This window comes from Rhinolophus hipposideros (assembly GCF_964194185.1).
Source record: "Rhinolophus hipposideros genome assembly, chromosome: X".
Taxonomy (NCBI): Eukaryota; Metazoa; Chordata; class Mammalia; order Chiroptera; family Rhinolophidae; genus Rhinolophus; species Rhinolophus hipposideros.
The window spans coordinates 127,043,515-127,113,448 of record NC_138046.1 but is presented as its reverse complement, the minus strand read 5'-3'; the positions used below and the strand labels follow the sequence as shown (position 1 = coordinate 127,113,448).

Below are 69,934 nucleotides of genomic sequence, written 5' to 3'. Positions count from 1 at the left end.
CGGGGTTTCCCTTGGGGGGGGATGAGACAGTTTGGGGCGCATGGCGAAGGCACGAGATGACATTGCGTTGTGCGCTTTGCAGTGGTGAACTTCTCGTCGTGAGAATGTCACTCTAATTGTCTTTGTTTTTAATGTTTCAGTGACAGTTGACAGTCACTACAGAATGGAGGACTAGCACAGTGGTTAGACATTTACGTGACTTACGGAGTGAGTCCCCGGGTAAGCCGAGGGCCCACATGTCACCCCACCACCCGTGGGTGACGCTCTCCTTGGGGGGAGGGGGCACCTGTGAAATCCACGGCTTTTGTCCAAAGCTGCCGACCAGCTGTGAAATGCCAGCACACGTCACTCCCCAGGAGAGCGATTCCTGGGTAAGCGTCGTCCCCTCACACGGTCACATTCTCGGTGGCCTTCTGCGCCCGTGGCGGTCACCCCAGGAGGAACTGTGATGGAGCCTGTGGGGACATTGTAGCCACAGCTGCGTGAGGTTCCTGCAGATAAGGGCGGGGGGTGCAGACAATCTGCAGAAGTGGCTTTAAAAAAAAAAGGAAAGAAAGAAAAGAAAAAGTGTAGACTTTGTTTTTGGAGCAGATGTAGGTTTGCAGCCCAGGGACTTCCCATCGGGGTCCCCCTTCCTCCCCCCAGGGTTTTCCCTACTTTGAAATGTGGCGTCCGGGTGCTCATTTGTTGCGAGAGCCAAACCCCCAGTGATACGTTGTTAATACACTGGTTACTGTCCGCGTACTATTAATGTCACCTTGTTAATACGGTGACACATGACTATTAAGTGTTTAATAATAGTCAACAGGGGAGCTCAACCTGGGGTTGCACGTGCTAGGGGTTTGGACACCCGTACGACCCCGTGTGTCCACCGTGACAGGGGCACACACAGTGGTTTCACTGCCCTAAACGTCCTCGGTGCCCCCTGCTCACCTGTCCTCCCCTCCCCCAACCCCTGGGGACCGCGGTGTTTCACTGTCTCCCTGGTTTTCTGTTTCACAGCGTGTCCTCTCGCTGGGCTCCCTCAGTGTGTGCCCTTCCCAGACGGGCTCCCTTCACTGAGTCCCACGCATTGCGGGATCCGCTCCGTTTTCCGCGGCGTGTAAGTAATGTTCCTTGAGCGTGACAATGTGGCTGGAGGTACAGAAGTGGCCGTTTGGTAACTCAGCGCCCATTGACTCATCCTCGGCGTGACGGGTGCCTCGGGGACAAGCCGAGCTGCTGTCACGCCCCCAGGCAGCAGGACATGGGGTCCTCAGCACAGAGCACAAGGTGGGTGGTGGCAGCGAGCAGCAGCCACTCGGCCGAGGAAACAGACCAGGGTTCCTTCCGCTCAGCCCTGTCCCCACGAGCGTGCAGGCCTGTCAGCGCCGTGACACGTGCTGCCAGGAGCTGGGGTTCCAGCAGGACCGACCTGTGCGTTGTAGGCTGTGACAGTATGTCCAGTGTCCCCCCACCTCACGCCAGCAGCCCCCCACCGGTGTGACAACCGAGGACGTCACCAGGAATTGCCACGTGTCCCCAGCGTGACGCGTCGGTGCTGCACACGGGGCGCAGGGAAGGGCACAGGTGGTGGGGCCGGGGCCAGTGGCTGCAGAAGCCCCTTGGCCGCAGGTGAGCTGGGCAGCCACAAGCAGGTGACTTTAAGGAAAGGGACCCCTCTGTGCAACGTGGCTGGGCGGGCCTCGTCGGATCAGGTGAAGGCCGCCATTGCAGACGTGCGGGTTTCCTGAGAAAGACGTCGACGTTGATTCAACACTGGGAATAGGATCCAGGACGACCTCGTCTCAGACCCCTCACTCGGTCCCGTCTGCATAGACCCTGTTTCCACACAAGGTCCCGTCCTGATTTTCTGGGTGGAGCCGGAGTTCGCAGGACACTGTTCCACCCGTAAAGCTACAGCGAGGACACGCTGACGCAGCCAGAGCCAACGAGCCAGAGGCAAAGAGACAGTGACGCAGGATTGGGCCCCAAAGGTGCCTGGAGAACAGGCGTGACGGATGGGGACAGCCACCTGAGTGACCCTCCAAGCACACAGGTGACCTGTTCTGTGGTGGGAGGACGTCAGGACAGAGACGCGTCAGAAGCTCGGTAAGGGGACAGACTCAGGAGATGAGAAGGGACCCCAGAGGCGGGAAGGGACAGTGTGATTAGGGGGCAGTTTCCGTTGTACGGGATGGAGGGCGTTCTGGAGATGATGGTGCTCACGGTCGTACCACAACACGCGTGTGCTGAAGGCCACTGAACGGAGCCCCTCAGGACGAAGACGGGCCCTTTATGTGCCATGCTTTGTCACCATCACAAGGCACTAAAACCTGCCACGTGTGTTTTCTGCCCCTGCCATGGGAACAGGCTTTGCTTCCAGGCCGAAGCCCAGACCTTGCAAGGAAGGCTGTGCACCGTGGGAACACCCTGCCATGTTCTCAGAATCACTGAAATCGCATAGAGGTGACCTTCCCAGGACACAAAGGAGTCCTGCCTTGGGGGGCGGGGGGCGGCCTGGCAGGGGCTTCCCACCAAGGAGGAGACAAGACAACACGGCTCAGCCACAGCGTCTTTCCACGCCCACGTGTCCCCTGTGCTACTTCCCTTTCTGCCGTCGGAGAGGCCAGGGGCCCTCTGGGGTCTGCTGTGACACGGCCGGGCCGGGGTTGTGTGAGGTGGGCTGTGTGTGGGGGCGTCACGGTGTCTTGTGATGACGGCCACCCAGGCTTGGCGGTCGCTGGCCTTCCTCGAGGAACATTCCCACATCCGTGGCCTGAGTCACTAGCATGGGTCGTGAAAGCCAGGGGTCATGGGGACATCTAGGCACCTGTCTGTGGGCACGTACTGTGTAGGCGAGAAAGACGCAGCCAGAAGCGGGTCTGCGGCCCCAGGGGGCCATGGCCGGGAACCTGTCCATCACGGTTCTGGACCTTCCAACTGTGGGAGTGCCCCCTGCACCCAACCGTTTTCTGCTTGAAAATGGGTGGAAAAACCACATTTTCTTGTTTCCTACGGCCTTCATCGTCATGGGGCTTCCCTCAGCCTCAGACGCCAACCGACCGACCGACCGACCGTGGCTTTTCTCTCAAGTTCCCGGCAGCTGTGGACACTTGTGCGCCGCCTGGGTTCACGCCCATTGTGTTCGCAGGACGCATAGGGAGGGGAAAAGCGGTGATAAGCTCCCGTGGTCTCTCTTGCAAACAGATCAAGGGACAGACTTGGAAACACATTTCCGTGTTAGTGTCTGGAAGGGATCGAAATTGCAGCCCACAATGCAGGCCCTGTGCATGGGGCTCTGTCTCTTGACACTGAAATGCTTTACCTTGAAAATGGATATTTTGCCCAAGAAATGGGCCTCCGGGGAACACGCCCACCGCCTCCCTAACCCCAGGGGCACTGATTGAAAGCGGCTTCGTAACCTTGGAAACCACACCTTGAGCTTCTCCGGGGGGAAAGGGGGAGGTGCCGGGCTTTGTGAAATCCAGCGGCCGTCCTGGGAAACGTTGCTGTGCGGTTTGGGAAACCTGGGAGGCTGCGTCCGCCACCCCCACCCGAGACACAGCCGTGTCACCGAGGTCCTGGGCCCTGCCTGGCCGCCAGCCTGTCCTGCCGCTCCCGCCTCCGGGCATGGGAGCCGCCGAACAGGGAGTCACTCCACGTCCTTTTCTTTCTTTCTTTTTTTTTTTTTTAAACATCCATGTCTAACTGAGCTAAAGCACCTGGGGAGGTGGCAAACGTTACCTGAGGGTAAAGGTCTTCCCTGAGCCTTTAACTCGGACACCTGGGGGGTTTCCCTAACTCTGAAGGGCTGTGCAATGACGCCCTCAGACGGGGAACCACGCGGCTGGGTGAAAACTTGAGCTACGCCTTTCAACATGGGGCCTGTACATAACATAAGGAGGCCTTGAGCTTAATCATAAAATCCCTTTTGGCCTGACAAACGGAGCTGATCTGGTAGATAAGAGGGGGTTACTCTGCTAATTGCTTTAGGAGGGGCCAGCGGGACGAACCTGGTAGACGCATTTCCTTAGAAGGCGCCAGTTCCCTTCTGCAAACAAGTTCCCTTCTCCAAACAGCTCCCCTTCCCCAAATTGGCAAAGGGAAGGTATAAAAGTTAAGAGCTTTTGCCTCAGTCACGGGCACCCCCTCCCGCTCGGGAGCTGCAACCTGGTGTCCTGCCTCTACTAAACTGTCCTCTTTCTTTGGAAAAGAAAAGAAAAGAAAAGAAAAGAAAAGAAAAGAAAAGAAAAGAAAAGAAAAGAAAAGAAAAGAAAAGAAAAGAAAAGAAAAGAAAAGAAAAGAAAAGAAAAGAAAAGAAAAGAAAAGAAAAGAAAAGAAAAGAAAAGAAAAGAAAAGAAAAGAAAAGAAAAGAAAAGAAAAGAAAAGAAAAGAAAAGAAAAGAAAAGAAAAGAAAAGAAAAGAAAAGAAAAGAAAAAGATTGGGCCTGCAGATAAAAAGAGAAGTGGAAAAGTCAGGCAATTCTTTGGATCGTTCCTGCTGTGACGTCGTTTACCCACCCAGCCACCCAAAGTGCCCAGAACCGAGACAGAAATACTGACACTTCTCTGGGCTCCCGCTCACTTCCCCATTTCATTAAAATCGAACGACTCCAACTGGAAAATGAAACTCAGCCTTTGGGTGTTGTCGAGCTGTGTTCACCTGAAGGAAGCCGTCGGTGTCTGGCCGAGGGACACACGGGTTTGCCGGTTCTGCCTGCTCTTGTTGTTCTTTTTTAAATGTGCAAACAAAGCAGTGTGTGACATTCTCCACCGGTGTTTTGTCCCGAAACTCAGTGGAATTTCACAGACCTCAGAATCCTGCAGACTTGCCCTCCGCGGGCACGACACTGTGGTTATAATTCACAGGCAAAGATCTTGAAACCATCGCAGACAGAGATCTTGAAACCATCGCATACCGACCGACACCCTCACGAGCACCCACTCCTACCACCCAGAAACCTAATCTGCCAGTTGGTGACAAAAAAAAAAAACAAAAACTAAACGGTGCTTTAACAAGAAGATGGGGCAGGAAATGGAAGAAAGAAGGGGCAGGAGGTGGGGGACGCCTATGGGGAAATGAGGGTTCCTAGCAGAACCACTCACCGTCACTCCCACTCCGCCCTGCGTGGGAACCACAGGGGGGGACAGGGACCCCTGTGACAGTGCAGGTTCCTTGTCCTGTGGGGCCTGCATTTCTAACCCGCCGCCAGGTAAGGAAACGCTGAGCTTGCTGTCCCAGGACCCCCGCAGGACGTACGTAAAGCGTTCATGAGATGGAGGGAAACGCTGAGGACAAAGGCCTTCTTCCAGGATATCCCTTGTCCTGGGCGGGGGTCTCTCAATTCCCAACAGCATTTCGTGGGAAACACAGCCCTCTTTTCCCACCCAGAGTGGCCGTCAGCCACTGTCTTTAACCCGGCGCCAGCGCTGTGGGGGACCCTGCATACACCCTGCGACCCGGAGACGCCTGGTCAAGCAGAGACCCCTGGGTCTGAGACCTCCGAGGGCGTCTGAAGGACACTGTGACCCAGCACCGACTTGAGTGATTGTCCCCACACAGCTTCACGACCGCCGGCCCCTCCCCCACCAAGACCTCCGTCCTTCCCAGCTGGGAAGTGACGGACGTTTGGGGTGATTCAGGGGTCGGTGGAGTCAGTGATGGAATTTGGGGGTGAGTGACGGTCCCTAGGATGACTGATGACAATTTGGGGTGAATATGGGGGTTCCCTGGGGTCACGTTTTGGGTGAGTACGCGGGTTCCCTAGGGTGATTGATAGACATTAGGGGTGAGTGGAGGAAAGGTCTCTGAGGTGAGTGATGGAAATGTGGGTGATTCTGGGCATCACCAGAAATGCAGGAACTCAGGAGCTGCCCGTGAGTGGAACCAAGTGGGGCGCTGGCATCAACAACATTTTCTCTCCATAACATTGTAACTCTGCTTCTTCTGGGACCGCATTCAACAGCAGCAAGAAGGGGGAAAGACAACAACCCTCCATCAAAGCTGAGCGCTCAGATTTGGGCTGGGGACCCAGCACGTCCTGGGCGTGGGAATGAGGCCGGGGCCCAGGTGACAGCCGAGCTATGACACACAAGGTTGCCTGGGCCATGTGACACCAAGGCACCCCCAAACACGCCCAGGGTCTCGCACATCCCCAGCCGAGGGGGGTCTCGCCTCCCATCCCTGTGCATGTCAGAGCCGGGGGTGCTTTCTCCAAAGCGAGCGGAGCCCCGGGCACCTTCTCTACCCCTGACTTGTCTCTACGTCGTGGTGAGATTTTTCAAGGAGCAAAAGCAGCCAGGCCAGCTGGGGCTGCAAGGGGCTTTCCACAGCTGCACCAACATGGAGATAACCCAGGAGATAAGGATTCTAATCTCTAGTTTGAAAAAAAAAAAAGGTCACTGAGCACGTTCTGGAGCCACCAGAAAAAAGGCCCACGTGTGTCTGTGGAGCTGCTGACACGGCCTCCCGCTCCGTGGGGCAGGTGGTGCGGTGCCCGGCGGGGAAGGACAGATTGAGGCCTGGAGGGAGGCCTCCTTGCTGAGGCTTGGCAGCCTCCCCCGAGCTCCAAACCCAGGGGGAGCTTCCGTCTGCATCCCCAGGTGCGCTGGCACACCTGCCCTTTCTGGGCGGGCTCTGGCTGCCGTGTGGACCCTGGGGACAGAATGGCCAGTCCCTGTCCAGGGCTTGCCTGCCCTGGTGTCTCCAGGAAGGGCAGTTTGCGGTTGCCAGGGAAAGCATGTGTGCCCTGCGATGCCTTCCGGGTCCCGCCTGCCAGCGGGGACCCCACTGCAGCTCCGGCCCAGAGAGAGGGACGCTCTGGGATCTGCCTTCCCAAGTTGCCTGGACCGCTCATTGCATCCGTGATGAGGAAGCAGGTCAGCTTGGTGGCAGGAAATGCGGGTGTGGAGGACAGGCTGGCACAGGCCTTGTTTGCCAAGGATGGGTCCCAGGGTTCCCTGACGTCGCAGGCTTAGAAGGCTGGGTGTGCAGGCCCAGGGGCTCTTCAGAGCCTGGCAGCCCTGCTACAGATTTTCAGAGGCAGCCAGTGACCCCTAGTGACCAAAACTTCTGTTCTAGGCAACAGAGGAAGGAGCTGCTCTCTGCCTGGAGGGACAGACCCTCCTAAGTCCCGCCCAGCAGGACCTGGGGGCGGGGCCTTCCTGTCACTCAAAACACTGACTCTGAAGGTGGGAGAAGCACCCGGAAGCTTCCGTGGCCGGGCAGTGTCCTAGCTGCTCAGGCCGAGGTCCCCGTGTGGGCTGAATTGTGTCCACCCCCCGCTCCCCCCAAAAAATCTTGAAATTTGCACCCCTAGTACTGTGAACGGGGCCTTATCTGCAAACAGGACCTTTGCAGACGTGACCGAGTCAGGGGTCTGAGATGAGGTCGTCCTGGATCAGGGGGCCCTGAACCCAATGACAGTGTCCTCATCAGAGACAGAAGAGGAGGGACACAGACACAGAGGGGACGCCACGTGGAGACGGAGGCAGAGATGGGAGGGAGGCGGCCACCAGCCCAGGGACGCCTGGGGCCCCCAGGGGCTGGAAGGGGCAGGAGGGACCGTCTCCGGGGGCCTCCAGACTCCTAATCTCCAGGCTGGGGGAGGATGGGTGTCTGTGGGTTTAAGCCCCTGGTCAGTGGTCATTTCTTCTGGCCGCCCCAGGACATTCATATATTATGCCACTATGACCATAGTTAGAATGTGGCAGAAAAAAAAACTAAAGACTCTGAAATCCCCGGGAAACTAGTAAAATCCCTAAACCGAGAAATCCACTGGACGTCCGCCAACGCCCCAGGCCTGAGAACACACGGTATGGCCAGCAGGTGACCGTCGAGTCCCGAGGAAGAAATCGCCTGGCCCGGTTGGAAATTTGGCTTCAGCTCCTAAGACCAGATCGGTAAGAAAACGGGCCAAGACCTCGCGTTTTGGAAGATGGCGGGACTTTGAAGAGAGCAGCTCAGCTGCTTCCTGTGTTGCCTAGAATAGAAGTTTTGGTCACTAGGGGTCAGTAGCTGCCTCTGGAAACCCTGTGCGGGGGCTTCCGCTCAGAGGAGACACTGAAAGGTGGAGTTGGGCAGAATGGGGGAGGGGACGGCAAAGTGGCACCTGTCAGTCTGCAGAAGCAGGCCGAGGTGCACTCGGGGAGGTGGCCAGACCCAAAGTCCCTGCCAGGGTGACACTCAGAGCTGGACGCAGGCCAGAGGGTCGTCTTCTCGGCCGTCGGTTCCCCCGGGAGTGTTCCCTGCAGGTCTGGGGAGCAGGAAGTCAGAGAGCACCCCGAGGTGGGTTCAGGTCCCATCCCGTGGGTCACGATTTTAACTTCCAGCGGCAGGTAACGAGGTTACCTTTTCCCTGGGGTGTTGTGGACAGTGAGGGGTAGAATCTGCTTTTGTTTCCCGATTTCCGAGTGAGTGGGGCTCGTGGGGGCCCATCCCTGGGTCGGGGACCTTCTCCTACGTGATTCGATCTCTCTCTTCCCTGGAAAGTCTCTTTCTTTGCTTGTTCTTTTGACTTTTGCAGGACTTTTCGGTTCTTTCTCTACAGTGGGGTGGAAGGTGAGAAAGAAGCGTCTTGCCTCGTTCAGACCCCGTCTTATGTCCGCTGACTTGATCCTTTCTGTCATTGTTTTTCAGCCTCAAAGGACCGTCCTGAAATGCGCGAGGGCGTCCCCAGGACAAAGAGAAGGGACAACATGCCACCAAGAGCCCTGCTACCTGCTCATGCGTGACCCGGCTCGACAATCCTGCAGGAACGCTCTCCCTCTCGCCCTGTGCGGTGTGACGCCTCCCAAGGAGCTGAGACTTCGCAGGACAAGACGTAACGCCGAGCCGTGTCCTCTCGCTGGAGAGACCAGCAGATGTCTTTTATCTGCTTGACCCTGTAGATGACACATACAAAGTTGACGACGATTAAGCCGTTCCAGGTACTTTCATCCCAAGTGGGAGCTCGAAGGACAGAGAACATTCTGCCATCGGCCGCCGCGCTGCCGGGAGCCCGGGCGTGTCACACCAGGGGGACGTCACCTGCGTCCCCCACACTGGTTCGTGTCTCAGGCAGGATTGGACTCCGTTGCCCCACCTGTGTGTTGGGCAGCCGGGCGCTTTGGTACTGAAATTCGCTGAGCCTGGAAGTGGAGGCCGAGGGCCCAGCCTGCCCCCTCTGTTGGTTTCAGTGTGTCCCCCGTCCCCCTTTTCTAGAACCACGGGACATCACCTCCAGCCGTCCGCTGGGCTCCGTGGACATAAAGGCCGTTAAGAACCAGGGCCCGCAGGCTAGTTGGAAAGGCAATGGTGAGAGAAGAAACGGGGGACCTGTGTGATAAAGTGGACAATGGATAGCTGTCCCTGGGGCTCCTAAACCCCTTTGTGTCCCTCCCCGTTCAGCAAACAGCTTCTAAGGAGGAAAGACGTTCCCCGGGGTGGAGAGGCGCTAAAGAGCAGAGTCAGGTGAGAGCGCGAAGTGGCAGCATTTAAGCAGCTGTGGGAGCTCAGGGGGCAGCACGTGCGCCTGGAAGGGGCAGGATGAAGGGAAAGGCCAGGTATTGAGCACAGCCTGAGAGCGTGGGTGCCCAGGGAGGAAGAGGAATGTCGTACAGACGCCGCCGCACGGTTCTTCAGGCCTGGCCTGCAGGAAACCACGGGAGTGAGGCCTCCACACGGTGCCCAACAGCCCCGTCAGGGACCCTTCTGACCCCGTGTCTCACACTAATTCTCCACGTTGGAAATCATGACTCAAAGTGGTGCAGTTTCTTCCGTAGGAAACGGGCCAATTCAGCATCATTCTCTCCTACTTGGTACATTTCTGGAGCCCGACAGGCTGTGTGTCCGTCCCGCTGCGCCACACGGCACCAAGGGGGACACGACGCCGATCCATGATCACAAGTCTAGCCCGGCCTTCTCGTCCCCACGAACGTGCCCCTTAACCGGGTGCCTCTTGGCACCGAGGGGGGGAGGGGTGGCTACGCGCCTCCCCAGGGAGCGCCAGGCAGACTCGCAGGCAGGAAGTTGAGAAATGCTGGCCACACACATGCCGTGGAAACGCCGTCTCTTGATAGCGCCTTCTACTTCTGGGAAAAGCGATGGCCCACGTCGCCAGGGCTGCAGTCTCCCCCGAAAGCTGGCCGAGGTCCTGCTTCTGCTCAGCCGCCCTCCTCCACCTCCCCCTTCCGGGGAAGAGTCACAAGCCTCACTTTCCTTTGTCCTGCGGAGGAGACGCGAGGGGAGGGAGACGGGGTGTGACGTCGGGGCACTGAGTGGCCTCTGGCACAAAGGGCAAACATGGGTCGTCACCAGGCACCCAGGGCCAGGGCTTCTCCTTAGTACTAGAGACGTCTGGGGCGGGCCATTGTCAGCAGGGGCGTCCTGGGCCCTGCAGGACCCTGAGCCGTGTCCCTGGTCCCCACCCGCAGGTGCCAGGAGCACCCCCTCCGCAGTGTGACAACCAGAGACGTCCCCCTGGGGGCAGGACGTCCCCTGGCTGACATCCTCCGGCCCGGGGAGCACTGGGTGCGGGCGGGGGCCAAACAGGGGCTCCTGTGTGAGGCCCGCCATTGAACCCCACGAAGCAGATTTTCATCCCGCAGGGAGGTGAGCTGGAAGTGGGCAAGGAGACAACGTGTCTCCTCACGGCTGCTGTGCTCACGGCCTCACGTGCAGTGTCACTGGGTGTCACTGAGGGCCGTCCACACTTGCAGACAAGGAGGCCACGTAGAAGTCTGTCCCCGAGGGGCTGCCCGCGCGCACACACTCAGGAGCAGCTCCCGTGCTGTCCCGGGGGACGTGGCCTTGGGGTGGAGCCGGCTGCCCGCCCAGGCGTGGCCCCCGTGTCCCCAAGGAGGCGTCCGTGTCAGGGGACCTGCCGCAGCGAGGACAGGCCGGGGCGACAGGCACACAGCCCAGGTGCCGAGCGCCTCAATCTTTCTGTGAATGCGATCGCTTTCCAGTTTGCTGCTCGCAACTCGCACAGGAACAGGCAGCTGTGGAAAAGATTTGTGGCCTCGGGGCGCGTGACACTCCATCAATGTCCTGCCGCCTTTTCTCTATGTTGCTGATGAATGGACACCCGTCCCCTCAGTCAGGACGGCCTGGGGGAAAAAAAAAAAAGAAAGAAAGAAAGAAAAAGACATGTTCATGCTGTTTTTCCTCCCAATCTGACACGCACAGAAAGACATAAGTTTTCTCATCAGGGAAAAAAAATTAAAAAAAAAAGATGGTGATGTTTTATTTTTTTAAATTGCCGTTTAACATATTTTGAAATCAAAATGATACGGAGTAATGTGTGCTTGGATTTCACACAGGTCCATCAGATGCCCTTTGCCGTCCATCCATTAATCACCTATCACGTCCATCCATCCGTCCTTTATCCATCGTCACCACGGGTGGATGTTTTTTTTTTTTTTAATCTGCTTTATAGATTTTTTTTTAATCTGATTTTTTTTAAGTCTGCTTTGGAGACTGTCTCTGTTTTTCTTTTTAAAGGAAGGACGTCATTTAGGAGGTCTGGGTCTTTCTCCTAAGCGCTTTCCTCACGCCCTTTATCCCTCAAAGGGAAGGGGACACTTGTCCGTGGAGCTGACAGTCTGGAAACCAGGCACAGGCTCACGGGGACACCTGGTCTCCACATCCCTGCTTGCACTTCCAGGCACCAACGAGTGACAAATGGGCCCTGACTTCCCCGTCATCCAACGGTTCCAGCCAGGGGGACCTCCGACCTGTGACAGCCACCTCGCTGGAGGGACAGACGTGAGCAGGGCCACAGCTGTCGGGAACAGTTTTGCTTTCCCTTCATCGTGAGTTCTTGGAGCACTTGTGTGTGTTGTGGGACACGTTCCCGTTTTATCAGAAAGTACACCAAAGGTGACGACTTGGCACGTCAGTCAAAATTCCGAGTTCCAGAAAGAGAAAGCAGGGACGTGAAGGCCAGGCAGGGTGACCCTCACTCCCCACCCCGCGTGCCCACGCCCTGGGGGCCGTTCTGAGCAGATCCGAGAAAGCCAACACAAACACAGCGACGAAAAGAAGGACACGGGGGTTCCGAGAAGCGACACGCTGACATTTGTGCAGACCCTCGCTTAAATGTCAGACCCTCGCTGACGAACCTTCTGCCGTGTGTGAGGTACGACCACACGTGGTGGCCGGCGAGACGGGAAAGAGTTACGACGTCGGGCTCCCCAGGACCACTCTCTGTTTCAATGCCTGGACCCCAAAAAGCCCTCGGACTGTCGGTTCTGGTTTAGCACAGCGAACACATGCAGATAAGACGGAGCAAGGGCAGAAGGTGCAGGGGACAGGGTGCAGGGGACACGGACGTGAGGGAGCTTGCCGGTGTCCTGTGCCCGTGGACGTGCAGGGACGGTTCTCACTCCCCCAGCAGTGGTGTGTGACCACATGCGTGGACGTTTGCTGCCCAGGAATGTTCACCAAGCCTTGGCGTGCAGCCTTTTTATTGGGGCCATTTGCACAGCATGGGTCACCCGAGTTGGTCGTCCAAAGCCCCTCCAGAGCTGTAGATATGGGACGACCCAAAGGTGCCACCGTCCGTCACATCGTGGCCCAACCCAAAGCCCCCGGAGAGCAAAGACATCCGTACAACGCGGGACATCCGAGGGCTCAGAGGGGGCCTCCCAGGAGCTGGCCAAGCCCACACCGGCCTTGCAACCGGCAGCGTGTGGACAACCCAGGCTCGGGGACGTCACTCTTTAGCACACACGTGTGTTGTGGGATTTTTCACCCTGCAGAGGCCCACGCGGGGTCAGAATCGGGAGTCTCTCTCCCGCCAGGAAGGAAACGCCGTGGGACACCCACTGCTCCAGTGCAAACGCCTTCCTGGATTTCGTGGTGCCGCCTGTTCCCCCCAGGAAGCGGCGTACAGGGCGCCGACGACGGCACACACGTCTCGTCCCCTCACCCCATTCTTTGCCAGGTCCTGCTTTGGCTCCCGCTCGGAGAAGCCACCGACATTCCCGAATGTGCTCAGCCCTGACGCTGTCCTGTGTGGACCCTCCCGCTGCAGGCGTGTCCCGGCCTTTCGGCCCCCGTCTCGCTGTCACAGCCGCGTCCCGCGGCCCGGCTGTTGTGCTGCTCGGCTTCTGAGACTGCTCATCAGGGACGGGCCTGCAGCAGCCCCGTGTCCCTGGGGGTGACGGTCCAGGAGAGGGCCCACCTCCACCCATGGGCCCCGTCAGTCAGGCTGGCCTTCGAGCCCTCCCTGGCGCTTGCCACTCCGTGTGACACGCGGTGGCCGGGGAGCTCCAGGCCCGTCCCTCATCCCCCCGGGACTGAGTCCGACGTCCGGGTCCACAGGACACACGTGCCCACCTCCTCCTGTGCCGGTTCTTCTCGGGGGACCTCCCGTGTGGCACTTGTGTCCCCAGCCCCTGGGAACCTTCCACTCAGCTTTGTCCTCCTGCAAACCTGCTTCCTACTCCCTCTGGGGGGTTTCCGTCCCCGGGCTGCTCTGTGAACGCCTCACAAAGTGAACAGCACCGGCCCGATGTCAAAAGGCACCCAGGACACAGGCCCCCGCGCGCAGGCAGGGAGCGGCTCCCTCCTCGGGGACAGGCCGTCCTGGACACACCAAGCTGCCCGGCGAGCCTTCCCATGTGCTGCCACGACGGCCCCCACGTCTGCTCGTGCCGCTTTGCCGAGGGCACGCGGGGTGTGCGTGGCGTGCGTGCGTGTGTGTGCCAGGGGACGGCTGACCCCAGGAGACACGCTGGGGAGCAGGGGTGTGAGGAGGTCACCGAGCAGCTAAAGAGAAGTGGGTTATAAGGGAGACGTGAGGCAGGAAGGGGCGGGAGCTCTGTGGAAATAGGAAGCTCTCGCAATCAGAGTGTTGTTAGTGGGTAACGGGAACCGCTAGCTGTCGGGGCCCCCGCCAGGCAGCCGCGAGAGGACAGCTGGAGCACCGCCTGCTCAGGAGCGGTAAGCCTGCCCCTGACTCCGTGCTCCTTCACATGGGTCGTCCCTACGGCGAAATGTCCTGCTCGTGGGGCTGGGGCTGGCGGCTCGGACTCCAGGTCCGTGACCCGTCACATGGGACACGGGGACCGCTGGCTGAGGGGCGCCCGCCCATCCAACCGGGGTCACCGCAGACGGGTCTGACGGCCACGGGCTGTGTCGTCATCGCTGACCCAGCACCCAGCTTGCTGACGTTCCCAGGACAACCGGGCTGAGTCCAAAAGTGTCCCAACACCTGGCAGCACTGTGTGCGTGCGATGGTCCCCGGGGGGACGCTGGTCCCCACGTCAAAGGTCCAGCCGCCTTATCTGAGAGACCCTGGCCACCAAGGGCGGAGCTGGTGGCCGGGTGGGGTTCAGGCTGTCACTGGGGAACCCGCCGTTTGCGTCTGGGTGTTGTCTGAGAACAGCGACTGAGGGTCCCCCCGACCCCCGGGACCTCAGGGAGCTGGGAACCCAAGGTCCCCCAACGGGTGCCCACAGACGGTGGCACCAACCCGCCGCCGAGGCTGACTGTGCGCCGCTGGCCTCCTGCCCCCACGGTGGCTCCTGCGTGCGCAGTGAATTTGAGAAACACTCATCTGGTCGATGGAGGGTGCCGGCGATTGCCTCTGGCCTGGGGTCTGCAGAAAGCTGAAATGCAACGAGGAGAAGGAAGCGTCCCGGGGTGAAACCCAAGGAAGAGGAAGTCGGGGCCCAGCGCGTGGCCCGGGCGCACATGTGGTACCAGCGAGTTTCCATTTCTCTGCAACACCTGGCACCACGCGAACATCACCGACACGCAAGACACCCTGGGGGCTGCCAGGGCTGGGGGGCGACGCGGGGGTGGGTGTCCCTCTGGGGGACGAAACCGGTCTGGAACCCAGTGGAGGCGATGGGTGCAGCTTGTGCTGCTTTGCAAAGGTGTGTTTGATGCCACGGGAATGTGGCCTCACCTGAAAAAGGAAAAGAAAACAAGAAGCAGAGGAAGGCCCGGTGCATAAAGCCGCGAGGTGTCCGCGGGCTTCAGCTCCCGGCCTCTTCTGCGCAGACGCCTCGTAAGTGGTGGTCGTGCAATACAGAGGGTCGGCGTAACAGGTGTGCACGGGGCACTCGGGGGACGAGCCGTGGGCCTGGCTGCGTCCTGCTCTGCCTAAGTGGCCGTGCGGGGCTCGGCCCGGAGCCGTGGGACAGCGCCCGGCGTTTACCTACCAGGGCGGCCCTGGAGCAGGTCAGAGCGTGGCTGCCGCATTGTTTTTAACTCGTGGTCTCGCTGCCTCGCGATGGTGGGAGGCCGTGAGCAAGGCGGGTGGGCAGCTGCCGAGCGAAGCTTTCGGTGCAGGAACTGAGGGCGCCCCGCGCCTCAGAGGGGGCCCGCGCCCACGTCCCCGACACAGGAGTGACAGGAGCCGCCTGTGGGGACGGTGTGGGATGGGGGGGCAGGTGCAGGAGCGCAGACACCTGCGATGTCCCAGGCGTGGGTCCCGCCTTCGCCCCGACCCCAGCCCCCCTGCCCCCGCGACGCAGGCAGCTCCCCTCACATCTCCACAAGGCGGTTTATAAATTGCAATTGCAGATGTGAAAATCGGGGAGGGGAACTGGGATCGCAAGGCTGAGGAAGGAGCGGCCCCGTGTGCGTCTGGGGCACGGCCAGGAAATCCCCCCCCCCCGTTTTGGAGAACCGTGCAGGGCCCTGAGGAAGGCTGGGGGAGGCAGGGCCCAGCCCGCAGGGGGGGACGCAGGTGGCTCCCGGTCACGGTCACGCAGGGTGCGAGACGCTCGGGAGGTGGACACGTTAGACCCTGCGGTCGGACGGTTGCTTTTATTTCCCCTTTGGTAGAGAGTGAGGGGCGCGGGGGCTCTGGGAGGCTGGGGGACAGAGATGGAGGCTGGCGGGGCCCCCGTACGTGCCGGCCCAGGCACGCACACGTGAGGGGAGGAGGTGGCGTGGTCCCCTGTGGGCTGCAGCCGGGAGAAAGGCCAGGGCACCCAGCACTTTGCAATCGACAGGAGGCAGGGGACCCTGCGCTGCACAGACAGGCTGGGAAGGGGGACAGAGCGGTGAGGAAACAGGGCACATTCGAGCAGGACACATGCAGGGACATCCGAGAAGAGACGGCTCGGGGTGCGAGGTGGGGGTGGCCTGCGGGGTCTGGGGGACGGCCGGCACGATGGGACACGGTGGCACCAACAGGAACAGTTGTGTGACACGGGCCGGGGCCTGGGTGGTCCAGGGACGTGGGGTGAAAGGCGGGGTCGCTCCACGGAGATGGGTCACGGGAGTTGGGAAGTCCCCTGTCCACACGGTGTCATCGCAGGTGGCACAGGCAAACGGCTGTGAGCCAGCAGTGGGATTCCCCACAGGACGGGCCCGTGCAGGGGGACAGGGGCTGTGACAGAGGGCGCAGGGGCCCCCAGGGGGGCTCAGGAGCAAAGGGAATTTGCACTTTTTGTGGCATCCTTCCCGGACTCGACTTGTGCAAGTTGTTTCATGCACTGATGTTTCCGTGACGGTTGCCTTACAATCCAACACTAGTGTCAGGTGTACGGCGCAGCGGTGACACGCGCACATAACTTACAAAGCCGCTCCCCCGATGCGTCTCGTCCCCACCCGGCCCCCGCCAGCGTCGTCACCACCGCGTTCTTGCCGCTGGTCCCTGTGCTGTGCTTTCCGTCCCCGGGACGATTGCGAAAGTGCCCGTTGCCAGTCCTCAATCCCTTCCCCTTTTTCCCCCGCCCCCGCCCCCGCCCCGTCCTGTCTGGCCACCAGAGTGTCCTCTATGACAACGCGTTTCCTCAGTCTGTTTCTCTGTCCCCCCAGCACCTCCCGTCCTGTGGGAGCCCCATGGCTTCCCCGGCGAAGGCCGTCCTGCTCTCAGTGCTGCTACACCCGGCGTTTCTCCTGACCCGGCAGGACGAGGGTAAGTGTGTGCGGCGCGTGGCTTTTTCCCGCCTCTCCCCTTGCATGACCTGGTGTCTGCGGACGTGTCCTGCAACGTGAGTCCAGTTTCCTCTGGCCTCTAACGTGCATTACGGACGTGGGACACCACTGCCCGCGGGCTGGCCGCGTGCCACATCACGGGCGCTGCAGACAGGGAAAGCGAGGCAGAGAGACGTGCGCGGTCTAACCAGCAGCCTTCGGGGGGGGGGGGAAGGGGAAGCATCACTGCGTGTGCGTATCAGGTATTGGTTCTGATGTTGGGTCTCAGCCCCTCGCCCTTTGAGGGAGGACGGTGGTGAAACACACACCCTTAGGTCCCGACTGCGTGTGGTGGGCGTGCTGGGCGGTGGGCGTGCTGCTTCCTGGGCCGTCGGCGCTGTACGATGGACTGCAGATTGGGGTCGTGGGGAGACTCTCGGTCTCAGGGACAGCCTGCGTCCTCCAGGCTCAACTTACCTAGTGTCAAGACATCCAGGTACACGAAGCTCACCGGGCGGGACAGGGACTCCCCGGAACCCCAAACGCCCCTAAGAGCATGCTCAGGAGTCACTGCCCAGGCCTGGGCACCTCGAAATGACCAGGGAGAACTGCCCAACGACTGTTAGCGTTTGTGACTTTTAACCGACCTTTTGAGGGCAGACACGTGATTGCTTTGTGCAGCCCCGATGGAGAGCAGGGAACAGAGAGGGTAAGCAGCCTATGGAAAGTCACACAGCCAGGGACTGACAGAGCTGGGACCCAAACAAATGCACAGGCGTCTTTGTGAACGTGGGTCTGAGTGGGAAATGTGCACGGAGCGCACACGGCTCCCCACCCCTCAGAGACCAGCGTGGCTCCTGGTGGAGGCAGCTGTCTCCCCGCCCTGCAAACAGGGGACCTGTGCAAGCTTCCTGCAGTCACACTCTGTGCAGTCCTGGTGGCTTCTTGAGTCCCGGCCCCTCTCTGGTGTGTTGCACATGGAACGGGATGGACCCTTCGCAATCTGGGGGCCCCAGGTCCTGGGGACACATGGCATGTGGGTTCCTCCGTGCCACCAGAGTTCTGCTGACCATTCCAGACGTGCCAGGGTGGGTATGAACTCAAGGGCAGAGAATTGGGTTTTGCAGACGATTGTGTGTGTTAGAAATGACGAGTGACGTGGAACGGGGAGAAGCCCGCAGGCAGCCGTGGGCTCCAAGGTGGCTGAAGGAACTCACGTGAGAACAGATTTCCGTTTGGACCCCAGAGGCCGGGACACGGAAGGCCCCTGGGATGGGACGGGGAGAATGCGGGTGGGAGGCACTGAGCCCAGAGACTGCATGGGGTGACACCTTCCAGATGCACACGGAAATCACCCGCCCTCCCATAAAAATAAAAGTCTCACTCAGACACGCAGGGACCGGACCAGAAACCAGCCCTTTGTCCACCCGCATCGGGCAGGACACCCGCCTGCCTTCAAGCCGGGCTTGCAGGACGCCCGATGGGCCTGTGTCCACCAATCTGAGAAGCTAAATGACAGCTTCTGTAGCTATTGGCCCCCCAGGACTGGATTAGAAACGGACAAGTCCCCTCACCCCTGCCCCCACTTCCCCCTGAAGCCAAGCAGACAAACCAGGGAACTGCCCCAGCCAATCGCACGGTTGTCTGGCTTCTCGTCAGCCACCTACACCTTCCCCAGACCAGCCGCCTCCACTTGGGACCCAGCCACTTCCTTCTTGTCCCCAGTGAAACCTCCCACCCATCTGCCCACCCCTAAGTCTCTGTCATACAAATGACAAGGAGTGACTTCTTCCTATGGGGACAGCTGGACTCGGTCTTGTTCCCTCCTGGTTGGTCATCATGTATCTCCTCGTGGAGCAAAGGCAAGGAGTCCAGGCAGGAAGGAGAGATGGGAAAGGGAGGCGTTTCTGAGGACGTGACAAGGTCCTGGGGCCGCCGTGGTGACAGAGGAAAGGGGACAGCAAGTCCCAGCGCTGATCTTAGCATGTACGCCGTGGCATATGTAGGGGAGGGGGAATAGAGACCACAGAGGAGTGGTTTCTGAATCTGCTGGCTACATCTTTCAGCTTCTCACAGCACGGGACCCACCCCCAGTCTACACGCGAGGTTCGACCGCAGCACAATGACCTTAACTTGGGACTGCCACGAAAACACCACCGCCATCCAATGTGAGATCATTCAGAAGGATAACGCATCAGTCAAAATGAAAGTAGGATGGATTTCATATGCCCCATTGATACCCTTGACGTAGCCCCCATCAAGTTAGAAACCAGACAACAGCCGGTGCAAATGAGAAACCCACACGTGACACGAGGACACGCAGAGGAGCCAGGGTTCTAGCAGTGCCAGGAAAATGCAGGCGTATGTCCAGTGCCCTGCTTCCCGGGCGACCGAGGGGCTCCCCGGAAAACGTCTTCTCCCAAAAGGAAGGGTGCTACAGCCCACCCCCCCCCCCAGGCGAGGAGCCCCAGCTCAGAGCCTCCATGAGCTCAGGCCCCGCAGAGGGTGCAGGGAGCTGAGAGGAGGTGGGACCCTCGGGACAGTCAGCCACCCGAGGAAGGGGAAATGGGGCGGGCTGGCAGGATGGGGGGCCCAGAGCATCAAGCTTAGGTCCCAACAGAGCATTCAAAGGCTCCCAGAATTTCCAGAGCTGTCTTTCAGGGGGGACGACACGTCCATCAACAGTGATGGGGGAAGACAAATGGTTTCTTCTGTGACTTACATACGTCCGTACCCCTTTAGTTGCTTAGGGAAGCTGGCAGCCTGCCCTCATGGAACAGCAGCGGCCTTTGACTGGGTGGACCCATCAGAGGTTATATTGTAGCACTACCCCCAGCAGGAGCAGACGGATTGGATACAATGTAACCATGAAGCTTGTGGGAGAAAGAAATAAATAGCGTTAGCCCCCAGCAGGAGCAGACAGATTGGATACAATGTAACCGTGAAGCTTGTGGGAGAAAGAAATAGCGTTAGCCCCCAGCAGGAGCAGACAGATTGGATACAATGTAACCATGAAGCTTGTGGGAGAAAGAAATAGCATTAGCCCAGAACAGGAGCAGACAGACTTGGATACAATGTAACCATGAAGCTTGTGGGAGAAAGAAATAAATAGCGTTAGCCCCCAGCAGGAGCAGACAGATTGGATACAATGTAACCGTGAAGCTTGTGGGAGAAAGAAATAGCGTTAGTCTCCAGCAGGAGCAGACAGACTTGGATACAATGTAACCATGAAGCTTGTGGGAGAAAGAAATAAATAGCGTTAGCCCCCAGCAGGAGCAAACAGACTTGGATACAATGTAACCGTGAAGCTTGTGGGAGAAAGAAATAGCGTTAGTCTCCAGCAGGAGCAGACAGACTTGGATACAATGTAACCGTGAAGCTTGTGAGAGGCTGTGGAGTATGAGATAGGACAAGAAAACACAATAACAGTAAGAGAGGGTGCCTTGAACTCCCTGACGTTCAAGTTGCCGCGGGACCTTTCTGCTCCAAGTGGGTTCCATCAGCATCGCTGGAGAACTTGTTAGAAAGGCAGAATCGCAGGCCTCGCCTGGGGCTTGGTGGAGTAGAACCTGCATTGTGACAAGGTCACAGTAACCGAGCGCACAGTGAAATGTGAGTTCTGTTGTGCACCTTTAAACGCTGCTGTAGGTTATCGAGTTAAGGTCCCACCAGCAAGATGGCACGTGGCCACCCACCAAAGGAGGTACACGGGGGACATTTCACGCAGGGAGTGGGGTGGGCGGATGGTGTCCCGGGGTCAGCGTAAGAGCAAGTGACAGTCAACAGGAGAGGACACAAACCTGTTGCCTGATCCGCTGGCTGGTTGCCTCTTTTTAGCTCAAGAAGAAAGAGTGTCACTGCACCTTTCAGAACTCTTGTCTCCACGAGGGAGTCACGTTCGTAATTACAGTAAATAGCAGCCAACGACAGACGACAGAAAAGCTGTTCTTCACAAACCCAGGTAGGGAAACCGTCACCGTGACCCTTCTGCACCCCACTCGCACCAAAACCGAGACCCCTTTTTCCAGCTTTATTGAGATATAATTGAAACAGGAATTGTGTGCTTTGATGACGTACAACTTGATGTTTTGATACGTGAATGTATTGTAAAGTGATTACCACAGACAAGTTATTAACACATCCGTCGTCTCCCAGGTTCACCGTTTTCTTTCTTTTATTGTTTCCTGGGGAGAACCCCTAAGACCCACTCTCTTAGCGTATGTGAAGTGAACAATACAGTATCATTAATTGTTGTCACCATGCTGGGCAGGAGGTCCCCAGGATGTATTCCCCTTGCATAAGTGAACACATGTCCCTTTTGACCAACATCTCCTGATTTCCCCCTCCGTCCCAGCCCAGCCAATGGCCAACCACCATTCTATGCTCTCATTCCATCCGTTTGACCATTTTACATTCCACATATAAAAGAGATGGTACAGTATTTGTCTCTGCGTGTGTGACTTGTGTCACTTAGCACAATGCCCTCTAGGTCCGTCCCCATTGTTGCAAATGGTAGCATGTCACTTCTTATGGCCGAGTAATATGCCATTGTATATATGGACCCCATTTTCTTTATCCATTTATGTGTCCGTGGACATTTAGGTTGTTTCCATTTCTTGGCTTCTGCAAATCACGCTGCAATGAACATGGTGCAGCATGGCTGCAAATATCTCTCCACGATAAAGATTTCATGTCCTTGGAATGCATATCCAAAAGTACAATGGCTGCCTGATAAGGTCGTTCTGTTTTGAGTATTTGGAGGAGCCTCCATATGTTTTCCATAGTGTCTACACCAACGTGCAATCCTAACGGTGCACGACGGTGCCCTTTTCTCCACATTCTCGCTGACACTTGCTGTCTCGTGTCTTGGTGATGGTGGCCATTCCGGCACAGGTGTGAGGTGACATCGTATTGTGGTTTCGATTTCTATTTCTCTGATGATCAGTGATGTTGAGCATTGATTTTTTTTCATGCCCCTATTGGACATCTCTATGTCTGCTTTGGGAAAATGTCTCTTCGGGTCCTTTGCCCACTTTGTAATCAGATTATTGGGGGGTTTCATTGCTGATGTGTTTTCTGCTGTGGAGCTGCTTACATTCCTTCCACATTTTGGATAGTAACCATTTTATCAGATATTTGTGGTGTGCAAATATTTTCTCCCATTCTGTAGATTGCCTGTCACTCTGCTTAGGGTTTCGTCTGCTGGGCAAAAGCCTTGCACTTGGATGGAATCCCAGTTGTCTGTTTTTCTTGCCCGTGTTTTGGCGTCATGTCCAAAAACATAATTGCCAAGGTCAATGTGAAGCTCCATTTCCCCCGCGTTTTCTTCTAGTGGTTTTATAGTTTTGGGTCCTATGTGTGAGTCTTTAACGCATTTTGACTTAATTTCCATGTGAGATAAGTTTCCTTCTAATGTATGTGGATATCCAGTTTTTCCGTTATCCTTTAGTAAAGAGATCATCCTTTCCTCGTTGTGTGTTCTTGGCAGGTAGTTCTGTTAACGTGCTGTTGGACCTGGTTTGCTAGTATTTTGTTAATGATCTTTACGTCCACGTTTATTAGCTCAATGGGCCTGTAATTTTCTTTCTTTGCGTCGCGATTAGGGAGATGCTGGTCTCATAAAATGAGTGTGGACGTGCTCCCTCTTCTATTTGGGGGGAAGAGCTTAAGAAGGATTCGTGTTACGGCTTCTTTGGTGGTTTGGTGGACGTGGAAACCACAAAGCCATCTGGTCTACGACCCACTTGGAACCTTCCACTGCCAATTATTTTGTTTCTGCCTCTCCCCCAGGTGGAGCGGGCACAGCTGCCCGAAACTTCTCGTGTCTTATCTACGATGCCGATTTCATGAACTGCACTTGGGCCAAGGGCCCATCAGCCCCCGATGATGTCCAATATTTCTTGTATCTGAAAGACTCAAAGTAAGTGTTCACCTCATGCGGAGACGATGAGAAATACAGCAAAAAAAGAAAGAAATGTGTTGATTGTTGCCGGAACCCTTTGGAATCTTACAGGAAGAACCCGCACGAAAGAGAATGTCCCCGTTACGCAGAGGACGCAGGAACCCACGTGGGATGTCACTTCCAAAACCTGTCACAGTTAGCGTTCAACACGTACTTCCTGGTTAACGGGACCAGCCAACAGACAGGAATCCAGTTCTTTGATACTATTCTGTCGATTCACAAAATAGGTGAGAACCAGAACAAGATGTCACCATTGCTTAGCACGGTCAAACCATTTGCATTGAGATCGGCATACGTTTCCTAGAGGGGCTGTCACAAATGGCCCCCGACTTGAGGCCTAAAAAGATGAGAATGTAGTGTCCCCCAGATCAGGAATGTGACATCAAGGTGTCCCAAGGCCCTGGTGCCCCCCGCCCCAGGAAGCCAAGGCTCTTCCAATGCTCCTCCAGCCCCCGTGCCCGGTGCTGGCGCAGCCTGGCGCTGACAGCAAAGCCCGGCCCTCCCAGGACAAAAGCGAGGACAGTCGGTCAGACCCGCAGGTGGGGGGCCCTGGCCCTTTCGGGGACATCCCCATGTGGCTGCAGGCACAGCTTTCTTTTGCCTTATCGGGGGCGGTGCAGTGACACATCTCCCCAAATTAGAGAGACAGCCACCGCGGAGAAGCAAGCAGGCAGATTCTAGAGCAAATCCTGGACGTAGGCTGCAGGGCTTCCCAGGCTTTGCTCCCTGGTTAGGGGTCAACTCCCGTTGCTGAACGTGACCTTGTGGTGTGTCCCTGAAGGATTGTCAAGCGGCCTGCTGCTTGTCATGATATCCAGAGCGGTGGACTGTGTGCTCGGGGTGCTGGCTCGTCATCGGGAGACGGGGTAGGAGGTTTCATAGGGAAATTCAGAAAATGCCCGTTCTGCCGTTAACACCCTGGGGTCGGCCACGTGCAGGCTCACCTGCTGGGGAAGCTGCTGCCGTGTGCCCCTGGCCAGGTGGCAGGTGTCCCGGGTCCTGAGCACACGGCTCCACTCCGCAGGAGAATCGGGTGCCTCCCTATTTAAGCCAACAAATGCAAACACTATTTCCAAACGCCATGCGGCGATCTCTACTGAGAAAACGACGTGTGGTCTGCGTCCTGGCACGGAGGTCCTAACGCTTTGGGACTTTCCTGTGAGGAGAATGATAACGGGGCCTTTAGTTACGTTGATAAGGTGACTTTTGGGAGGACCCCGGGCTGGTGGACGGGGACCCAGCCAGCGATGAGAAGCTGGAACTGTCAGCCCCACTCACCTGAACGTGGGGGGAGAGGAGACGAGCTGGAGATCGGCGTCAGTCCCTCTACGGGTAGTGATGCAATCAGCTGTGCCTACGTCAGGAAACCGTCAGAAAACCCAAGAGGATGGGGTTCGTGGAGCTTCCGGGTCGGTGAACCCACGGAGATTTGGGGACGGTGGCCTTTTCTTTGTGCTGAGCTTGGACATGCACGCTGTGATTTGCAGTGACGCTGTAGGTCCAGGGAAATGTGGCCCATGGACCAATCGAGATGTAGATTCCAGGTTTACAGTCCCAAGAGAAGAGGTGTCCCTCGGCCAGTGGCCCGAACGTACCCTCCAAGGGTCCCATAGTGGAACCGAGTCGTCTCAGTGTCCAGAACGGCATGGGCGACAGTGACAGAGGGTTCACTCGCAGGGCTCCCGTCCTGTTTGCTGCTGGAACCACCGAAGGCGTCACCACTGAATATCCATGTCTCGTTGACGGTGCGGGGGTCCCCCCTTCCTTTCACATATGCACCAACGCCCCCAGTCAGCAGCCGTGCCTGTGCTGGTGCCGTGGGGACCCTATTCTCCCGTCGCCCTTACTTTGGGCGACCCCAGCCTGTCGGCCAGACGGCCGTGTGTCCCCATGCCGGAACCCGCACTGCGGCCGCCGCCCTCTCCGTAGAAGCCACAGCCCCCAGCCGATCGCCCAGCCTGGGCGACTGGCGTGTTGGCTTTGCTTCGGGTTTGGGTTATTTTGCCAGCTCTTTCTCTTCTTTCCAGCCCCCGCCCCAGGCTGGTCTCTCGAGGACAAGCCGTATCCTGACACTGTCTTTCCTGCCAAGGCAGCCCCGTCTCCCGACCTGCAGGCTCAGGGTCCCATGGGTGGCTCCAGGCCCCTCTGATGACACACGTGTGAAAGGAGCCTGTCTCTGGCCTGCAGACCCACCACGGACTCCCTCCCGCCCTGGGCTTGCGGGGACCCACCCTTCCTCTCCTCGGCCCATCGCAGCCTATCGGTCGCCTTGCAGCGCCAACCGTCCTGGTGACCGCGGGGAGCTGCCCCTCGGAGCCAGGCGGCCCAGGGAAGCCTTGGGGCTCAGGGGTGTGTGCTGGGTTCTCGTTACAGAGAAATACAGCCCCCCCCATAACATCTCCGTGCACTGCAACAAATCACGCTGCCTCATCCAGTGGGCAAAGCCGCGCACCCGACGGCGAGTGTCCGACTTGGAGTTCCAGTTCCAGCTGGACATCCGGACCCAGGTGAGCGGCACCCGGGCACAGGACACGGGAGGGTGACACACTGGCACCAGTGCAGGGTGGCACTTGAGCTAACAGCAGCTCCAAGTGGACGGTCACAGAGCCAGGTGGCTTCATACGGCTCCGAGGGGTGGATGCGCACAGGCTGGTGCAGAAACGGGAGGACCCGTGGTTAGGTGGCCACCTGGGCCCAGTGTACATGGAGGAAATCTCTGCTCCATGTCCCCTGGGTTTTCACGAGGACGTCACCTGCTCAGGTCTACAAGGAGCCGTGATCAGGGAACGTGACCCACTGCCCTCTCCCCACGCGGCCACGGTCCACTCCAGGGTGGTCATGAGCTGAGACACGTCGGCCCTCCGCTCGTCCCTGCCTCTGTTGGTGCCTGTCACTGCATTCCCAGGGGACAATGGACACAAGCGTGAAGAACCTCCCCATGGAAACCTTTTCTGATCTGTGCCCTGTTTGGTTTTTCTAGGACAACGTGCAACCCTGTGCCCATCAGCTGGTGAGTTACAAACCCTCACTCCCTGTCGGCGGGGATGAAGGGGACAGGAGGAAGTGCCACCAGGGGAGAGCGGCTCCCGGGGCCACCCACTCAGGGACGCAGGGACGCAGGGCCCCCCGGTCGCCTCCACGGGCAGGTTGCCCCTGGGCTCAGTGTCACGGCCCGGTGCTGAAATTTGTCACGTTTATTATGTCCGGTGAACTTCATGTCCTATTCCTCCTCCACCCACGTTGCTCAAGGACACGTTCCTTTGCCTGTTGAGATGATTTCTTCCTACAAAACCCCAACGAGCGTTGGGTTCTCTAGCGTCCCTCACGGGCTTCGTGCCGCGTGCCCTGACGGCGGGGTCGTGCCTGCGTCTCTGGGCACGACCGCAGCAGCTCACGCGTATCACTGTGATCACTCCTGCAACAGCTCGCGTCCGCAAAGACGCACGTGAATTTTGTAAACCACGTCCGGGTCTCCAGGCAGCACGGGTACTCCGGCCTGTGACGACGCGGCGTTGCTTTCGTAGCCAAATCCCCATTTTCGTTGCACAGCTTGCGTGCTCGGACGGGGCGAGCGTGCCTGGGAGTGTCTCGTCCTCGTCAGTTGTGCAAATGAAAAGGCAACCCCCTCCCCCAACACACCCTTCTTCTTTTTCAACACAGGTGACGAGTGTCTCTCACTCTGTGTCTTGTCCAAAGGTGGAGGTGTCTGGTGCTTTGGAGAATAAATACAGCTTCCTGAACCCTCCGCCCACAGTCAGACATGCTGTGAGAATAAGAGTCGCAGACAGCAGGCTCCTGCAGTGGAGTGAATGGAGCGAGCCGGTTGCATTCGGTACGTGCATGTCCCCAAAGCGTGGCTGCACGTGTCCCACACCTGCTTTTATCCCTGGGCCGTTCCGAGCGGCTTGGGGGCCTGAGGAGGGCCTGGACCCAGGCCTCTGCTTCTTTCTTTCCCTGATGCATGGGAAAGGCTCACGAGCTGGACCCCTGAGGTCACCAAAGGAAGGGACACAGGAAAGTCCCCTCCCCATCAGGAAAGGCCCACGTCAGACACTGCCCAGTCTTGGCCCCTGGTGAGGATAACGTTGCCATCAGAATCGGGGCTGTTTCCTGCTAATCAGAACAGAGCTGTTTCAGGAATTGAATGCACCAGAGAGCCAACGGGTTTCCTGCCTCCGACTTTTATGCGTTGGTAAGAATGGAGCGGTGCGGGCCTGCAGCCAGGCTGGGACCTAGAAAGTTTCCGTTCCCCCCACCCAGCCCTGGACACTGGCCAACGTTGCCAGCGGTCGGCGAGCGTTGTTCTGCGTGCCGCTCCTTCCCATCCCAGATGCAGGAGTTTCACGGAGCGGCCGGGGTACAATTTGTACGACACACACACCCACACAGACACACACACACACACACACGATTTCACAGTCTAGAATTACCAACAGGTAACCGTCACCCTCTGAAAAATCACATGCTTTGGTGCATTCACTAATACCCTGAAGGCAGTGACAAGGGGGAAACTATTTGCAAGCCATATAGCGGATGCATCCAACACCAAGAAAGTACTCTGAGAAGTCAGCAAGGAACACGTCAACAAACCAATGGCGAAAGCGAGTAGAAACATGGGCCAAAAAAAAAAAAAAAAAGTGCTGATTCCACGTGACAAGCAAAACCCAAAGCCTCAAACTGTGTCGAAAGGGTCTGCCCGGAACTGTGCTTTCCTTTTCGCGTGGCCCTTTCTGGGCTGGGGTGCTGGTCTCTGGCTTGCGGCCTTCTCGCGGCGCTTTCTATGTTTGGGGTACTCACGGGCGCAGGGTCATTTTGTCCCCAGGGTTCGGGACTGGGAACTTTGTCTGCAGATGTCCCTGCAGCTCTGGGTGCTTTTCCTCAGCTGGCAAGCGTGTGGGAACCAGGGGGCCAGGGGAGCTGTGAGAAGTCGCCCCAGACGGTAACCTGGTGTGTCACCATCTCTCTCCCCCAGGCTCTGAAGAACGGGAAGCCAGCCCAGTTCTTATGTACACGCTGGTGGTCGTAGGGACCCTCATCCTCTCCCTGATTCTCGGCTTCGTTCTAAAAAGGTATTAACAGTACGCAACCCAGCTCCCAGGTCGGCCTTACCCCTGCAAGACGCAGAGGCACGTTGCAAAGTCGGCCTGTGCCTCTCGCCCGGAGGAGCTGCTGGCGGGTCAGCGTGGGGTCTTCCAGCAGGAACCGCATGTGGGAGAGGGGAGGATGGAGGAGAGACCGAAAAACACAGTGACACGCAGAGCAGGCAGACGGCCCGGGTTTCCACCGCGGTATCAGTGGTTCATGGCGGTCCACGTGGCCAGACAACCAAAGGGGGCCTTCTCCTGGGCCCCAGTGGGCACCCAGTCCCCGACACTGGACCCCTCGGAGCTCAGCCAGCTTCACCTTGTCCCTCAGAGCCTGGGATGAGCCCCCGCCTGCCTTCATCTGTCCCCACACGACTCACGGAGCCCTCGGGGTCCACCAAGCCCACCCCCTTTCCAGGACTTGTCCTGGGACCCTGCCTCTGGCTGAGTGTCCACCCTGCAGCCACCACCACCCTCCACACACAATCAGCATCTTACGAGCACCTCTGTGGCCGTCCTTACATCGTCTCAGCCGTGTGTCCTCAGCAGCGAGCGTGGGCTCCGGCCACCTCACTAGTGCGATGGCATGAAGCACATACAGGAGAAATGACAGTGTCAGCTGCACGACGGTCCTGCAGGAAGTAAGGCGGCCGCGGGCATCCACCTGAGGTCCCTGCCCCCAGAGCTCCCGTCCTGCTGCTGAGCCCTGTGGTCACTTCCTCCTGAAGTGACACGAGTGAGAACGGCATACGAATGTGGCATCGGGACCAGGAGAGAACGCCGTCCCGTATGCCGGGTGTGCTGGCAGGGCACCACTGTCCCCGGGCTCAGCCCTGCCACCAGTCACGGGGATGGGGACACACTGCGTGCCTTTGAGAGTTATCTGAAGAAAAGCTCTGTGAGTGTCCTATGGGCACCAGAAAAACAAGTGACTACAAACCAGGCACCTCACAACCGCAGACACCCATCCTCCCCCGGCCTGGAGACCAGGAGTCTGCCCTCAAGGTGTCCCAGGGCCACACTCCCTCCGGGGGCCCCAGGGGACGGTCCCTCCTGCCCCTTCCAGCTCCTGGGGGCTCCAGGCGTCCCTGGGCTGGTGGCCGCCTCCCTCCCATCTCTGCCTCCATCTCCACGTGGCGTCCCCTCTGTGTCTGTGTCCCTCCTCTTCTGTCTCTGATGAGGACACTGTCATTGGGTTCAGGGTCCCCTGATCCAGGACGACCTCGTCTCAGACCCCTCACTCAGTCCCATCTGCAAAGGTCCTGTTTCCACACAAGCTCCTGTCCCCAGGTGCTGGGGGTCAGAACCTGAATATAATGCCTTTGGGGCCACCGTTCTGCTCAGCACAAACACCAGATGATGTCTTAGAACTGGAGCTTCCCTCGACGCCGTGAAAAGGAAATAAACGCCCCTCAGAAAACGCAGCAACACTCCAATGCTTCACCAGGATGAAATGCGCTGGTTCTGTGACAACACCAAAACCAAGTGACAGAACGTGAACCCAGCCCATGGAAGGAAAGCTGCCCTGCCAGAAGCCATGGGATTCAAGTTTGGGTGGAGGGACACGTGCCTTCCGAGGACCCCAGCCTTTTAATGCCCGAGACCCTGGACGCCCCCTGGCTTCCTGGAGTGGACACCCCCCCACTCCCACCCGTGGGTCCAAGGGACAGAGTGAAGGTTCTGGGAAGACCCTTGTGGCCATCACTCCATCTTCTTAGGGTGCTTGCTGCTGTTTCACTTATCTGAGCCTTGAGTCGGTCCCTCTCTGATTGTTAAATGAAATTGCTGTGAAGACGAGTCCAGATGCATGTCACGGGCACGACAGAGTGTCATGTTTTGGTGCCAAGATGAAATTGGACATCGAGGTCCTTTCTTCACACTTTTCTTGTCTTACCAGGTTTCTCCAGAAGTACTGTGTTTGCACGCCAATTCCGGGCATCAAAGATACATTGAACGAAAACCATGAAAGCGACAACCAGGTATGTATGGGGGTGCACAGGACAGAGCCAGGATGCAGAGGGACACAGCGACCCTCGGAGGGGCCGTCATCTCCCCCACCTCCAACGCAGTGGGACCAGCATGTGGCTGGAACCCTGTGACCCGCTCGCTGGTGGCCTCCTGGGGTCAGAGGTTACGTGTCTGTGAGCGGTGTCTGGGGGAATTAGGAGTGGGCAGGAGGAGAGAAAAGATGGAAAGAGACTCGGGGAAGAGAGACAGAGAATAGACGGTGGATGGATGGATGGATGGATGGATGGATGATGGATGGATGGATGGATGGATGATGGATGGATGGATGGATGGATGGTGGATGGATGGATGGATGATGGATGGATGGATGGATGATGGATGGATGGATGGATGATGGATGGATGATGGATGGATGATGGATGGATAGATGATGGATGGATGGTGGATGGATGGATGATGGATGCATGATGGATGGGTGGATGGATGGATGGATGATGGATGGATGATGGATGGATGGATGGATGGATGGATGGATGGATGGATGATGGATGGATGGATGGATGATAGATGGTTGATGGATGGATGGATGGATGATGGATGGATGATGGATGGATGGATGGATGATGGATGATGGATGGATGAATGGATGATGGATGGATGGATGGATGGATGGATGGATGATGGATGGATGGATGGATGGATGATGGATGGATGGATGGATGGATGGTGGATGGATGGATGGATGATGGATGGATGGATGGATGATGGATGGATGGATGGATGATGGATGGATGATGGATGGATGATGGATGGATAGATGATGGATGGATGGTGGATGCATGATGGATGGGTGGATGGATGGATGGATGATGGATGGATGATGGATGGATGGATGGATGGATGGATGGATGATGGATGGATGGATGGATGGATGGATGGATGGATGGATGGTGGATGGATGGATGGATGATGGATGGATGGATGGATGATGGATGGATGGATGGATGATGGATGGATGATGGATGGATAGATGATGGATGGATGGTGGATGCATGATGGATGGGTGGATGGATGGATGGATGATGGATGGATGATGGATGGATGGATGGATGGATGGATGGATGATGGATGGATGGATGGATGGATGGTGGATGGATGGATGGATGATGGATGGATGGATGGATGATGGATGGATGGATGGATGATGGATGGATGATGGATGGATGATGGATGGATAGATGATGGATGGATGATGGATGCATGATGGATGGGTGGATGGATGGATGGATGATGGATGGATGATGGATGGATGGATGGATGATGGATGGATGATGGATGGATGGATGGATGATGGATGATGGATGGATGAATGGATGATGGATGGATGGATGGATGGATGGATGGATGGTGGATGGATGGATGGATGATGGATGGATGGATGGATGATGGATGGATGGATGGATGATGGATGGATGATGGATGGATGATGGATGGATAGATGATGGATGGATGGTGGATGGATGGATGGTGGATGCATGATGGATGGGTGGATGGATGGATGGATGATGGATGGATGATGGATGGATGGATGGATGGATGGATGGATGATGGATGGATGGATGGATGATGGATGGTTGATGGATGGATGGATGGATGATGGATGGATGATGGATGGATGGATGGATGATGGATGATGGATGGATGGATGGATGAATGGATACATAGATAGATAGATGATAGACAGATGATAGACAAATAGATAGATAGATAGATAGATAGATAGATAGATAGATAGATAGATAGATAGATGGGGGACGGATAGATAGTTACATAGATACATACATAGATAGATCCAGAGATAAATAGAAGAGACAGGACCAAGACAGAAAGGAGTCTGACCTTGCCTCATAGAGGAAGTGCCCAGACAGGGTAAAGAAGCACAAGGACAGCGTGACCTCTGCTCCCGAGACACCCTTGAGGGCTCCCGTCACGTCCCGCTCTCCCTGGTGGCTTCTGCTAGTGGCTCTGGCTCTGTCCCCGGGGCCACCTGCAGGGGGCTGTCCCCTGTCCTGCAGGTCACATCCTGCCGCTCACATCTCACTCAGCATGCCCTTGACATCTGCTGATTGCCATCAGCCCACCTCCCGGCCCCTCCGGCGACCTCTGAGGCCTTGACTATCTTATTGGGCCAGGACGAGCCCTCCCTTTTTCTTGGAGCTCTGTGCTGCCCCAGGACCTTTGCACGTGCCGTGCCCTACACCGGGATGTCCCTTTCCCAAGCCCTCCGTGGGGCCGTGCTGTTCATCCGCCAGCTACCTGGTCGGCCCAGCAGACAGTCTCTGGCTTCTGTCTGCCACCCGGTCGGCCGGAAACCTCACAGCGCCTCCTTCTGTCCTCCCCAGGTCGTCTGGGAGGCAATGGCACTTGATGCAGGAAAAGGTAACAATGAAGACGTGTTGACGGTGCAAGAGGTCACAGACTCCACAGCAACCCCATGAATGTCACAGGTGTCCCCCCTGTCCCCGGTTGTGCTGGCACTGGTGTATGTGCGTGTGTGTCTTTCATTGTTTCCAGCATTTGTACAGCTTTCTATTTTTTTAGTTTTTTTTACTCTAAAAAAAAATGTGATTTTTTTTCTTTTCCCAACGATACTTATAGTTGTAGGGATGGTGTGATGCCCTTCGAACGTCCTCCACGCACAACCACACCTTCCAGTAAGTCAGGGGTCCTCCCAGCCTGCAGACGGCAGGGGCGGGGACATGGGTGTCTGTGGCCTCAGGTTGTCCTGTCACGTCCCTGTCCCCCTGCCTGTCTGCCGGCCCTGGCTTAGGAAGGTGTGGGTTTCCACAGTCGTTCCGCATGCGTGACGACTCCGTAATGTAACAGAGCACAGACGTGTCACCTTAGAGCCAATGGGCCGTCCCGCCTCCTTCCCAGAAGGATGCTTGTGGTGACATTGGAACTCCCAGATGACCAAACAGCATCTCCCAGCTCCAGGTCCCTAACATAATCGTATAAGCAAAACGTCCGATCACAGTGTCACAAGCATCAGGAATTAGGACGGGGACGTGTCTGGGGACCGTATTCTGTCCACCACACAGGGATAGGATGGGGACAGCTTTGGGGGCCACGATTCCATCAACCACAAGTAGTAACAGACAGCACCATGACAGAGGCTGAAACATCACACACGAGGAAGTCCCACAGGGTGTGAAGGGTCCCTGGGGACCTCAGAGGAAGGAAAGAGCATGAGGGGACAATATTTGGGGTGAATCGGACCTTGGGATCCGAATTTAGAGGTTACCTTTGATCTCCCATATGTGTTTTCAATCTTCCTCCTACAGACGCAAGCCAGCCCCTGTCTACCAGCCTGGGGGAGGTTGGGGGCTGGGCAGACAGCAGAAGCAGCCTTCTGGAACTTTCTCTGATGCATTTCCATGTGCAGGGGACCCTGGGGGGCGCCGTGCACTTTGTGGGCTTGCCCTGTGACAGTCCCTATTGCGTGCTTGCCTTGGAGGGGCTCCAGCACTCCCTCTGGTTCTCTCCAGCAGAAACGCCCCTTGGGACCCCACTGTACGTGACCTGCCAGAGGCTCAGTCCACGCAGGCCTCTGGCCACCTCCTCCCTGGCGTGACCCACAGCTTGCACGGTGGTGCCCCTGCAGTCACGTGGGGACAGAGGCACAGTTTAGGGAACTTTGCCGGCCACAGCGTTGCTCAACAGGAAGAGAGTGGGACAGTGGGGGGTCTTGCGTTCAGTGTCCTGGAGGGGCAAGCGGCACAGACTGTGTCCCCACGTCAGCTCCCCCGGGCTCAGCACGTGTGTCCTCGTGCTCCCTCTCCGGCAATGGTGCAGCCGTCATAACCCCATGGGCTGCCACCTTTGTCCCGAAGGAAAGGATTCCTTTAGTAGGTCCATAAGTATTTCCTGGGCACCAATTTTTGCACCGGCTGAGGTCTAGGTCCTCAGGGCACCCAGGGGATGGAGTCGGGGGGACGCAGGGAAAACGTCATGCCCCGATGGAGCCCTGAGTGTGAGATCCTCGCTGACCCCTTGAACCCGGGAGCAACGTTTTCCCACAGTAAGCCCAGGCGAGAGGGACTGCCCCACCCCCCCACCCCCCCTGTAAATCTGAGGTCGGCCTATCACTGCTGTGTGACCTTGGGCCAGTGGCTGGCCCTCTCTGTGCCTCCGTCTCTGCCTGTATGAGGTGGGCCTCAGCACAGTCTCTCTCTGGTAGGTGTGGGGAGTCGGGCTGGGAGCCCACAAAATCCTCAAAGAGAGTAGGCTTGGGTGTGCAGAAGAGGGTGCAGAGGGGCTTGTGCAGGCCCCCGAGGAGTTCCTGCCACTTGCCTGTGATTCTGTGTCTCCACTGGGACTGGAAGGGCCAGGCTAGGGTGAGAGGGGAGGAGCTTTTCATACGCCTCGATCTGCTTTGAGACCCGAGGACGCAGTTTTCCCCTCAGCTCCACACCCCCTTTGATGCTTGCTCTGGGATGGATGGGTGCCTTGTGCCCTGGGGGGCGATGCTTCGGGTGGGGTGGGGGTGGAGCAGCTGTGGTGCTGGAGGGAGACCAGTCACTGCTGGGGACGGTCCCAGGGTGTCCAGGCGTCAGAGTGAGGCCAGCCACCCCACGTGTCTAAGGCTCAAGTCAGCACGGGGACTTGGGGTCCACCCGTGAAAGACGTGACCTGCTGGGGCATCTCCTGTGGCGGCAACAGGACCAGGAGAGAAAGTCCAGCACCAGGGACGTGTGACCACCCGCAAGGGCGCGGGGCAGGCGTCCCGATGTCCCCGCCCCTTCCAGCGCCGACTCCGAAGTCCGGCCCCCAGTCATAAAACAGCAAGTGGTAAACCCTGGACAGGACGAGCACAGCCGCCTTTGTGATGAAGGTCCTCACTTTGTGCTGCAATGGCCTTGTCCTTCAGTTTTCATAGATGACAGGGGAACGATGGGGGGACAGGAAAGCGCGGGGTGGGGACCAGTTGGACGCCCTCCGCTCTCCCTGTAGCAGCTGCACTTTTTATGCTGAAGGCTCCAGAGAAACCAGCGAGAGACTCAGGGTTCTGCTGCATTAGAAGCCCCGAGTGAGGAGAACAGGCTAAGGATTCTGCGTGACGTCACAGAGGGTTTGTGACGTCACGGTGGGGCGTGACGTCGCAGGGTGTGCGTGACGTCACAGGGTGTGTGACGTCACAGGAGGCGCGCGCCGTCACAGCGGTGTGACGTCGCGGGGCGGCATATGACGTCATATAGTACGCTCGACGTCGCGGGGGTCGCGTGACGTCACACATGCATGTGACGTCACAGAGACGTGTGACGTCACGCACTTTCTCAGAACGCACCGCGCTGGGAGGGAGCTCGGGCGGAAACTGTGGACGTTAGTTAGTAACAGTGTATAAGTCGGCTCCTCGGTCTCCGTGGTAACAGATGCGCCGCCCACACCAGTACCCGCAGCCAATAGGAGGGGCAGCCGGGCGGGTGACAGGGGCCGTGGGAAACCCCGTGTTTTCCGCAAAGCTGCAGCTGCTGGGGAAAAAGCACTGAAGTCTGTGAATAATAATGATAATCCTCAAGTCCCGGAACGGAGAGTCTAGGTGACAGGCAGCAAATAAAGGAGACCCACCGACTGTATTAGGGTCTTTTGCAGACAAACCCGGCCTCAGCCGACCCTCTCTTTTAGTCAACAGACAAGTACAGCACACAAGTGACAGTTCGGGAAACGTCGTCTGTGGATGGAGCTCAGGACACACTTGCATTTGACACGTTTTGGGCTGTCTGCTGTCTCTCCACATTATAATATCTATCCGTCTGTCCACCGTCTGTCATCCATCCATCATCTGTCATCTACTACCTATCCTCTACCTGCCGATCCTCTACCATATCTATCAATCTATTATATTATCTATCATCTATGTCTCTATGTATCTACCGTCCATCAATCATCTATTAATCTGTGCACCATCTATCCATCTATAAATCATCTCTCTACCTATTTCTCTCCATCATCTATGTATGTATATGTATCGATCTACCTATTTACGTGTCACCCATCCATTCATCACGGATCATGCATGTCTCTTGCCCCCCTGGCCCCCCAGCATGTAGTGTCACCAAAGCCCCCCCACGGTGTCAGCACCGCGGGCCGACCTGCTGGACCTGAGGGTCTCCAGGTCCCCTTCCCTCCCGTCGAGCCTCCTGACCCAGGGACAGCCCCCCCAGTCAGTGCCACCTGCTGCCCTCAGGGCCCACACTGGGGACCCCGGTCCTGCCGTCGGTGGCTGGGCAGGTTCAGAGAGTGAAACAGGATGTGGACGGTGAGTCAGCAACCCCATGGCGGAGCCGCCCTCTGTTCTTCCTCTGATGTGTCCCCTGCCACCCGAGTTGGGACAGCGGTCCTGCAGGGGGGGATTCGGGAAGTGTCCCTCCAGGACCCTTGTGACACGCACCAGGGGGAGAAATGACTGGCACACAGTGAGATGCTCCCGTTCTGAGAGCACAGCCCCGTGAGCTTCAGCGGATGGATGAACCCGTGGGAACACCGTCACTTTGGTCACAGAGGCCCCTCTCTGTGGGTCCGCGCCCCTCCCTTGCCAGCTGATGGCCCAGGGCTGGCTGTCCTCGCAGAGTGGATGCTGGACGCCCGGGGTTTCCCCGAGATGCACTTTCCAGCAGGTCAGGCCCTTCCAGCTCAACGTGTCTCTGAGAGTCGGGCCCAGCCTGCGGGCGAGGGCTCACCCCCTGCTTTTTACAGACGTGTAGAGAGTGTGGAGGTGGCTGCAATCCCTGTCCCTTGAGGGGCGCTTCAGCCATTTCCACTCTCTCTTCCACAAACGCCGAAGCGTGAAACTGCTGGGCCCGGCAGGAAATGTATGTCTGATGTTGTAAGATGTGACAACCACCTGTTGGCCGTGTCCTGCCCCAAATTCACAGGCTGAACCCCCAACCCCAGGGGGGTGCGGTGAGGAGGGGGGGGCTGTGGGAGGGGATTAGGGGAGATGAGGTCATGAGGGTGGGGCCCCCATGATGGGACCAGTGTCCTTACAAGAGGAGGATGACACCAGAGCCCTCTCTCTCCTCCGAGTGGGGACACAGAGAAGGTGGCCCTCTGCAAGGCAGCATGGGTTGTCACCTGAAAACGGCCCTGCCCACAGCTTGCTCTCCCACAACGAGCCTCCAGAACTGGGAGAAGTAGATGCTGTTTAAGCTCGCAGTCTGTGGTGTCACCCTATGTCACCTGAGCAGATTCATGCACTGCCAGACCGTTTCCCCGCCCCCACGGCCCTGTCTGTTCTGTCTGTAACCCCACAAACAGGACCTGAGGGTACGGGTCCCTCCCCACCTGGCCAACCCCTCTCGTTATCTTTTTCATCGCCTTCCCCCGCTTGTCTCAATGCATCTGTGAGACTTGAGGACTTCAAACGGTGTAGAAAATAGGGATCCCCAAGAGCCCTGTTACCAGTAACATTTAACTTCCAAGGAAACCGTGATTGGCTACAGCGTCATTTGCTGTTCCTTTCATCGCTGGGAACCGTGCTTCAACTGTGGCTGTTTAACTGGTAACAGGAACCGTCCTGAATTCCGGACCACAGCCAGGTGGGAACTTAAACGTTCATAACACCCGAACTCTCCCCAAATCATCTGCCCACCAATTCCGTGTTTCTGCGTTGCAACGAAAACTTAAAACACATTGAACCCATGTAACGAGAGTTGTTTCTAGGTGATTGTGTCTGTTGGAAAAGCTCTCTCGTGGTCATGAAGATGGATAAGGTTTTATCCTGTTACTAAGGATTAATAGACATACGAGGTCAGACAATTAAGTTTGTGAACGCATCCTAGAAAAAGTGCTACACACAAAACAAGTTCTCAAATTTAATGGTCAGACCTCATACGATGAACGACATGATGAAAATGGAGAAATGGATACGTTGTCACTCATGTACACACCTGTGAAACTATCACCACCACCCAGACGGTGAAACTCCGATCAGCCCATCGATTGCTGGGTGCCTGTGTAGCCCCCACACACCTCCTTACCCCCCCATAAGGCAACCTTATGATTTTCAATCGAGGGTCGTCCCCCCTTCTCTGCAGGGGACACGTGCCAAGATGCCCAGTGGGTGCCTGAGATTGTGCACACTTACTATGAAGTTTCCTACCCATACGTACCTATGACAGAGTTTAATTTATCATTAGGCACCGTAAGAGATTACTAATAAAACAAATAAAATAGAACAATTATAACAATATACTGTAATGAAATCGTGGGCATGGGGTCCCTCGTGCTGTCTCTCCCACAAAGGAATGATTCACGTCTGGCGGGGACGGTGTGCGATGTCATCACGCTGCTCAGAACACTGCGCAATTTAAAACTGGCGAATTGTTTATTTCTGGAATTTTCCATCTAATAGCTTCCACGCGGGGGGTGCACAGCAGGGAAGTGAAACCACGGAGCGCAAAGCCACACATGTGGGGGGACGTCTGTGTCAGCTGATTCACCAAACATCACGTCTCCTGCCTCCGTACCCGCCAAAGAAAAAGCTTCTATTTTTTTGCAATTATCTGAGTTATTTTCTCTTTTGCCACATAAAGTGTAAATAATCAGGATGATCAGGAGGCTTTCTCTCTGTCGAATGACTAGAAAATCTGATCACCGTGCAAGCTTTCGCCCTCCTTTACTTATAATTTTTTGTTTTTTGGACCCACGTCGTGAGGTATTGGCAGGTGTCTTTTAAAATTTCAAAGGCACCCGTTCTCTCCTGCAAGAATATGTTCGTATCACAAAGGAGAACGAGAGACATCACCTTCACGGGGCTTCACACGTATAATAACACGTCTTTGAAATAACAGATGGTTATTATAATAATTTTGAAGTCTTGTGCTTTTGCACTCTTTCGTATTTATTTTTATTGAGGTTCCCATTGGTTAATGACATTTTACGAGTACACGTTTATAATGTGATATCTGTACCCACGACCGAGTGTCCAGCCCCAAAAGACCAGGTTTCCTCTGGCACCAGAGCTGCGGTGCATATAGGCAATGGAATGTTACTCGGCCATAAAAAGATGGTGAAATACTGTCATTTGCAACGACACGGATGGACCTCGAGGGTGTTACGCTCAGTGACATAAGCCAGATGGAAAAGGACAAAAACCGTACGATTCCCATCGCTTATAGAGGAAACCCGGATGACGGACCAGAGGGTTTTCTCAGGCTGTCCCTTTGGCACGTCCTAACCCAGCAGCTGAACGGGAGACACCCCGGTATCATTTTTGCTAAGAAGGTCACAGCTGCCGTGAACCCCAAAATGCCTCCGTTCACGAGTGCCCTTTACAAAAACAACAAAACACTAAAAATGACTAACCCCCTGCCCCAAATCTGCACCCTTCCCGTGGTCTGGGCTGCTGCCATCAAGCTCGTGTCTACCGCTGTGTTCTAGAACATTCCAGACCCCCGGCACCTTGAGACCATTTCTGCTAGGCCCCCAGCCCTCCCGGTCTCCTCGAAGCCTCCCACTTACTTCTGGGTTCAGGAGGGAAGGAATGGCTCGCCCTTAAAATAAACAGCACGATACTAACAGCTGCAGAGTGACTGGGGACGAAAGGGAACGGTGGCCTGTCCCCATCCGGGGCACAGCTGGGACGTGGAGGGCCCAGCAGTCGCCTAGCAGCCCAGCCGAGCCCGTCCAGGCCACGTGCAGCTCGGGGACTGTGTCCCCAGCCAGGTACTGCCACCTGCCATGCCCCTCGCCGACACCACGTGATAACGGGGCTCGAGGGGACCAAAGGAGGGGCTGAGCATATGTCCTGAGGAAATGTGCACACGATGGCATTCGTGTGGGCGGACACGCCAGCCAACAGGCGTCACCGTTATGCAGAGGCTTGGGGACAGAAATCTCGGGAGTGTCTCAGTGTTCGAATGTCTCCGTTGACAAACATTTCGGTTTATGAGCACAGTAAACCCAGAAGTAAATGCTTCAGGTTTCAAACACGCCTTGGACGTGGAACGTGTCACGTGGCTTCTGCTGAGGGCAAGACCCTGAGGCCCAGCTGTGGGCTGTTTCCCAACGTTTCAGAACTCGAGTGGTCTTCCAGAACGGGTTACATCTGGAAACCGAGGGACCACTGCACCCACGTACAACGCCGTACCCTCGTGGGGTCCAGGGTGCCCTGCTGGGTCCCACCCGCCGGCCCCAGGGAGCGGGGTTGTCGCAGAAGAAGGAAGGCACGTGCTCCCAGGCCGAGAAGGATGCTTTACCAGGAAAGGGGAGCTTTGTCGGCCGCTCAGTAGGACTGCATGGCCTGGGGTCCGTCCGCCCAGCTCAGGGGACCAGGACGAGAAGGTCACACACACACCACCTACGACACCCTGAGGCTGAAGCAAACTCAGCTGCCCCTGAGTGGACAGAGGTCGAGCCGGTGCTCAGATGGAGGCAGGAACCCAGACCCGGGTTTCAGGGACCCCCCACGGGGAGCAGCTGGACACGTGGCCGGACAGACCCCTGCTGCCAACAGGGGAGCTCAGGACGTGTGTGAAACAAGGGGCTTGAGGCAGACCGCTGGCTGGGCTCAAGCACTTCCCGTCCGTCAAGATAACACTGGGCTGCCCACGCACCGAAAACACACACTCAACGGATCGGAGATTACGTGTTTCTCAAAAGGCTGACCTAGGAAAGAATTCTTTGAAAACAAAAGAGAGAGAGAAAGACACAGAGAGGAGAGGAGACTGTGGGTCCAGACGGCCGGACCTTCTCAGTCTCTTTTCCCTTCTCGCTGGGGAAACACTGCCGCTGCCTCCAGGACGGCCACCGGGGCTGCTGGGGGACCTGGGCTCCTGCAGAGCTGTCAGCACCGTGTGCCCCCCGCCCCCGTGTACCAGGCAGGGAAGGCGGCACCTTCAATAAGCCCCCGAAACGGCCGGCGAGGGGTCCACGGGGCTGACCCACCTGTAAGTCGATTTTCCCCATCTTTACGGCACTGGTAAGATGGGGACGGTGTTTGATACGAAGGGAAAAGCTGTACCATCTCCACGGTTCACCCACGGGAAGGCGGGAGGGAAAAACGGTGGGACTGGGACCAACAGGGCTTTGGGGACAGGGGGGAAATGGGTCGGGTGGACGCGTGGCATTCGTGTCACTGATAAAATGCTCAGCGTTTTACGTGGCATTTGTGTCACTGATAAAAGCGTTTTACGTGGCACTTTGTAAGTGGTCGGGTGTGTGGCCGACGGTACACGGTGTGTGTGGACCCTTATGTGTCCGTGAAACATTGCCGTCTGGGATTGTGTACGCGTGATTGTCCTCAAGGTTGCTCTTGGACGCCGATGGGTACAGGACCCAATGACCCGGGAACAGGTGGAGGGGACTCAGGCTCCAATCGGCAGGTCTTTGGGGGAGCAGAAGCTGCCCTGTCCCCCAGCTCCCGGCGAGGTCCCAGAAAGGGTGTGGGGCGTCACCTGGGAAGGAGAGAAGCAATGTCACCAGTCCTCCATCGTAATCAAGCCGAGGACGGCCCACCCGTGCCCAGCGGCTGCTCACGCCCTCTGTCCCCACAGCCAGCGGCCCCTCCAGGGGCCACACACAAGGCCAACCTCGGTCCCTGACACCGAGAGACCTCCATCTATCAGTTGCTGCCAGGATGAATAATGAGGGTGCAGGTACCACAAAGGACACCAACCAGGGTGGCTTGCACAACAGACATTTATTCCCTCCCAGGTCTGGAGGCTGAGGTCCAGGTGTCCCAGGGCTGGTCCCCCCTGAGGCCTCTCTCCTGGGCGTGGGGACGGCCGTCTGCTCCCCGTGTCCTCACACGGTCGTCCCTCTGTGTCCTCATCTCCTCTTCTTATAAGGACACAGTCCTATTGGATCGGGACCCACCCTAGTGACCTCATGTCACCTTAGTCCCCTCTTTACAGACCCGTCTCCTAATACAGCCCCATTCTGAGGTCCTGGGGTTTACGGCTCCAACATATGGATTTTGGGGAGGGGCGCACAATTCAGTCCATAACAAAGGGTGCCCTGGCCTGGAGCATTCAAACCAGATCTCGGGGTGCCCCTGTACCCCCACATGGTATCACCTCCCCTTCCTTGTTGGGAAAAATTTCAGCAACGACAATTTTCCTCTGGGGGTGCAGCCCTGGAAGGATCCCAAGACGATGTCCTGCGGTCGAGTTCTGCTTCCCAGAAAAGGATGAGCCGGGAGGGAGTGTGTGTGGCCCCACAGGGAAGGACGTCTGCTTGGAGGAGGGAAGTCTGTGGCAGCCAAGCGGCCCAGCTCGCACAGTGGGGCTGCAGGAGGGTGGCCCCCCACACATGAAAGTTGGAAGCTCTGAGCCAGGCGGCAGGTGACATGCCGTCCCACAATGGGCCTGATTTGGGGCTACAGGCCACCAAGAACCAGCTGAGGCAGGGAAAGCTCTTTACCCCTCCATGGCTGCCTAAAAGCGGAGTATATGGATTCCCCCTTCTGCAAAGGAAGTAAAGGACATTTCTGTTTGTAAAGATGTGTCTCTACCAAGGAGATAAGAGCTGCTCTCAGAGACAGCGCTTATCACCCCAGAGACTCTTATCTGTATAACCAGACAACGCCTGTCACCCATACATTTCCTCCCCTCCTGACCCCTTCCCATAACCGGCCTCCCCCACCCAGAAACCCAAAATCCTTTATTTTTAGACGGTGCATAAGACTCCATCATCTGGTCGCCTCTTTGAGCCATATTATTCTTTGGGTATGTATGTCAGTAAAGCTAGTTTTTCTGTTAAGCCGTCTTTTATCAGTTTAATTTGCAGGTACCAGGCACAGAACCTAAGAGGGTATAGGGAAGGTCTTTTCCTCTCAAATCTCCACCCTCCCTCTGTCTCTCCCTTTCCTCAGCCTCTTCCCTCAGTCTGTCTCATCTAGGAAGACTTCTCACTAGGTAAGGAGACACAGAACACAAAGGAGCTTACCTGTTCCCAGGTATGGAGCCACATGGTCTCTCACTGCCTGAGCTTGGCACTGTCTCCTGAAAGGAGAACAAACACAATACGCTGACGGTCGCCGGTGGCCTCCGGCGGGTGCTGATGCTTCAGCCACGGTATCCGATTCTCGGCGAGTTCATCTACAGCCTCACTCCTCATGACCTCTGTTCAGCCAGCAAGGTCATTCCATCTCTTTGTGTTAGCCCTTGCTAGTCTGTAGGGTTGTGAAGCTAGGAGGGGGTATATCTGTTCAAATGAACACAATCCTGGCCTTTTACTCACCAGAATCCTCCCTTGGCAGCGCTTGGTGCTGGAATTCAAAGGTCTTCCAGGACCTCTCACCCCTTCCAATCCCAGACACTGCCGGCTGGGCTCTGCCACTGCCTCCGCCGAAACCCTGGGCACCACGGGCACAGGTGGCCTCCCTCCAGGTGAGGCCCTTTCCGTTTCTACCTCACCTGGCCTTTCAGCAGCTTCATGCACGTGGTGACCCTCCCCCTGCAAGGCTCCCTTCCCCTCGGCTTCTGCAACAGCTTCCTGGTCCCTCTTGGTCACCCCCAGATGGCTTCCAGGCCACACTGGTCACCACGTGGACGCAGAGGCAGGTGATGTCCCTAAGCCATGGTTCTTCTCCTGCTGTGATGCTGGAACTGTCCCTACCTGCCGGGATGTTTGGGAGCACAGGAACATGGTAGACCCGAGGGGCGTCATGCCCAAAGTGGCTGCTGTGCACCACCCACCTCATCACACATCCCTTCTCTCACTGGGGGGCCTCACCTCTCCTGCCCCTCAGCCAGCACTTACAGACCATCACCGTAAAATCACCTTGACCCCCACTCTGGGTCCCCACACACACATCTCAGAAGCAGGAACGTGGACCAGTGCCAGTGGGCTGGGAACACACGCAAAGGGCAGGACCCCAGAAGACGTTTGTTCGATCCCAGTTTGTTGAATGCTGTCATCAGAGGTGCATGTTACATTCCTTGATGGTTCGGAAGGGGTTTCAAGCAGAATTTAAAAAGGTGGCTTCCTTTCGCCAGGTCACCCAGGTCTGTGGGAGCAGGATGGTAACTGATGAGCCAAGTAAAGAGTTAGCAGCAGGCTTGTGGGCTGACAGCAAGGAGGCAAAGATGAATCGCTTGGCTCTGACTCCCCTGGCTAGCACTGCACCTGCGGGCTGACGAGCGCCTTACATCCCTCGTAGATGGGAATGGGACAGTTCCCGGGAGGAGACAATTGTAGCGGCAGCCCCCCTGCAAGCTGACGAGCCCCCTACATCCTGCCTGGAAAAATATAAAACCCCAGCACTCCTTCTCTTCGTTGGCACAGCTGTCCCCATCGGGCAGTGTCCTGGCAAAACTTCCGTCGGCCAAAACTCTCCCTCCCTGACTTTCAATAAATCTCGTCTTACTCTTGCAGAGTCTCGTAAATCCCTTCACGGTCTGCAAACGAGCAGGGGTTCATTCTACGCCAAGACAGTAACAGGGATGCAATGATGGGACCTTGTAAACAGAGGGGTCTCTGGAACCGGCAAAGACAGGGCCCTTGAATTACGGAGGGAGGGGTCGTGCTGAGAAGGGCGGGCTCCTGCTGGGGTTGGAATGTGACGTCTGAGCAGGTGTCTTCTCTTTGGGTGCTTAGGTGCAGCTGCGGGGCTCGGCATGGCGTCCTTGTTGGGTTTTATAAGCCTCCTGCTGCTCCTGAGCTCAGCGTGCGGTGAAGAGCCAGACCCTGGTAGGTGCAGGCGAGTCCTCTGGGGTTTTGTGGGACAGCCACACCCCTGCCACTTGAAGGGGACCGAGGTCCCCTGACCTGGAGCCCCTCCACCCCGGTAGGGAAAGGGGTCTCCTTGCAAGTCAGACTGAGGCGGATTCATTTATCCTCCTGCAAACTCAAAGGGGAGGAGACGTCGCCTGGCTCCAGCCCCAAACCCCAAACCTCAACCCCAGCCGGTGTGTCACACCTTCTGTCCGTAGTGGGGGACAAGTCATTACACAGGAAATCTCCTGCCCACTCAGAAAACCTCCCCAAGTAGGTGGAAGAGAAAGAAAGCCATCTCATTATTGCCGGAGCACAAAACCAGAGTGGCGTTCACGTCTCCCAGGATCCCATTTCCGAAGTGCTCCTTGTCTGGCAGGAAATATGTTTGCACTGAGAGCCTGTCCACAGGTCTGTTTAGCCAATTGAAGGATGTCTGTCCATTTGTAAAAGGACAGAGAAACTCAGAAAGGAGATGAGGGTGAGAGACTGTTTCGTAGTTTTAACCGTGAGGATTAAATCTCTGTGTAATATTTGCAAGCCTGTCACGGCCCGCACCCTCCACTCCGGATGGGCCCCCCAGCCCAAAGGGGTTCCCCTGTCCCCTCCCCCATCCTGAATGCCTGGGAGGGAAGCCGCCCAATTAAATCAAAGCATGGCGCTGGGGCGCATGGGTGTAGGGGGTCAGGTGGACCTTCAAAGCCCTCATCACGGCAGAAGGACAGTGTGGGGACAGAGCCCCAGAGGGCAGTTTCCAGGCTCTCGGCCTCACGTGGAAAGGTGCTGGCTCGGGTAGTAGCTGGCCGTCAGCTGTAACCAGTTACCCAATTAACTACTAATATAGCTTCCGAGGCTACGCTGGTTGGTTACTCGGTTGGCAGAGAAGCGGACGGCGGATTGCAGATGGTGCGGCTCCTGCTCCCTGTGTCTCCAGCCCAGCCGTCAGCGAGAATACAGTGGTGTGACCCCCTTACCTATGGCTCCGTGGGTGTTGCTTTTTGGCCTCACCATGTCCTGCGTTCTTGTGCGGGGAGCGGGAGCTGAGAGCCTGCGTTACAGATACTTTGTAACCCTCTGTGGTGGTGGAGCTCATCTACACTTGCCCTGTGATCCTTCCACAATATATACAACGTATCATCCTGTTGCAAACTCGAAACTAATAGGAAGTTATATGTTCACCATGTCTCAATTGAAACACATTTAAAAAGCAGTCTAGATGTGGGTGAATCTATACATCATAATTTATGGGCTGAACAGAAATAATTGACGCCCACCAGAAACACGCAGAAAAACATAATGGCCTGCTTTTGCACCCCCACCGTCAATGTACAGAGGGTCCCCATTTCTCCATATTCGCTACAACAATTATTTTCTTTTTAAAAAGATGATTATTCTAGCGAACCTTATGGGGAGGAACGGGCACCTCATCGTGGTTTTGATTTGCATTTTCCTGATGACTAGTGAGTCTGAGAACCTTTTCAGGGGCTTATAAATTTCAGAAAATCGCTCCCTTCAAAATGATTAATGTTATCTCCTGTGAATTTGGCCTCAATCGAGAAAAAAACAAAAGCGTTTGATCCATCCTTGATGCTTCCAAAATGCCCCCCCCCACACTGTAATTATCAATGTCCCCTGGGGGCAGAGAGGGGTCTTGATGCTGGCTGAGTGTTCTTTCTTTTAATGACAGCACAGGAGAATGCATCTCCCATTATAAACATGAAGCTAGATCCAAGGAAAAAGATGTTAACGTGGAAAAACAGGAGAAATGTGACTTGGCAAGAATGCAAAATAGACACGCCCCTCAGCTGTGCCACCAGGCCGCCCCCACAGGTGAGTGCTCAAGGCTCATGCCTTATGGCTGTTGTCAATCTTCAGTTTCCCTGTAAATTGCCTCTTGAGTCGCCTCCCAGCTGCAGATTCCCACTCCCATTGCTCTTGTTGGAGAGGAAGGAAACATTTCCTCTATCCTCTTAGGTTCAGTGACAGAGGCCTGCAAATTAAACTGACAAAAGACAGAGGAACAGGAGAAAAGGCATACAGATTCGTTCCTATAGTTCATTTTTACATACATGAAGCATCACAGAAGAGAACTGAACATGCAAAGATGTGGTTAGACTGGGGACCTTCTACAATTGCCATTTTAACAAAGGGCAGTGGATTGTGGAAAAGTGAGTAGACAAAGGAAAGGGGGGACGGTTGGGCTTCTGGGGCTGATAAATTGCATGGATGTAATGTGGGAAGTGGTGGTGCCCTGGATGGGCAGCGGAATGGCACAGAAGGGACTCCCTCCCATCCATGGTCGGCTGTGAGTGGACAAAAGAAGCAGGTCCAATATGGCACCAAGACTGGCTCTACGGGATAAAAATTGCCCAAAGAAGCCGTTCTAATGTGTGTAACTTTGAGTTTCTCCATACATGTGGGAATCTTTTTCAGAGGTTTCCTCCCCAAAATGATGCCTTTGGAATTTTCGTTCGAAATATGCGAGATCTAGAAGTCAATTCGAAATCCGTCAGGAATTTTATAGCCTTCCGTCTTTTGACACATGAAAAAGACATGGCTCCCTCTGCCTTTTGTCACGCTGATGGTATTGCACCATAAACTTTCATCACTTCCTTTGTGTATTGGTAATTTCTAGGCATTTGATAGCTTCCTATGTCATTGAGCTTGTTGTCTTTTGTGTGTTTGCTTGCTTCAATTTCGTCTTTGTTCACATTGGTGTCGAAAAGCTATTTATTTTATGAACCTCGGGGATGTCCTCATCTCATAAATCTTATGTGTTTTGGCGGGGCGATTTGGTTTTCTGAATTGTATCACGTAATTTGTATATAATGCTAATGTGTCTCTCTTCTTTCACTTTTCATTGTGAATTTGCGACGGCTTTGAGAGTAACTAGCCTGGCATGGCCACCCATGCCTTGTTGCTTTGGTCCTGGGTTTCAAAAATCGAGTGTTGCAATATGAATTACGCTATTGCCCGCTGAGGGAGAGACCTTCTTTGTCACTAAAAGAGGTTCATTTACGTTCCTTGTAGCTTGTAGCGCTGCTGGTCCTTCTCTTGCACGGAACTTGTATATCCTTGAAAATGTTTCTGACATTTTCCGATAGCATTCGTGTCTTGCCCAAACAAACGCTGGACGATCTTAATGGATTTTTGAAAGGAAAACAACCTTGAATTCAGGTTGTGGATATGACAGTTTAGGTCTGACTCTATTTTTAAGGGAACATTTTTATTTATTGTTTATGTCACTTCAGTGGTCTTCGATCAGAGTTTCACCAGCTCCATGAAATCGAGTGTATTTGTCCTTTTCTTTACAGGGGTCGGCGGACCCACAGCCCTCACCTGTGAGTTTTCAGTGTTGATAATCTCTGGTTCATTTCCTTCCTCCTGCTGTCCACTGATTTGTGTGGAGGATTTTCTCCTGGTTGGAAAAGAGGAAAAAAAAAAAAAGCCAGTTCTTTGGAGCGGCGGGGAGGTCATAATTTTTTAAAATTAAATGAGTGGCTGAGTGCGCCTTCCTTTCAGTTACATGTGTTGGGCTGACACTGGTTGCAACACTATCCACATTTCAGGAGTGCAACTTTGTAACACGCCATCCGGGTATTGTATTGACGGCCACCTACCTTCTCCTGGGCGTGAATTAGGGGAAGACTAATTATAGTTTTTAAATTGTTGGAGGTTTTTTTTTTGTGTTTTTTTTTTTTTTTAACTGAGGAGTTGACCTGTTTTGTTGTAGAGTCAGGAAATGGTGCTGTGCGATTTGGGGTCCTGGGTTTGGGTTTCTATGAGGCGTATTTTGAGGTGAGTATTTGCCAAGGCAGAAAGTCCCCAGCTCCTGCTTCCGGAAAGAGGGGAATGCACCTGGCCCAGGTCCCCTTACTGGATCCTTCCAGCCTGTTACTTCTTATGGGAAATTCATGTCACCTCCCTCCTGGGAACCTGGCCTGCCTCTTGCTGCCAGGGTGTCCCTAGTCTCCCCTAAGCCACACCTGATTGTCATCTTTCATGCCTTCTGCGGTGTCTTTTTACTCAGAGAGCAATTGGATCCGCTTCGGTGATCGGCAACGTGGCCTGTTTCACCGTCTTCTGGGCGCTCATCTGCCATTCTCTCTTGTCACTGATGAAGGAACTCTGTCCCCGAGCAGGCTTCCTCCCTGCCTCCTGCTACAGTATCAAGAATCGCCCTCTGTATCCGTGGGTTCAACCAAGCCAGGATGGAAAACATTTGAAAAAGGAATGCTACACTGTTGCTCTGTGGTTGGCAAATGTCACATTGTTACTGTATAGTTAGGCTACGATCAGACTTTTTCTCTTGTCATTATTCCTGAGATGATACAGTGTAACCACTCTTTACACAGCAGTTACGTTGTATCTGGTGTTATAAGTAACCCAGGGAGGATTTTTAGGCCAACGAGAGGGTCCATACAAATACTGTGTCATTTTCCATAAGGGACGTGGGCACAGGTGGCCTTTGGTGTCTGAGGGGGGACCTGGAACCGCGGCCTCTCCGTTGGAGGGGGAAAAGGGGTGGCGGTGGGGAACAGTAAGTAGTACTGCCTTTGCTTCTGAGTTTTTCCCATCGGTGTGGTACGTAGACAACGTATGTTACCGCTCCTCAGATGTCCCCTAGTTTTGAAGAAATCCCCATGGGCATACTTCCTCATCAGCCTCCTGTCTGACCGGCCATGTGAGGGGATGGAGGCCACATTTATTCCCCATCCACTCGGCCAGCCTTTGCCCCTGGAATCGGGCATTTAAGCCGCAGGATGTGGACATGCTGATTTTCTTTAGACGCCATCCTTTTTCCTTTCACGTCATTTTTCACCTTTTGTCATCAGTTGTGTTACCAGGTTTATGATGGGCATGTAGCATGTGACATTGTATTTGGTGGGTTGCTGTAAATGCTCGTGAGAGCCCTGCCATGTGTCCCCCCACCCCTCCTGCCATGTGTCCCCCCACCCCTCCTGACATGTGTCCCCCCACCTGCCATGTGTCCCCCCACCCTTCCTGCCATGTGTCCCCCCCACCCCACCTGCCATGTGTCCCCTCACCTGCCATGTGTCCCCCCACCTGCCATGTGTCCCCCCACCTGCCATGTGTCCCTCAACCTGCCATGTGTCCCCCCACCCCTCCTGCCATGTGTCCCCCCACCCCTTTTGCCATGTGTCCCCCCACCCCTCCTGCCATGTGTCCCCCCACCCCTCCTGACATGTGTCCCCCCACCTGCCATGTGTCCCCCCACCCCTCCTGCCATGTGTCCCCTCACCTGCCATGTGTCCCCCCACCTGCCATGTGTCCCCCCACCCCTCCTGACATGTGTCCCCCCACCTGCCATGTGTCCCCCCACCCCTCCTGCCATGTGTCCCCCCACCCCTCCTGACATGTGTCCCCCCACCTGCCATGTGTCCCCCCACCCCTCCTGACATGTGTCCCCCCACCTGCCATGTGTCCCCCCACCCCTCCTGCCATGTGTCCCCTCACCTGCCATGTGTCCCCCCACCTGCCATGTGTCCCCCCACCCCTCCTGACATGTGTCCCCCCACCTGCCATGTGTCCCCCCACCCCTCCTGCCATGTGTCCCCCCACCCCTCCTGCCATGTGTCCCCCCACCCCTCCTGCCATGTGTCCCCCCACCTGCCATGTGTCCCCCCACCCTTCCTGCCATGTGTCCCCCCACCCTTCCTGCCATGTGTCCCCCCACCCTTCCTGCCATGTGTCCCCTCACCTGCCATGTGTCCCCCACCTGCCATGTGTCCCTCAACCTGCCATGTGTCCCCCCACCCCTCCTGCCATGTGTCCCCCCACCTGCCATGTGTCCCCCCACCCTTCCTGCCATGTGTCCCCCCACCCTTCCTGCCATGTGTCCCCTCACCTGCCATGTGTCCCCCCACCTGCCATGTGTCCCTCAACCTGCCATGTGTCCCCCCACCCCTCCTGCCATGTGTCCCCCCACCCCTTTTGCCATGTGTCCCCCCACCCCTCCTGCCATGTGTCCCCCCACCCCTCCTGCCATGTGTCCCCCCACCCCTCCTGCCATGTGTCCCCCCACCCCTCCTGCCATGTGTCCCCCCTCCTGCCATGTGTCCCCTCACCCCTCCTGCCATGTCCCCCCACCCCTGCTGCCATGTGTCCCCCCACCCCTGCTGCCATGTGTCCCCCCACCCCTCCTGACATGTGTGCCCCCACCCCTCCTGCCATGTGTCCCCCCACCCCTCCTGCCATGTCCCCCCACCCCTCCTGCCATATGTCCCCCCACCCCTCCTGCCATGTGTCTCCTCACCCCTCCTGCCATGTCCCCCCACCCCTGCTGCCATGTGTCCCCCCACCCCTCCTGCCATGTGTCCCCCCACCCCTTTTGCCATGTGTCCCCCCACCCCTCCTGCCATGTGTCCCCCCACCCCTCCTGCCATGTGTCCCCCCACCCCTCCTGCCATGTGTCCCCCCACCCCTCCTGCCATGTGTCCCCCACCCCTCCTGCCATGTGTCCCCCCGCCCCTCCTGCCATGTGTCCCCCCACCCCTCCTGCCATGTGTCCCCTCATCCCTCCTGCCATGTCCCCCCACCCCTGCTGCCATGTGTCCCCCCACCCCTCCTGCCATGTGTCCCCCCACCCCTCCTGCCATGTGTCCCCTCAACCCTCCTGCCATGTGTGCCCCCACCCCTCCTGCCATGTGTCCCCCCACCCCTCCTGCCATGTCCCCCCCTCCATCTCCTAGTTCCTTTATTTGGTCCCACTCCAAGTAGGAATTTGGGGGAAAGATACTATTAGGGAAGTATAATTAGAAATAAAATCTCATACTGAGCCATAAAAAGGCGGGAGGCGCTGACACTCGCTACGTCATGGATGGACCTTGAGAACACGCCACTCAGTGACAGAAGCCAGACCCACAAGGCCACCATGAGTGGCTCCCGTTAAGTGAACCGTCCAGAACAGGCTCCCCCACAGACAGAAAGTGGGTTAGGGGCTGGGGAGGGGGCTGGGCAGGGATTGTTCTTGGGAACGGGGTGTCTTTTGGGGACAGTAAGAATGTTCTGGAAGTAGAGGTAATGGTTACACGGCATTGAATGTGCTCAGAGCCACTCACTTGTACACTTCCGCAGGTTAAAATGGCCCATTTGATGACCACAATAAAAAAAAGTAATAATCTTTGTTAGAAAACAGCTAAAGCACAGAACAAAATACAAATGCATCTATAAATCAACACATAAATGACACTTCCTTCCAGCCGAGAAAGCAGGGCTATCACAGAAGGAAGCAATGAAACGCTCACGGCCATGACAGGCCACCTGCTCACGAGACCACAAGGTACACAGACATTAATGGTCTTCATCCAAAGAAAGACAACACTGGCACCTTTCCTTCCACAAGTGGAAAATTATGTCTTAGAGCAAAACCTTCTCAGAGTCTGTGAGGCAGGACCCAGCGGCTGGCTCCCTCTGCAAAGGGGGTTGTGGGCCCCAGGACGCATTCCTGGGACGCAAAAGGGCCTGCAGGTCCTTCCGCTTTTCAGGAGATTGACAGGCTTCTCAGGGCGAGGAGACAGCCAGGCTGCCCTCACAAGTTTTGCAAAGGAAATGCACTGAGAAAGGGAGAGCATTTCCTTTCCCTTTTGGAAAGGCAAGATTACATTCTTTTTTTTCCTTTTCTGTGTGTGTGTGTGTGTTTGTATTCACCCTGGCAATCCACAGTTGAGATGTTTTGGGCAGTCTTTGCTTAGCTAAGAAGGTCTTTTTCCCCTTTAGTTTGGCCACGAGCACCTTCCCCCCTAAAAAGTCTGTGTGGGTTGCTCCACACTGGCTCCTGTTTGGCGGCTCAAAGCCACGAATTGGTCGGATTATTATGTCAATCGCACGTTTTTCCAGCCTGGATGTTTTAAGGAATGCTTTGTTATCTGGGTGGCTCAAACGTTTTCCTCTTGCAGGGAGCTGCCTGCCAGCCCAAACCCCTTTGCTTCTTCTTAACATCGTGCCTTCCTTTTTTCAACACTTACTTTTTCATTTTATTTGACGATTTCCAAGCAGCTGGGTTTTGGTTTGCTTTTTGTTTTTGGATCAAATGCTTTTCATAAGAATGTGTTTCTCTAGAAATGCAACTAGAATGTGTTCGATTTCTATTTCTGTGTTCCCATGGCACAATCATTTTCTGAACAGTCTGTTTTTAGCCTATTATTCACCTATGAATGAGGGGAGACAACCCAGGCCTGGCATGTACCAGGGAGGGAGTGTGTGAATCTGTGACTGACCTGTTGTCACCTAAGTGTGCCCAGAACTCCCTTCTAAAAAGTGAGCGGGAGCCCAGGTTCCTGAGCGCAGGCCTGGCAGGATCTCAACTGTTCCAAAGCTAATTCCCTTCCAGCCCTGGACACTTGTGGGGAAATACAATTAAAAACAAAATTCCCTCCCAACCTAGAAAACCCCTCCACAAAGGTTCAAGAGAAACAAAACCGTTTTGCTTCTAAATGAGCATTAAACCTGTGGAAATAAACACAGACCCCGCACCCCACCCCCCAAGGAGAACAAGCAGAGGCTGTTTACTCAAAGCTGGCTCTGGGGGTGGGGGGTCGGCCATCATCACTTGCATTTGGCAGAGCCTCAAAGTCAAGTAGACGACTTCCTAGTGGTGTAGGCATGGAAAAACACGTTCATCCACACTCTTAGGTTCTGTGAATGGGGTATGCAAATTAGACTGACAAAAGACAGATTAATTGGAGAAAAAGCATACAAATTTTATTTGGTGTTAAAATTTGTACATGGCATGGGGGGAAGCATTCATACAAAGAAAACATCACCCCCCCCAAAGAAGCAGTTAGGCTGAGAGTCTATTTTTAACAAAGCACGATCAATTGTGGTGATATGACAAGACCCAGGAAAGGGGGTTTCGGTTTCCAAGGGCAGCATATGTGGGAGGGTAAATATGTGAGGAAAATTATTGGAAGACAAGGGTTATTTTAATCATTGTGTAGGTCCATCCCGATGCTGGCTCTCCACCCTCTCCAGGACCATAAAACTCTCCCAGACGAATCCGCAGCCGTCCTCACTTCTCAGACATTCATGCTTTCAGGCAGATAAGGGACCTTCCGGAAAACCATCTTTCTGCATCTGTTGCTTCTCCATTGCCTCCAGCTCAAAATAATCTTTCTGCAGCGTGACGTGTTTTGGGGTGGCATGCTGTGCCCCCTACCGTGGAAGAAAGGAAGGCTTGGCTGTGTCCTGGTGGAGGCTGTGGAGCTGGAGGAGACAGAGGCAGCTGACTCGAAGGGTGCATATTGGCTTTCCTTCGTTTGGTGCTAAGTTGGAAGTGGGGGCAACATAAGGGGAATTTTTCAGTCATTATTCAAGATATGCCCACGATGAGCCAATGGGAGATCCCATTGATCTCCCTGTTTTCACCAGCGGCAGCCGTCGGCTTCCTGCAAATCCGACTGACATGGCAGACTGGCTTCCTGGGCTGGTCCCTGCTGGTTGTGGGTCGGGGTTTTCCCATCGTAGATGACACAGCCATCGCCCGTTTGTCCAGCTGAGCTCGCACACCAACACGTGACGTGCATTCCAGGCCTTGGGCTGAGAGATTGCAAAGATGGAAGGAAAGTTCCCCTTACCTCGCCAAGTGGAGACACCCCGTTGCATTCGTGTCCGCGAGATGACATTGCTAACTTTCACACATCTTCACGACTGAAGGTGGATGTTGCAATTAGGAGTCAGATGACAACTGAAGTCAGGTCCACCTCCTCCTGGGACGTCCTGCGGGAGATGGGACGTGGTCTTCCTTCATGACCACCATTCAAAGAGATGCTCCCAGGTCCCTGGGGAAACACATCTGAGTTGTGGGACTGGAATGTTGAGCATTTGGCATCACACACTGGGTACCCGGGCGTGAGAGGTCAAGGGTGAGCTCTAGGGCACCCAGGGCCAAGCCCTGAGCCTGGCTTCAGAGTGGGGTTGTTCGGGGAGAGGAGCGTAGACTAAAGATAGTCAGTTCGGCTCTGCCCCCATGGTGCACATGGGAGCTTCTGTGGCCTAAATGTGTATAGCCCCAAAAATTCATATTTTGCCGCCCTAACCCCAAACATGCTGGTGTTAGAAGCTGGAGCCTTTGGGAGGTTATTAGGTCACGGGGGCAGTCATACACCCTCCTAGGTTCGGTGCCGGGGGCCTGCAAATTAAACGGACAAAAGACAGACGAATGGGATTAGTCCCTTATAAAAGAGACCTCCCAGAGTTCCATTACCCCTTCCTCCATGTGAGGACACAGTGAGAAAATGCCATCTGTGACCCAAGAGGAGGGTTCTCACTACACACGGAATCTGCTGGTGTTTTGATCTGGAACTTGCAGCCTCCAGAGCGGTGACAGATGGATGTCTGTTGCTGCAGCTGCCCAGTCTGAGGTGTTCAGTGATGGCAGCGCGAACGGACTAAGAGAGAAGTGTTCTCTCCTTGTGTCAAGTCTCTGACCTAGGCTCCTGCTCTTCAGGGCCTGGGCCTTCCTTTTTTAGGTACTTTCACTGATATTTCAGCGTGGTCAGCGGAAAAGGCAGAATTAGGCCCAGTCATGCAGCTCAACACTGATGCACAAATGCATCCTCTGCAGATGTGGGCCTGGAGGTGTCACACACACTCACACACACACAAGACAACCAATGCACCAGACAAACAGGCAAGAAGGACTTTATTTAAGACGGGGTATTATAACAGGGGAGTATTTGAACTCAAGTCTGAATTCATCAGGGGCTGGGGATTTATAGCCATTTGATGGGATGAAGGAGTTAGAGGATAGAAAATTACTGAGAGGAACTTGGTTCGGCATTGAAAGGGTGGAAAAATAAAAAGTTTTCTCTCTACCCTCCTAGGTCCGGTGCCAGGGTCCTGCAAATTAAACCAACAAAAGAGAGATTAACAAAGGGGAGGAAGCACATAATTTTCATTTGATGTTAAATTGTACATGTACACAGAGGCCTTTCTGGAAAAATAGTGTAGACCCAAAGAAGTGGCTCGATCTACCATTGTTAACAAACTACAATAAATTTGTATGGAAGTGAGAAGAAAAAGGGAAGGAGGTTTTGGCTTTTAGGGACTGCAAACTGTGGGAAGATGAACATTTGGGGAAACTAATGGAAGGTAGGAGTAGTTTTAGAGAAATGTGTTATACGTATTTCCTCTTGGTGCCATCTCTGGGCTGATAAGTGTCTAGAATTTTCTTCGGTGGTGAGATTGATTCTGCCTGTCCTGCTACAACAGAGGGAGGGCCCCTCCACAAAGGGAAATTTATCCTCCGTGTTTAGGCAGATTGGGGCAAAGCAGAGGACCTTCGTATGTGTGTGCGTGCTGTTTGTCAGTTGCCTTCAGCTCAAAATAATCTTTATGCCAAAGTAGCGTCTTTGGGGTGACATTGTCTGAGCAGCTATGGAATCAAAGGTGGGGGGATTTTCAATAACCTGATGTAGTGGGATTCGTTGCCAGAACGGGGCTTGGCAGGCCAAGGCAGGACCTAGCCAGGAAGGGGGCTCAGAGGAGTCTGAGTACAGTTTGTCCAAGGAGCTGGGGGACGGGGTCCCTCATGGAACTGTCATGAGATCGAACAGCTCCAAGGGAGCTGGACGAGCATGTTATATAGTTATCATTGTGACTCTTCCAGGTCAAAGACAACGACACCTACGTCTGCGTCTTTCCCAACTGTGTGCTGCACAGAGGTGCCCTCCTGACCATCAATGTCACGGCGGACGGGGACGTGTTTCAGCACGAGCTGGCCTTTCATAACTCAGGTGACGTCACCTTCGCGGGATTCTCAGCTTTCCTACACTGACGAGCCTCGACTCCACCGTGCAGGTGCTGGCGCTGGTGGGGCCGGTGGTGCAGCCGGTGAGCACGTGCTTGTCTTTCCAGGCAAGGAAGGTTCCGGAGCAGTCAACTTCTCCTGCCTCATTTACAACGTCCGCTTCATGAACTGCAGCTGGATGCCGGGCCCAGCCGCCCCCGCCGATGTCCAGTATCACCTGTATGCCTGGACCTCCACGTAAGCCACACGCCTGCGGGACATCTGTCTGGGGACCCTACAGTTCAATGCTAAAGAAGGCACAGGCCAGTTCCACATGTGATGGATGTTTCCTCCAGGGCCTGGGGGCGTCTCTCTGAAAAGTAAAAAAGAAAAAAAAACCTAGAAAGGAAATGAAAGGAAAAGCACTTAAGTTCAGCTGTCTCCTGGCTCCAAATCGAAAACCCTTGTCTGGTCCTAAAGGGATGAAGAAATTAGCAACTTTATCCTGAGGACAGAAAGGGCAAGGAATGTCTCTACTCAGAGCGGGAAAAGGGCGAGATTTCAACCCGGTTGCAATCTCCTGGCGATCGCCTGGGAAACCTCTGATTCTGTTTTCATGCTTATTCAGGGATAAAACTGTCTCTCTTCTGGCTTTTGTTGCAGATGATATCTCCCCAACAGGATACGCCCTCCACCCTTTTCTTTTCTTTGTCCAACAAAGTGTAATCACAATTATAAAAATGTGGCATTGGGTTTGTGCGATGACCGTGTGTGACCCCGCCTTTTTCTTGACCCCGTTGGAACTTGCAGGTACGAGGACGATGAGGTGGAATGTCCCCACTACCTCGTTGGCTCGACGGGGACACACGTGGGCTGCCACTTTGATAAACTTGCCGAACCCAAGTCGTCAGATAATTACTTGTTCTTGGTGAACGGAACCAGCCAAGAGACGGCAATCCCGTTTTTGGACTTTACTCCATTTAAAGCCATTCAAATGGGTAAGACAGTTTCTCGCCTTGCTTTTCCCACCTTCTCCCCCTCCCCACCCCCCCACATACCCCTGTGAGCCATCTGATGTCACGGCATTTTGGGTTGTCCCAGGACTGCATGGGACGATGGGCTGGGTCCCAGAACAGCCTGAGCAAGGTCTAGGTTCTAGATTTGGGGTCTGGAGCCACGCAGGGAGGGAGACTGCGGGGGGGGGGGGCATGATTCTGCCTTCGCATGGGATTCAGGAGAGACGGATACTGGTGTCACGCATGAAAGATGTCAGTCACATACAGGAGATTCTCATCATTTGTGGTGGTGATGTTTTTGAAAGTTCCTAAAGCACTGAAGTAACAATCATCCCTCCTGGGGAAAAAGACAGGATGTCTCTGGTCACCACATTTTCACCAACTGGTCAGCATATACTGTGGTACTTGTATTTTCAAACGTACTCCGTTCCAGAAGACCACTTCAGTTCTGAAATATTCGAAAACCGAGGCGCGGTTTCCCCATAGAAAGTCATGCAAAATGGTTTGATCCGTTCCAGACCTTTAAAATCAACCCCTAAAACTGCAAATTTGGCATGAATTTTACCATCTAATGATACCATAGATCATATGGCGTTTGTAAACCGAAATGTTTGCCAACGGAGACTTTGGAAAACTGCGGTACCACTGTAATCTTGTTTCATGTGTGTTTCTGTCTAAAGACACCTTATCGGATATACATTGTTGGTGTGTTATCTAAACATGCAAACTATCAAACACATGTATTTTCTCTGTAAGGCACCTCACAGCCTTCTTGTGCTTAGGAGTGCAAGGGAAGAAAACATCTTTTCCTCTACCCTGTTAGGTTCTGTGACCGGAGAGTGCGAATTAAACTCACAAACGCTCGCTTAACAGGAGAAAAGCATATACATTTCATTTTTATTTTTAATTCTTACATGTCCGGGATGGGGGTGGGGGCTCCATAGAAAAGAAATCACACCCCTCCCCCCAAACGAGGTTAGATTTAGGGACTCATATAACATGTTAACAAAGAGCAACGGATTGTGGAGTCGATAAAGGAAAGGAGGTCTGAGCTCCCAGAGGAAATTACTGGAAGGTCAGGGTGACCTTAGTAAGGTTTCTCTGAGCAGGCCCATGTCGGTGCTGACTTTCCACCCTCTTTTGTCCATAAAACGGGTACAGAGAGGACTCATGGCTGTCCTCACTTCTCAGATAAGGGAAGTTCCAGGCAGGTATCTTTCTGCACCTGCAGATTCTGAATTGCCTTCAACTGAAAATCACCCATACGCCAGAGGGTCATATTTTGAGGCGATATATTGTGATCTCGTACAGAAACACTAGACAGCGTAGGGGGCCATTTTCAACAGAGAAATCCCCAAAGAGAAGCACAAAAGTGCACACACACACACACACACACACACACCCACAAGCACCCCTTGTTGGCAACCTGAGAGCTGCAATGAGAAAGCAGAGGGCTGCCCTGTGATCTCAGCTGGGATGACGCAGGTCAGGTGACACATTTTCTGCCAGTCTGCAAATGTCTGCAAATAGTGTGAAAGCCCCTCAAGTACGGGCGGGCGTGGGGCGTACAGGTAAGAGTTAGAGAGTAGGAGAATTTGCTGGTAAGGAATCTGTGAGTAAACGAGCGTGAGGGGATGTCCTACGAGTAAAGTCCCCTTGTCCCAACCGTTGCCCAGGCACGAGATAGGGAAGGTCCTGATGCCCAGGAAGTGAGAGCAGAGCAAGGTGGCAGGTCACACGGCCCCCTTGGATCTCTGGGGACCCTCTAATCCGGAGTGGAGGCGACTGTGTGTCAGAATTTCCTTGGTGGCATTCCTCGGTCCAATAAAGGCGTGTTTTTGGAAGCTGTGCTTCTGGCAGACACTGGCTCCTCGTAGCCTCTGGTTCCAGACTAACCGTCTGGTGGATTGGGTGGCGTTTTTTTGTTTTTGTTTTTTTGTTCTGTTTTGTTTTGTTTTTTTTGTTTTTTTTTGTTTGTTTGTTTGTTTGTGTTTTTTTTTGTTTTTTTTTTTTGTTTTTTTTTTTTGCTTTCATGCAGGAGAAACCAAATGGGACAAGTTGCTAGGAAGCTACATTCTGCTCGGCCTCATCCACTCGATTCCACTGCATTGTGGATTCATCACTTGGCATTTTCTTTTCTCTTGGTTTTTTTTTTTTTTTTTTTTTTTTGCCTTTAGAAAAATACAACCCACCAGCAAACCTCACGATTCGCTACAATGGATCCCATCACATCGTCCGGTGGGACAATCCTGAGATGCGGTTTGACATTTCCCCGCACATCTTGTGTTATGAACTGGACTTCCAAATAAAGGTAGGGACCCTGCACCTCTGCGAAGAGCCGCAGATCGATCGTGTTCTCCGCCTTCTCCCGTGTGCGGGTACATTCTCACTAAGGGACTGCGTGCTGGCCTGGAAAGTCCTCCCACGTCTGTCCTTTGCCCTCTCTTTGCCATGAAAGGGCCATGCGTTCTTTTCCAAGTACTGGTTTTCCTTTGGTCCCCGTACGCTACGGTGTCATACCTACCGCCTGACTTTGGTTCGCCCAAGGCATGACGACGATAACAGTGTTTGATTCTCCGAGTTGCACAGTTTGAGCTCTTACGTTTAGCTCTTTCATCTCCCTTGAGATCATTTTTCTATCTGGTGTGAAGCAGGGGTCCCACTTCATTCTCTTGCATGTGGATGTCTGGTTTTCCCGGCAACGTTTGTTGAAAGGGCCGTTTTTTCCCCATGGAGTGGTCTTGGTGCCCGTCTCCAAACTCATTTGACCATCAACAGACGGTTTCCTTCTGGGCGCTCTCTTCTCGTCTGTGGGTCTGTATGTCTGTCTGTGGGCTAGGACCACGTTGTTTTGGGGACTGTAAATTTGTAGTGTGTTTTGCAACCGGGACATGCGGTGTCTCCAGTTTCGAGGCTCTTTGTCAAGATCGTTTAGGCTTCTCGGGGGCCTTGGCAATTCAGTGTGGGTTTTAGGATCAGCGTGTGTAATTCAGAAAAAAATAACATTGGTATTTTGCCAGAGATTACACTGAATCCACACATCAAGTTTTGGGGTGTTATCTTCACAAGACAAAGTGTTCTGCTCCACGAAATGGGGCATGTTTCCATTTATTTCGGTTTCCTTTCATTTGTTTCCATAACGTTCCATAGTTTTCAACGTACCAGGCTTGCTCGTCTTCTGTTAAAGGTACTGCTGAGTCTTTTATTCGTTTGGATGCTCTTGTCATCGGAATTGCTTTTTACGTGTTATTTTCAGACCGTTCATCGCTCGCCCCTTTTATTAACTTGTTTTCCTTTTAAATGCACTGTGTTTTTCAGAAGAGGTTTAGGTTCGCAGGAAAATCGAGGGCAGAGGTTTCCCCTGTAGCCTCTGTCCACAGCCACACACAGCCTCCCCCGCTGCCCGCCACCCCCACTGGATGAGACATTTGTCACAGTGGGTGAACCCACATGGATACATCCTCATCACCCAAAGTCCGCAGTGGACATGAGGGTCATTCTCGGTGGACCTTTTCACCGTCTCCACACTCTGCCTTTTCCAGAATGTCCCAGACTTGGAATCATTCAGCCTGTATCCACTTCCATGACGTTTTCAAACAAAATCTGCAAGTGGGCTGGGAACGGCGGCTCGTGGGGAATCCACTCCTCACTTTCAAGCTGTCCACTTCCTCCCCACCTGTCTGCCCCCGTCCCTCCCCCTCCAGGTTAAATGAGATTCGGGAGCCTGAGGTCTGGACTTGTGCCCGACTCTTGGAGCTGAGGACTTTTCACCGTCGCACACATGTCTTGATTTCCCCGTGGCCCCAGGCCTCACGACTGCGCCCCTATCCTGGTGGTCGCTCCCTGATTCCCACAGGGCCCCCCACAAGCCCCGGGACCGGCTGTCCTACCTGCCTCTCCACGTGGTCCACTCCTTGGCCCCTTCCCCCACGTCTCATGCCCCGGCCTCATCGGCCCCTGTCTGCACAGCCCACATCCCTTCTCATCGCTCGGTGGGGCATTCTCGAACGCTCTGCCGGTGACCACAACGTCCAGCCCAGGTGGGAAGCGCTCATCACTGGGATCTTGGAAAACAAGTTAGGTTGTGTCTCTCCTGAGTGAGCACCCTTCCCAGAGGTTGGGTTTGGGTCTTGTGGGAAAGTCAGGGCGCTGGATGTGGTCACCACGAAGCCGCAGGGTCTGGTCCTGCCTGTGGGCAGGCACCTCGCCAGTGTGCACGTACATGACCTCAGACAGGTGACTTCACCTGTGGCCTCACACAGGTGACCTCACTCAGGTGACCTCTGGCAGGTGAAAACACAGATGACCTTTAGGCAGGTGACCTCAGTTACATGACATCACACAGCTGAGCCACCTTCATTCTCTCCTCTGTTGTCACACCCCCGTTCCCGGATTCCTGCCCCGTCTGCCCCGTATCTGTGAAGACTCACAGTTTAGGGGCGCCTCTAGCATGGGCACCATTTCCTCTGAGGCCAGGGCTCCACCCACAGAGATGAGTGAATTGCCAACCTCCATGCCCAGCAGATGTACAGCCCCGAGTGTCCTCTGCCCCTCAAGCCTCAGGCACCAGGAGATCCACGAGCAGCTCACCTTTGGTAGTAAAGTTCCATCCAGGTTCCCACATGGCACCTCGTGTACACATTCAGTAAATACCCCTGAGAGGATGACTGAGGGTCTACTTGTTCCTACACGTTGGCAAGTTCACTGACGCAGAACAAAATGCTATTGTGGGCTCTGCATTCTCCTTCACTCATAATGTCCCCAGAGCAGAGTTACCAGCCAGACGTAAATTCACAGGAAGTATATCTCGTGTTGAGGAAGAAAAATGTTGCCTCTACCCTCTTAGGTTCTGCATGTGGGGCATGCAAATTAAATCAACAAAAGGTAGCATAAGAGGAGGGGGGAAAGCAAAGTTTTATTCACATGCATAGAGCAGCTCACAAAAGAAGTGACTCCTTAAATAGTTGAAGTTAGGTACTTATCTACCTAACTTAATGGAAAGGGGGGGAAGGCTTTTTGGCAAGACAAAATGGGTTTCTTTAGGAAAGACAGAGGGGTTTCGTAGGAGAACAAACTGGAAATGAGGTGTGATAAGGTCGGTTTATGCAGTCACGAGTGATCTTTTCGATCTTCTTTGTGGCCATAAAACTCCCCAGGAGACAGAATTTATGATAATTTCACTCAGCTTCCTTTCCCGGGAGGGAGCTGGCCCCAAAGAGGGAATTTTTGTCATTCCTCACTCCCAGAAGTTTTCTGCTTTGGGTCAGAGAAGGGAAGCTCCTGGAAGGCATTTTTTGGCACCTGTTAAACCTCAAATATGTTCAACCTAAAAGAACCTTCACACCAATTCTGGGGTTCCAAGTGGTTCCCACGTTTGCGTACAAGGCTGAAAACAGCCACTTATTTATTCTTTGTGATCTTTTTACAGGGCAACTCCTCCAAGAGAGATCCCGTAAGTATGTTTTTTTTTTCTCTATGACACCCTTTCTTGGGCTCTAGACAGGTTCAGCCCTCACTGTGACCACTGCACTGTGACCTTAGCAGTGGCCAGGCGTTGGCCTTGGCTTGGGAAGCTGTTTTCTTGATGCTTCTGCTCACGTAGCTGGTCATCTTCCACCCGTGGACAGAGAGACATCTGTCTTCGAAACGCAGCCCTCTGAACCTTTTTAGCTCAGACTGCAGGGAGAGGAACAGGTGACTTCCCGCTGCCCGGGGACCCTCGTTGGTGGCCGGGCCACCTCTCAGTCTGTCTTCGTGGGCTGGCCCAGCAGCTCCCCAGATGCACGTCTGCCCCTTGGGTCGCTGCCCCAGGGCCATTGTGGCTGCGACCGAAGGCAGCGTGCGACCCGCTGGGTGTAAGGGGAGAAGCCCAGCTGATGAAACGCACAGGTTTTGGCCTCAGACGCGCGAGGGCGAGAGAAACGAGCTCGGTTCCTTCAGCCGAGAGGAACAGCCAAGAACGTGTCCAGGGTGCTTCAGGGTCGTGCAAACGGCCGAGACTATCCTCCTGCAGACCTTGCCTTGGAGGAAAGGTCACGACCTCCAGAATGCAAAGGGCCGCAGAGCTGCGTCTGCCCCGCTCCATCTAACTGTGTGACAGGAATGAGACCGCAGTTTGCACAGGAAGGACGTGCTGCGAGATTCTCAGGAAACAGCCCTGATCCTTGCATGTGCCCCCCCGGGACCTTCCCCAGAAGGAGCCCCCGGAGATTTCTCCTTTTCCTGCTGACCACCAGGCCCCGGCGTCCCATCCGTGTCTCTCGCTCTCTCCGGCCTCTGTACACTCACAAACCCTAGTGCCCTGGTGTGCATGGTGGGGCCCTCACCCAGGACGATAGCTCCGTCTGTGCAGGAACCCACTTTGTCGTCACCCAGGGCGGGAGCGGCAGTCGCCCTCCAGGGCCAACCGGTGGCGGCGAGGGGGGTTCCCATGCAGACTCCACCTGTGCCGCTGGAACCTGTGTCGGGGTTCCCGCCCCACCTCCCCGTGTGTCCAGTCAGAGCAAGTGCAGCCCCAGTCCCCAAGGGCGTAGGGGAGCCCGTCCCAGATGCAGGCAGCTATGAGTGCCAGGTGGGGACGGGGGACCCCGAACATCCCTCCCCACTGGGCATCGAGACGGGACGAGGGGGGCAGGACCTGTGCTGCGGCAGGGGCTCACATCCCTGTCCTGCCAGGACGTCAGTGCTCACACGTGCTGTGACTGCCACGTCTCGTGCCTTCTGCTCTCTCAGGCTTTGTCACCGAGGCAGGTCACCGACCATCCTCTTTTCTTGGACAGGTTTTCCAAAGAGGAAGTGACAAAAATGTGTACCTGATTCCGAGTTCTGCCGCGAGAGCCGAGAATACGTTTCGAGTGCGAGTGAAGTACGCGTACAGAGACCTTTGGAGTGACTGGAGTGTCACCCTGCATTTCGGTGGGTACCTGTCTCTGGGTGGGTGGCCACCTCCCTCCGGGGGCCCCAGGGGACGGTCCCTCCTGCCCCTTCCAGCTCCTGGGGGCTCCAGGCGTCCCTGGGCTGGTGGCCGCCTCCCTCCCATCTCTGCCTCCGTCTCCACGTGGCGTCCCCTCTGTGTCTGTGTCCCTCCTCTTCTGTCTCTGATGAGGACACTGTCATTGGGGTCAGGGCCCCCTGATCCAGGACGAGCTCACCTCCGACCCCTCACTCGGTCCCATCTGCAGGGAGTCTGTTTCCAGGCCCCATTCCCAGGTTTCAGGGTTTAGGACGTGGACGTGTCTTCTATTTTCAGCGTCCCTTGTACCCCCCGCGGTCCCCCTGGCAGCAGAGGGGACCAGGCAGCCCCTGCCTGCTCTCTGCCTGAGGACACTATCTGCAGGGCTTCCCGCACCCCCTCCCATGTTTTTGGGGTCACCCTGTAGAAGGCCCCTCCCAGACTCAACTGTAGGGGCCCAAGACCCTCTGTGTTACCCACTGAGGTGTCTCTAAGGCCCCAGAGGCTGCCCCCCAGCCCCAGGATGTCACCCCAGGGCTCAGCCATGTGCTCCCACTTTGGGGCCAACAGGGCACGCGCCCTAAGCATGCAGCTGCTGGGGGCCTACAAGCCACACGGGCTGGTCACCCCCCAGCCCCCAGCACCCGCTGACAGGAGCTCCCGAGGGCACGGGGAGCGTCCCAGCTGGAAGGAGTGGGCAGGGCACACACACCCCCATCGTGCTTCACATGCCGCCATTCTGCATTCATCCCTGTGTCTGTGCCACGTTGAAGGCAATCCCGCCGAGAAGGAAGGCCTGCTGCCCTCGCGGAAACGGATTTGGTGGCTTCTGTCCTGGGAGCAGGGCGTGGAGAGGGCGAGGACAGGACCCCAGGACGGAGCAGCTCTTCCCGGCCTGTGTTCCCGGCTGCCTCTGATCCCTGTTTCTTGAACTGCTCTCTGCCTCCGCTTCAACCCTGCGTGCTCGCCCTGCTTCACCCCCAAACCCCGAGTCTGGAAACGGGGTGGGTGGGGCTCGTGCATGAAGCCGAGGGCCGGCTGGGTCCTGACCCGCTGCTCCTGTCCCCCCTCACCCCGCAGGCCTCCCCGAGCCCGACTTCCGGGGCCCCCCTGTCGCCCTGGTGGGGCTGGTGGTGGGGGCAGCGGCTCTGCTCATCACCGTCGTCATGTTCCTGTGTACGAGGTACGTCCTGGTCCCCGAACAACTCAGAACCTGTGGTCAGGGAAGCAGGCGGCACCGGGAGGACCCACTTATACCCGCCGGCCATGAGGGCGCGTCCACAGACGAACGCAGGTTTCAGACCCCCCAGGGCTGGGGAGGCCGTGTGGAGGGGGCGCTCCCTGCTGCGGGTTTCCTGTGGCGTCTGCCACCACACGGCCACACAGCCACAGGGCTTCTCTCCCGAGGGGAGGTCTGAGGAACGTCACTCTGCGGCCTGCTGTGGCCTGCGCGCTGTGACCGGGCTCGTAAGTAATAATGCACGGAGCCCCTTTGACGTGGAGCTGAGCTGCCCTCCCAGAGGACGGCCTGGCACGTCTGACACCTCAAACCTGTGCAGGTGGAAACAGGACTAAGTCACCTGAGGACAGGGCCTTAGCAACCTGGTGTCCCAAAGAGCTGTTTGCAAAGACAACAAGAAAGCAGGTGTCGTGACTGCAGGACGGATGACTCTGGGCTGAAAATTAAAAGCACTGTTTAGCATCAGGGTCACCAACAGCAACGCCTTCCTTCTGTGATGTCATTCTCCCCTCCCTTTGTCATAAACACGCCTGGCCTTTGTGTCCCCATGGGAACACTGTGTGGGCTTCCGCCTGAGTCAGGGCTTCCGAATAGCTGTTCATGGAGCTCCGATAAACGCTGGTCCCTGTCACTTTGACAGGCCTTTCACGGTTAGGGGACCACGTTGATTATTTCGGGCCTGGGAGAATGCCTGCACAGTAACAGAAGGATTCCAGGTGACACACAGAGCCAGCGTCCCTGGGAGAGTCCACTCGTGTCCCCAGCAGGCACAGAAACCACGAGCTCAGCACAGAGAGAAGGGACCCCCTGGGTCAGAACGGCCACGTGGGTGCAGCACCGCGGCCCACGTCTCCCTCGGGGAGGCCCACGGAGCCCGATACCAGGGGCGGGTCTGGGCTGGGCCATCAATCCCGCAGGCAGGCTCGTCACACACGTGCCGGTCCGGTCGGGGTAACGTCCGATGAATGCCCACCCACCCCTGGGAGTGTCTGAAGAGCCTGGCTGCAGCTGTGCATGGGGTGGGGGCCTCCGTCTCCCCAGGGTCCCCAGGACCATCTGAAAGGAAGGACTGACATGACCCTGCTGGAGAGTCCTGTGCACGGGTTTGGCAGACTCTGCGATTTTGCAGGATGTACGCGGAGCTAAGAAAAGCCGTGGGTGACACTTGGAAGGACTTGGGGTTCCCTGTCAGTGCTCGGGAAGTCCTGGGGTGCCTGACATGACAACTGTGGGCGCTCGCAGGGTTGGGGTGTCTGCAGGGTGCAGCCCCCCGTCCCCCGTCCCCATGCCGCACTTGGGCCGACAGGCGGAGGCCTCAGGGCAGGTCTCACGGTGGCCGGACGGGGCCAGTGGTGGCGGCTGCTTCTCAGCTGCCCTGTGCACCGTCTGCTGCTGGAGGAGGCTGCAGCCGGTGAGGGAGGGCAGGGCTCCTGCTGGGGGCAGATGCTCCCTCCCGTGGCGGCGGCGCCTTACGAGCCAGGCTGCTGGCCGGCCCAGCAGACAGAGGTGCAGACGGGTCAGTGCACCAGCTCCATCGGGCGGCCTCCACGCTTTGCAGCTTCTCCGTGATGGTGGCCGGGCGCGTGCAAACCAGGCTGGCCATGCACACGCGCCCTGCGTTTGTCTAGGAAGGGAAAGCGGCCCCCTCAGGGCTCAGGCTGCCAGCAGGCACAGCCCATCACCGTTTCTCCTGCAGGTTCTCGCTGAGAGCAACGCTGTTCCCCCCCGTCCCCCAGGTGAAAAGGGAGGTGATTGGCACGTTTGAGTTCTTGCCTGAGGTGAGCGCGTCTGCCCTGTGCCCCTTCTGGCCGCGGGGTCTTTGGGGGACGGTGCCCCGTGGGCAGGGGTCCCTCTGCTCCCCAGGCCTGAGGGCTGGGTCCTCGCGTGGAGCTGAGGGGTGAAGGCAGGGGGGCAGAGGGCAGGGGACGGGGCCTCGGCCATCCTCCTGGGCCCTGGTGGCAAAAGTCGAAATAGGTCACGTAGGACAGAAACAGGTCTCCGAGCGAAGGACTGTTTCCTTGCTGGGAATTTCTGGCTGATCCTTGGTCTCTCTCTCTCTCTCTCTCTCTCATTTTCTCTCTCATTCTGGGATCACTGTGGAGACCTGAGTCACCTTGTCTCCAGATCCTTCACTTGTCACCTCTGCAAAAACCGTATTTCTAAATAAGGTCCATTCACAGGTTCCAGAAGGATGTGAGTTTTTTGAGGGGGACCCACCGTTCACCCCGTGGTACCTGGTTCCCTGCCCCTTGGAGGTTGAGGGACCCTGTAGGGGGCATTCATCCTTGTCCCCGGCCTACCAGGGTCCCTCGGGGCTACACAGGGTGCCCCCCAAACCTGTCCAGGTCCCTCCTTCTCAAGTGTGGGGTCCAGGAAACGCCCCTTCTGTAAGAGCCAAGAGTGGCCGGCGGGTGGCTGTCAGCCTCTTTCTTGCACAGAGGGCATTTGTTACGTGAACGTACCACCCCAGGCTGGCCGACGTCACCCCCTCTTAAATTTAGGGCGACCTCAGCAAGGAAAGCAGCACCCACCTGGTTCCCTGTGGCCACTGGCATGTAGGGTGCAGGAAGCCACTGTTGTCCTCGAAGGGAATGTCTCTGACCTTTGTGTCCTGGGGGCTGGGAAGCCCACGTGGGCCCTGGAGGTGGTGGCCTAGGGGCGCTGGACACTGGAGCCCGGGCCAGGGGAGGGTCACGCAGAACAGCGCCCACTCCAGCGTGTGCAGCAGGGATCCTGAGCGTGAGGGTGGGACCGACTGTCCCCGGTCAGGGCTGTGTGTCTGTCCCCGAAGAAGGTGACTGCCCAGCTCTGCGTGCTATTTCCAGGGGCTCAGGGACGAATGCCGTGCAATTCACAATGTAAAGGGCGCAAAACTCAGGGCCAGTTAGCTCATTCACAGTGGCGTGCAACCGCCATTTGTAACCGGTTCCAGCACATTGCACCCCCCAAAAGGAGGCCCGTCCCCATGAGCCGTCACCCCACGTCTCCCTCCCCCAGCCCCCAACGACACGCACCCACGTCCTGTCTGTGGATGAGTCTGTTCTGGGCGTTTCACGTAAATGGAGTCACACAGTGAGTGACATTTGTGACTCGTGGCCCAAGGACGGTCCCCTGGTGTGGACGGCCCACATTTACCGTGTTTCCCCGAAAATCAGCCCCAGTTAAGATCGTGCGCCAGACGGAGGCCCTGGTACGTTACGACCATGTTCCAGAAGAACATGCCATGACCGTATGTGAATAACTGTAGATGGTTGGACATGAAAAAAATAAGGCATCCCCTGAAAATACGACCTAATGCGTCTTTTAGAGCAAATATATAAGACCCGGTCTTGTTTTAGGAGAAACACGGTATAAAACCCGGTCTTATTTTGGGGGACGCGCGGTGTTTGTCCTTCCACTGGTGGGCATCTGGGCTGAGTGCGTCTCCTGGCGACGGTGAGAGGTGCAGCTCTTACTGCGCTGGGCTCGGTGGCCCAGCCAGGGACCCGCGTGGGTGGCCTCACCGGTGCTCTGCCTTTTCTCTCTCTCAGGTTTCCTGGGATAACGATCACCCACCTCTGGGCTCCCAGGACCCCGAGGACATTGTCACGGTGGAGGAAACGCGGTCCTCTGCGCGTGGGCAAGCAGAAATTGGGGCGGCCCCCCATGGCTCCGAAAATGTCCCTCCCGAGGGGCGTGCACTGGCTGTGTGAAAGGTGTCTGACGTGACTCCCACACACCGTCCCCTCCCAGCCCCGCGGCCTTTCCGCCTGCTTGCTTCCGAGTCCGCCTACCGCGGGCGTCCCCCTGGCCAATGGCTCTGAGGCCCGTGGCGGATGGGATTGATGCCAGCTCAGATTTGGAACCACCTGTCCCTCTACGCAGTGACCGCCTGTCCCACTAAGCAGCTAGCGAATGTCCAGGTGATGAGACAGGGAGACGATTGATGGGGTTCTAGGAAGTTCCGGAGTGGGTCCCCTTTGGTGCGTGGGTGTGCGTTGGAAATCCTTGCAGGTGGTCACCAGGCTGTGCACAGTACAATGGCGGTGACAGGGACGACGGACACGGACTCCTGGTGGAGACACCGCTGCGTTCTGTCACTGGTGTCGGTGTGCGCTCCTGGGTTCCTTTTGTAAGCGATGTGGGGGTGGGAGGTACCCCGCCCGATGCCCGTTGATCTCAGCGGCCACACGCTGGACTGTCCCTGAGGGGTGTGAAATAGGACAAGCTGCAAAGTCGGAGGAGCCAGAATGAAACGGCCGCACGTGACGTATCTCCGCGGCTTCCCAGGCTTGGGACGGTCCCCCCCGGCTGTGGATAAGGCACTTGCTTCTGAGTTCATTATCTAAGAGGACGCAACACGCGGGAAAGGTACAGAGAGGCCCGCGCTGGTGCAGGACAGTCCACAATTCTCCAAGAAAACG

The 69,934-nt window shown here is 55.8% G+C and overlaps 2 protein-coding genes across 5 annotated transcripts; both read left to right on the top strand.

The window, feature by feature from the left end:
• The first annotated feature begins 13,739 nt into the window (after nucleotides 1-13,739).
• LOC308494403 (granulocyte-macrophage colony-stimulating factor receptor subunit alpha-like) lies at nucleotides 13,740-32,506 on the top strand. 4 transcript variants are annotated; one of them, XM_081042211.1, is made up of 12 exons: nucleotides 13,740-13,908; nucleotides 16,744-16,843; nucleotides 18,909-19,051; nucleotides 20,680-20,803; nucleotides 22,633-22,762; nucleotides 22,856-23,031; nucleotides 25,178-25,311; nucleotides 25,785-25,814; nucleotides 26,501-26,636; nucleotides 27,777-27,873; nucleotides 29,786-29,867; nucleotides 32,259-32,506. In XM_081042211.1, exons 2-12 carry the CDS (start codon nucleotides 16,768-16,770, stop codon nucleotides 32,352-32,354), a joined length of 1,224 nt encoding a protein of 407 aa, XP_080898337.1. In that variant the 5' UTR covers nucleotides 13,740-13,908; nucleotides 16,744-16,767; the 3' UTR covers nucleotides 32,355-32,506. The 4 variants fall into 4 exon arrangements, with proteins under 4 accessions (XP_080898337.1, XP_080898335.1, XP_080898338.1 ...); XM_081042209.1 differs by having other exon boundaries at nucleotides 13,825-13,908; nucleotides 26,465-26,636; nucleotides 32,259-32,505; XM_081042212.1 differs by lacking the exon at nucleotides 13,740-13,908 and adding an exon at nucleotides 14,645-14,980.
• Nucleotides 32,507-44,477: 11,971 nt separating this feature from the next.
• LOC308494655 (granulocyte-macrophage colony-stimulating factor receptor subunit alpha-like) lies at nucleotides 44,478-69,223 on the top strand (the record flags this gene model as incomplete). Its single annotated transcript, XM_081042513.1, has 11 exons — nucleotides 44,478-44,550; nucleotides 46,262-46,404; nucleotides 56,204-56,330; nucleotides 56,452-56,581; nucleotides 57,134-57,321; nucleotides 59,517-59,650; nucleotides 62,768-62,791; nucleotides 64,119-64,254; nucleotides 65,372-65,474; nucleotides 67,228-67,309; nucleotides 69,062-69,223. The coding sequence occupies 11 exons, from the start codon at nucleotides 44,478-44,480 to the stop codon at nucleotides 69,221-69,223; spliced, it is 1,302 nt and encodes a 433-aa protein (XP_080898639.1).
• Between the last annotated feature and the right edge of the window lie 711 nt (nucleotides 69,224-69,934).

Coding starts and splice junctions, on each gene's coding strand:
- LOC308494403 (XM_081042210.1), top strand. CDS start 16,768: ATGGCTTCCCCGGCGAAGGCCGTCCTGCTCTCAGTGCTGCTACACCCG. Junction 16,844..18,908: donor CCTGACCCGGCAGGACGAGG/GTAAGTGTGTGC, acceptor TACATCTTTCAG/CTTCTCACAGCACGGGACCC. Junction 19,052..20,679: donor ACGCATCAGTCAAAATGAAA/GTAGGATGGATT, acceptor GCCTCTTTTTAG/CTCAAGAAGAAAGAGTGTCA.